Here is a 72089-nt window from a genome sequence, read left to right as displayed (position 1 = left end):
AAACAGCAGCCCTTTAAGGGAAAGAAGGGAACTTTCCCGCAGAAGCAACTAGATAGAGACCAGTGTGCTTATTGCAAAGAGAAAGGTCATTGGAAGAAGGATTGCCCTAAGCTACAGGCCGTAAATCAGGAACAAGGCTCACAAGTTTTGCTCCAATTAGATTGACGGGGCCAAGGCTCCATTTCTGTTGGCCCCCAGGAGCCTATGGTCACACTGTCAATTGAAGGGAAACCAACTACCTTCCTAGTTGACACGGGGGCCACTTATTCCGTCCTAAAGAGACCACTTGGGACATTACAAAAGGAATCCACAAAGGTAATAGGGGTCACTGGCAAAGCTGTCTCATATCCTCGAGCCACTGCTCGGATTACAGACCTGGCGCGAGGGACTATTACTCATTCATTCCTGATTATTCCAGACTGCCCTTACCCGCTGTTGGGATGAGATTTGTTGCAAAAATTTCAAGCAACAATAACCTTCAACCAGGAGAAGAATGCAGAAGGCAAGGTATTAGTGACTGTGCCAATATCAGAAGAATACCTGATTGCCTCCCTCCCGGAAGGTAAGAGCGGGTTTACGGGCATCCCCGAGGAAGTAAAGCAGCAGGTTCCTGAAGTTTGGGCAGAAAACAATCCTTCGGGATTGGCAATACATCAGCCATCTGTAGTAGTGCTGTTGCGGAGCGATGCTAGCCCAGTATGCATCAGACAGTATCCTGTGCCTGCTCGGGCTAAACAGGGTATAGCACAGCACTTGAGGCGCTTATTAGAAGCCGGGATTCTCCGGGAATGCCAATCTGCCTGGAACACTCCTTTGCTACCAGTACAAAAGCCTGGAACTCAAGACTATCGCCCAGTGCAGGACCTGCGTGAAGTGAATGCTTGGGTAGAGACCATACATCCTACTGTGCCAAACCCCTATACCCTATTAAGTTCATTGCCACCGACTCATGTTTTCTATTCAGTATTGGATTTTAAAGATGCCTTCTTTTGCATTCCATTAGCAAAGCAAAGTCAGGAAATGTTTGCCTTTAAGTGGAATGATCCTGAGAATGGACTTTCAGGCCAATACACTTGGACCAGGCTCCCTCAGGGTTTTAAGAACTCCCCAACCATATTTAATGAGGCTTTGTGCAAAGACTTACAGGAGTTTCGAGCTGGCCACTCTTCAATTGTACTGCTGCAGTATGTGGACGATCTCCTTATCGCAGCCCCAAACCAGGAGAGTTGCCAAGAAGCTACGTTAAAACTACTCCAAGAATTGCAATGGATGAGCTATCGAGTATCTGCTAAGAAGGCCCAAATTGTCACCCAAACCGTGAGTTACTTGGGGTATGACTTGAGGGGAGGACAATGTAGTTTGTCTAGCCAAAGAATTCAGACCATATTACAGATTCCTGAGCCTGTAAGTAAAAGACAAGTATGAGAATTTTTAGGTGCTGTGGGATATTGCAGACTTTGGATACTGGGATTTGCAGAGCTGGCCAAACCTTTGCATGAGTTAACACGGGGAAAAGAGGAACAATTTGTATGGACAAAGAAGGCACGAGAGTCTTTTCAAAAACTTAAGGAGGCCCTAGTTGCAGCCCCGGCATTAACCCTGCCAGACTTGTCTAAGTCTTTTCAACTATTTGTGACTGAGAAAAAGGGCATTGCTCTAGGGGTCCTCTGTCAAGAACTTGGACCTTGGAAAAACCAGTAGCCTATCTGTCCAGAAGACTAGATCCTGTAGGATGGCCCAATTGTTTGAGAGCACTTGCTGCTACCTCCATTCTTGTTAAGGAGGCCAGTAAACAGACTCTGGGTCAAGACATTCAGGTCATTGGAGAGCACTATTTAGAACAAGTGCTGCGGGCTCCACCGGATAGGTGGATCTCGAATGCCCGACTAACACAGTATCAGGCACAGTTGCTGAACCCCCCCGCAATACAATTTTTGAAAACAACGGCCTTGAATCCTGCTACATTGCTCCCGTTGCCAGACTCATCGGTGATCCATGACTGTAGACAAGTATTAGATACCATTACAGGAGCCAGACCAGATCTACGGGATCAGGCCTATGAGAAGGCAGATTTAACCCTGTTCACAGATGGAAGTAGCTATGTTCGGGATGGGCAAAGGTATGCTGGAACTGCGGTGACCACTCAAGATACTGTGTTATGGAAAAAGGCACTGCCTAAAGGCACATCTGCACAATGGGCTGAGCTTATTGGACTCACACAGGCCCTTAGAATTGCTGAAGGGAAAAGTGCCAACATCTATACAGACAGTAGATATGCCTTTGCCACAGCCCATGTACATGGCGCCATCTACCAGGAGCGTGGGTTGTTGACTACTGCAGGAAAAGAAATTAAAAATAAAGATAAAATTTTGGCTTTATTAGAAGCCATTTGGTTGCCTAAAAAGGTGGCAATAATACATTGCAAAGGACATCAAAAGGGGGATTCCCCTATAATAAAAGGAAACCACTTTGCTGACCGAGCGGCACGGAATGCAGCAGAAGAGGAGGAACACATTAACCAACTGCTACTCATCCCACCCCCTACTTTACAAATAGAGCCAAGGTATGAGCCAAAAGAAGAAGAGAAAGGTAAGCAACTAGGGGGTAAGAAAAGTAAACAGGGATGGATAGAATTACCAGACAGCAGAATATACCTACCACAAGGAGCGTTAAGACAAATAATTCAAGAAATACATAGCAGCTCCCACTTAGGACAACAAAAACTAGAACATCTAGTAAGAAAATATTGAGGGAGCAGAAATCAGAGATATCCTACACTCTGTTGTGTCTAGGTGTCAGGCCTGCGCCAAAGTAAATGCTGTCAATAAGAAATTACCTCCTCTCATCAGGCACCGAGGAAAAGCTCCTGGAGAACTGTGGGAAGTAGACTTTACCGAAATGACTCCAGGGAAATTAAGCTACAAATATTTGCTTGTTCTAATAGACACCTTTACTGGATGGACTGAGGCTTTTCCTACAAAAGGAGAAACTGCTTCAACAGTTTGTAAAATACTTTTAAGAGAAATCATTCCACGATATGGCATTCCCATTGTTGTAGGGTCAGATAATGGACCTGCTTTTGTGTCCAAAATATCACAGGAATTGGCAAAAAGATTAGGGATCAATTGGAAATTACACAGCATTTATCGGCCTCAAAGTTCAGGGCAAGTCGAGAGGATGAATAGGACCCTTAAAGAGACTATAATTAAGTTAAGAGAGGAGACTGGTGAAAACTGGGTAGAGCTACTCCCTTTTGCATTATATAGGGTTCGAAATACACCTTATACAGGAAAATGGACTCCTTATGAGTTAATGTATGGGCAACCAACTCCTTTGGTTCCACAAATAACAAGGGAAGAAATTGAGGGTTCTAATCAAAGTTTTCTAAAGTCCTTACAGGCATTACAACTGATACGTGCAGAAGTACGGGTGCTTAGAGACCAGCAGAAGGACCAACTCAAAGGACTTCCACTGCCAACTCCACCGGAGCCAGGACAATGGGTATGGATTCTTAACCACCGTCGCGGGAACCTTGACGCTCGGTGGCAAGGACCGTTCCAGGTACTGTTCAGCACGCCCACGGCTGTGAGGATAGCTGAAAAACCTTACTGGATTCATCTATCGCATGTAAAGTTAGCTCAAGAACCGAGCTTGAAGGAAGCAAAATGGAGAGTCGAAGCAGATCCCCACAATCCCTTAAAAGTGCGGTTCTTACCCGAATCGTAGCAATAGTTTTCTTTTGTATGTTGTTCAGTATTAAACCAGTACCAGCTTTCCAAGAAACCCTGAATCATCCAGAGAATTTATGGGTGGCTTTAGCACGCACCCTAAATGTCTCATCGTTTTGCCTTGAACAGGATAGTCATACTCATTTCATGCTAGGAAAATGTCTACGCCCGGTATGTAAACCGGCAGCTGACATAAGGAATTTAACTTTCTTCTCCAGTATCCCTAATAAGACTGTAACTTATCTAGATTTAGCAAACTGGGGAAAAGCTTCTTATCAGTTGCCAAGCCATGCATTACGGATTCATACTCCCCATAGCATTATTGTACCCAATGATACTTATGTTCTTTTTGTTAATTGTAGTAAAAATTGTAAGACAATCCCTGGTTATTTGCCCTGTAATAATACTATCAAATACCCTTCCATTTATGGCTATGTTACCCTGCCTACTGGATGGTTCTTTACCTGTAACTCTATGACGTATAATTATATTCCCTCTAATCTTACTGACACCACTTGTTTATCTAGGATTGCTACTTTCTTACCTAACAAGAATGATTTGTTACTTCTTGAGCACAATACTACTCTTCGCAGCAGGCGTGCTGACTCCCTCCCTGTAGGACCTGAATGTCATGATGAAGTACGATTATTGTCAGAAGCTGAAGGATATGCCATAATTTTAAGTGTTGTAGGGAATCTAGTATGGGGTGCTTACAATCATAGACAAATCCAGCATTTAGCTTGTAACTTAGCTAAAAGCATCAACGAAACGTCTCAAGCATTGACTCTTTTAAATAATGAACAGCAGCAATTACGTCAAGCTATTTTAGATAATCAGGCAGCTATTGATTATCTATTATTATTTCACCACCAGGGTTGTGAAAAAGTAAAAGGGATGTGTTGTTTTAATTTAACTGATAACAGCAATGAAATCCAGGATAAAATAAATAAGATAAAACAATTAGCAGAGCATATTCAGCAAAATAATGACAATTTAGATTGGTTCACCTCTATATTCAAACTGTCACCTTGGCTAACTACATTGATAACTACACTAGCAGGACCATTGTTAATACTGTTGTTGGCCCTCATTATTGGACCCGTAATCCTTAACAAGTTATTTGCTTTTATCAAAGAAAGAATAGAAACAGTTAAAATAATGGTTTTATCTCAGCCGTACCAACGCTTTAGTGCAGCCGAAGAATCTTCGTTATAGTTAAGGATTTAACTAGGACAAAGAAGAGGAGGAAATGTGACATTCGAATAAAAACTATAAAATACATTAATAGGCTTGGGAAAATAACTTAAAAAGGAACTGGTCCAGTAAGTACAGCACATTCCTGGAATAGATGAGACCAGACTCCCAGGATGAATAAGACAGATGAGTCCTAGAGATAGGGAAGTCGTTAGACTCCCAGGATGACTAGGAGCTGATGAGTCCTTGAGATAAGGAAGTCGTAAAAACTCCTAAGATAGTTAATGTGACCACATCCTAGGGGATAGATAGGGACATTTCCAGCTGGGGGCTTTCAACTGCATAACTGGTTACTAAGGCACATGACTAAAAATTTAATTTGGAGAAGCCAATTGCTAAACACCAAATTCGCTTCTGTATGAACTGCTTGCTTGCTATGCTATAAAAACCCCTAGACTGTAGGCGCTCGGTGTGGCTCTTGTGACTACCACTTGAGTGCACCCCTGCGCAGGTTTTATTTTCCTTTGTTTTGTTCTCTTTTTCTCTTGGCCATAAAACTTTGTCTGAAACTCTCCAAACGTCTCCAGTGTTTGTTTTACCCGGCGAATGCAACACTCTACAACATACGTCCTCTTGGCCAGAGAAACCTGAGCTAAATCCTCCGCTCCAGATCTCTCCTCCTTTTCTGACTCCCCCGAGGAACTCTCTTTCCTTCCTGCAAGACTCCCTCGGCTCCCTCAGTCCCATCGGACTCCTCCCCCATCTTCGCTAGATCCCGCTTCCCCACCTGCAAATGATGCTCTCTCTCTTCCCTCTCCAGTATGTCTTGTAGCTGGTATGCGGGATGCAGCACAATAGGTAGTTAACTATGACAAATTAAGGGAAATTACTCAAGGACCTGAGGAAAATCCGGCTCTCTTCTTAAATCGCCTCACTGATGCTATGGTCCTCCACACTCGTTTAGACCCTACCTCCAGTGCTGGGGCCACTGTATTAGCTACTCACTTTATTTCCCAATTGGCCCTGGACATTTGGAGGAAACTTAAAAAGGCAGAAGAGGGCCTCCAGACCCCTAACTGAGACCTGATGAACATGGCATTTAAGGTTTTTAACAGTTGAGAGGAACAGGCCAAGGCTGAACGCCGGGCCCGCATGCAACAGAAAGTATCACTCCAAACCCAGGCTCTTGTAGCAACCCTAAGGCCGGCAGAGCAGCAGGGGCAAGGCACAGATGGTGCTCCACCTAAGTCCAGGCTGCAAAGAGGATCCCCACCAGGAGCTTGCTTTGAGTGTGGCAAGGAGGGTCATTGGTCCCAGAAGTGCCCCTGCCCGTGGCTGCCCACTAAGCCCTGCCCTAAGTGCAAGAAGCTTGGTCACTGGTGGAGTGATTGTCCCCTTTTGACAGCAGGCTCATCCTTGACATCTCTACGTGAAGGACAGGCTGCTCAGATAGGAGGCCAAGCCAGCCAGGTGTGACCATCATTTGAATTCCTAGGCCTCGCAGGTGACTGATGCGGTCCAAACTCGGAGACCTCCATTACTTTCTCTGAGCCAAGGGTGATGCTACAGGTAGTGGGTAAGTCCATATCATTTCTTGTGGACACGGGGGCTACCTTCTCTGTTTTGCCTTCATACTCTGGACTTCTAGTTCCATCACAGGTCTCGGTTATGGGAGTGGATGGGACTCCTTTTTCTCCTCTTCACACACCACCTCTGACATGCAGTTTGGACAGAATCCCCTTTTCACACTCGTTCTTAGTCATGCCATCATGCCCTGTACCCCTTCTGGGTTGAGATATTCTACACAGTCTCAGAGCCACTATCCAGCTGACAGCATCTTCTCATCTACTACCACTCCTGACTAAAGACTCTCCCACTACCACAGATTACTCTAATCCAGTCACACCTCCTATTCCACCAGATGTTGTCAACCCTCAAGTCTGGGACACTTCTACCCCTGTGGTAGCAACCCACCACCCACCTGTACACATCTGCTTAAAGAATCCCTCCCAATTCCCATCTAGACCCCAATTCTCTATTTCAGCAAGTCACTGCCAGGGCCTTAAACCAATAATTACCCACCTCTTAAACCAAGGCTTACTCATCCCCATGGACTCTCCCTGCAATACCCCCATCCTACCTGTTCAAAAACCTTCTGGAGCTTATCACCTCATAGAAGACTTACGCCTAATCAATGAGGCAATAGTTCCCCTCCATCCAGTAGTCCCTAATCCTTACACATTACTGTCACACATTCCCTCAGACACCACTCACTTCATGGTCCTAGATCTCAAGGATGCCTTCTTTACCATTCTTCTACACCCTGACTCTTACTTTATGTTTGCCTTTACTTGGACTGATCTGGTCACTAATGCAGCCCAGCAGCTTACGTGGACCGTCCTGCCCCAGGGGTTCAGAGACAGCCCAAATCTGTTTGGACAGGCGCTGGCTTGGGATTTAGCTGCATGCGATCTTGAGACTAGCACTTTCTTACAATATGTAAATGACCTACTCCTCTGCAGTCCCTCCCTGTCTGCCTCAAGAAGACACACCACCAACCTTCTTAACTTTCTTGCCATGAAGGGATATCATGTCTCCCCTACTAAGGCTCAACTTCACTCTCAGTCTGTAGTCTATCTGGGCATCACGTTAACTCCCAGCACCCGAGGTCTCACCCTAGATCAAACTCAGACCCTCCACAGTCTCCAGCCACCTACCACCACTGATCAGATTCTTTTTTTCCTTGGTCTAATAGGCTCCTTTAGACACTGGATTCCAAATATTGCTCTCTTTGCCTCTACAAGGCTGCAAAAGAGACTCCTATGGGACCTCTCACATCCCCCAACACTGTCAAAAGGGCTTTCTGTACCCTTCGAGATGCCCTCATCTCCTCTCCCCTTCTTGCTTTACCCGACTCCAGATGCCCCTTCCATCTTTTCACTGATGAAAAGCACAGTAATGCTGTTGGCGTGTTAATTCAACCTGTGCAGCCTACATACCGCCCTGTGGCATATCTCTCTAAACAACTGGACACCACTGTCAAAGGTTGGCAGCCCTGCCTCTGGGCACTGGACGCAGCAGCTGAACTCACCAAGGAGGCTACTAAGCTCACCCTTTCCCAACCCATCACTGTATTCTCCTCCCACAGGCTCACTGACTTCCTTTCACACAAATCTCTTTCTCTGTTAAGTCCTTCCTGCCTACAAGAATTTCACCTCCTGTTCATCAAAAACCCTTTAGGAACTCTTTTACCCTCTCCCAGACTCAACCCAGCCACTCTACTGCCAGCTCCAGTGACGTTTCTGGAACCCACTCACTCTTGTACTGAACTAATACATTTCCTCAACAGACCTCGAGATGGATTATCAGATTCTCCTTTAAAAGATCCAGACCTAATACTCTTTGTAGATGGAAGCTCTGTACAGGGACCCGATGGATGATGATGGGCAGCCTACATGGTGGTCACCACCTCCTCCACCCTAGAAGCCCTACAGCTGCCAGAGGGCACCACCTCCCAGAAAGCAGAGCTGATTGCCCTCACGTGGGCACTCACTCTGAGCTAGGGAAAATGTGTAACTATATATACTGACTCTAAATACGCTTTTCTTATCACCCACAGCCACTCTGACCTGGAAGAAAAGGGGATTCCTCACTACCAAGGGCTCCCCCATAATCAATGCTACCCTCATTTCTAAACTCTTGCAGGCATTACAGCTTCCTGCTGAGGTGGCTGTGGTACATTGTAGAAATTATCAAACCTCTCAAGACCCAGTGGCCTTGGGAAGTGCTCCAATGACTCAAAACCTCACCCTGGGAGCCTCCCCCTCTCCTCTCATGTTTCTCTCCACCTCCTTGAAACCTTTCTACACTCCTGGGAAAGAACAGACCCTCCTCAGAAAGGGTGGAGATATGTGCAACCAGGGATGGATATTTCTCAGAGATAGAATTGCCTTACCAAAAGGACAGGCTGAAACTCTCCTTTCTGATATCCACTGTTCCTTACACATAGGGCCAAAAGCTCTCTATCGGTTCTTACAACCACTCTTTTTCTTCTTAGGCTTCCAGCAGACTATCAAAAAGGTACATACAGCATGTGCTCTCTGTTCCAAAACATCTACACAAGGGGGACTCCGCCCTTGCTTCCCTACTCATCAGCTGAGGGGACACGTGCCAGGCCAGGATTGGCAGATTGACTTCACTCATATGCCCCCCTCACAAAAATCTCTGTTATCTCTTAACTTTTGTTGACACCTTTTCAGGATGGATAGAAGCCTTTCCAACTTCTCAAGAGACAGCAGACACCATTGCCTCCATTCTCATTGAAAACATCATGCCGCGGTTTGGACTGCTGACTACCATCCAGTCAGACAACGGCCCGGGCTTCACTACCCAAATAGTCCAGCAGGATGCCACCTCTCTCAACATCACCTGGAAGCTCCACATACCCTATCACACTCAGTTGTCGGGTAAGGTGGAAAGGGCCCATGGCATCCTGAAGAATCAGCTAACTAAACTTTCCATTGAGACCAGGCTCTCCTGACCAAACCTCCTCCCCTTGGCACTCACCAGAATCAGGGCAACCCCGCTGGACTCAGCCCCTTTGAACTGGTTTACAGTAGACTATTTCTAATCAGTCACAGCTTACCTGTCGACCCCCCTCCTCTTGCCACGTACCACCCCTTTCTGTCTTTACTTCGCCATCTTCTCAGGGAACACGCAGACTGGACCCTTCCTCCCATAAGGGGTCCAGATGAAACACAGCCAGTGGTCCCCCTCCAACCAGGAGACAGCGTTCTTCTAAGGGAGCTCCAGCCTGGCTCCCTACAGCCCAGGTGGACGGGACCCCATACGGTAATACTGACTACTCCTACTGCAGCCAAGCTCCTAAGGCAAACACCTTGGTATCATGTCTCTCGCCTCAAACTTGCTCACATACAGGATTGTTGGGAGCCAGAATCACTGGGCCTTACTCGTCTGCGGCTCACCAAAAAATTGGGCCATTCAGACCCTCCTATCACTCCTGTCCCTCCCACCAGGAACCTGCCACCAGAGTGAGCTGAAGCAGGGAGCAATGCTGTTTAGTAAGACTAGCCTGATAAAAGAAGCTTCAATCTGAACTGTCTGCAAGAAAAATTAAGCAAAAATCTCTCCTCTTACAACTTGCTTAACTCCTAATAGCAGCCACCTATTCTTACCTGGGCTGCCCCTATCCTACCTAAATCTTCCTCTAATTATCAGTGTATAACTCATATTTGCCTCTCTTTTTTAAAAAAATTCTTACAGAACCGCACCAGCGAATTTTCTCAACTCATGGCCAAATGGATGTTCCTCCTGACACCCCCTCAAAACCACCACTTTCCGATCTCCCCCTCCCCACAATGCCCCTATTCAGCAGGAAGTAGCCAGATGAATAAGCGGTGCCTCTTATTAACACAAAAAGATCAGAATGTAAGGTCGGTGGATAGAGGGATGGTCACATGGGGAACCTAGGCCCATGAACTTTGGCTAGGACCGCCCACAACCAAGCACACCAAAAGAAACTTCCTAGGAGTCCTTGGGAAAAAAAGCAACTGACTCTCAGCCAGTGAGATTTCTCTACGTCATATTAGCCCGACTTCCCTAGAGGGACCCACGCAGTCTTTCCGTGTGCGATTTTCCTGACCTCCATCTTCCAGGCCAGTGAATCTTGTCTGAGGAATTCTCAGTACTGATTAAAGCCTTTTGTTATTCCACACTTGGTGGCTCTGAGCCCTGTTCCTTCCTTCTCAGTGGGGAATAATACCTTACAGTGTAAACATACAATCAGAAAAGAAATCACTACTGTTTTAAAGTAAAACTGGAAGATATTTAACCCTGCAAAGATCCAACTAACTTTGAATCAAAACAGGAGATAGAGACCTATGAACACAGATGTCCAGAGACAGGCCCTCTTTTAGGTATTGCTAAATGATCTGAAATATTGTGCTTATAGTTTTAAAAGTGGCTGGTTTGCATTATCATTCTATATTTCTGAAATTCAAGTTTCTAGCACTTTAAACATTGCTTAAAAGGAAATACAGAAGGGATCAGAATTTGGGCCAGAAGTCAAGGGAGACTTCATCCTTATCTATAATGGTGTAAGTCGTTACAGGATGAAAGTATTCAGTTGTTTTTGCATATATAAGACAACCAGGAAAAAAAGAAGCACAACTCTGCCTTGTCACTACAAGATGGTGTGAAGTGCTAGATATTATTAAGATTTAAAGTCACTAGGCCTGGATTATTGTCAATGTTTGAATTTGTGTAGTACTTTCTTGATTTACCATCATATGTCTGTATGAGGTAAAATGATGGTGTTGGGGACAATAAGTTGATGATGAGACTGAAGATCCTAGAAGTTAAATGACTGGTCCATGGTCAAACAACCATTTGGTAAAAAAAACTGTCATCATCCTAGTCCAAGCTTCTATTATTTCTTACTTAGACAACTACAATAGTTTACTAGTTGTTTCCAAGGATTTCCTATGCTTACTAGTAAGATCTCCACACAGAAGCTAGAGTAATATTTCAAGAATGCTATGTCACTCTTTGGCTTAATAAATTCTTCAATAGCTTCCCAGTGATTATAACAACAGCAGAGTTTACTAGACCCATTATTGCCAGGCCCCATATGCATACCCTTCTAGCCTTATCATAGTATGACCCCATCTCACACCATGTTCCCCCTTGTTCTTTTTGCTCCAGCACTTTGAGTTTCCAGTCCCTGAAACCTGCCATACTGCCTTCTACCACAGGCCTTTGGCATGTGCTATTCCTTTTAACATAGACTTTTTTTTCCTTCTACTCTTTGCCAAGATATCTCTTACTCAACACTAAAATCCCAATCATACCATGGGCTTGCCTGGTTAAGGCACATATGGGAGTTGATGCTTCCTGCTCCTCCCCACTTTCTCTCTCTCTCTCACTCTCTCTCCTCTCTAAAATGAATAAATAAATTTAAAAATATAAAATCCCAATCAATGTCTACCTCCTCAAGGAAGTCTGTGGTGACCTCCCTGAGTTAAATCCACCCATGTCAGCTTCTTACTGAACCATTAGCTCTTGCCTTCATTGTCCTCACCACAGCTGTGATTTCCTAATGATTTATTTTATTTATTGGTTGCCTCTTCCAATAGAATGGAAGTTCTATGAAGGCAGGAATCTGGTCTTATTGCCCATTCTTTCCCTTAGCAGAGTGCCTAGCACATTGTAAGCACTAGATGAATATCTGGTTAATCTATGCAAGAATAAACATATCATGGAGTCAGTATGCCCTAAATTCAGTGGGGGCTCTGTCAACCTTTGTTTTTAAGCTGTGCAAGTTCCACTCCTTTGAATCTCAGTTTCTCTATCTGTACCAGGAAAGAGTTGGACCAGCTGATCTGTGAAGTCCCTTCCAGTGCTAGATAATTCCCAAACTCAGAGTCAGGTGGCTAGCTCCATCTCATTCTCCTTAATATTATGTGCTCTTGATGTAAAAATTATATAGTTCTAAAACTTTTTAGTGTGGCATGGATCATTTCCTGTGCCTCCAACAGACACCTATTGATGGGTAGATTTACCCAAGTAAGGAGCCCCATTCTCCTTGCTTTCCTCCAATATTATTGCAGTTTGAAGTTATTTTAGTCTTTTCAAGAGAAAAATAATCACAAAGAGTCTTAAAATTCCATGAAGCAAGTGACTGCCAATTAACTCGAAAGGCATTTTTTAAATGAAAGGCCATCCTTTGAAAAAATATAGAAATTAAAACTTAATTAGTAACAATATAAGTGGTATAACCTAATGAATGTTTTGGAGAGTAAATATTGACTTCAAACACGCCTTGGCTCTGCTAGGTCCTCACTGGCTGAGTGACATTAGACAAATGACTTCAGGTTACTGAGTCTCCCCTGCTGAAAAATGTATACAATAACACAACCCACTGAAGAAAATGGTTGTAAGGAGCCAATGACAAGATTTATTTAATCACTTGGTTATGTACCATAAATCTTCAACAAAGTGTGCCTACTATAATAATTCTTATATAACAGCACCTAAAAAATTTCTTGATATGAACTAAAGGATATCAACACATTCCACTATTTAAGGAATGTGATAATTAAACTGAAGACTTATACCTTAGTGTTTAGGAGCAAGTTTCTTAGTCCCTCTGATCCTTAGCTTCGTTGTTAATTAAAAAAAAAACCCTAACCTCCAAGTTGTTGTAAATTAAGTTTAAATGCCGTCATGCTTGCACATAGTAAGCGCTAAATAAATGGTATCTGATGTTACCGCCTATGTTGCTGCTTTCATTATTATTTTTGAGTTAGAACTTTGCAGTCCTTAGCAGCCAGTGTGCAGGAAACTGAGCTTAGAGCTCTGGAGGCATAACCCAAACCAGTTTTCAGGCCTCTAAATTCTGTGTCAAGTGAAATCCTGGGCTATTTAAAACACAATGACAAGGCAAAGGGGCCCCCGCCAAGTGCCCCAGCTTTTCAAAAGAAACGCCTGCGCTTGGAAGAAGTCTTGATTCCGGGAGTCCAGGGTGGTGCGATGGGAAAGCCCATGCCGCGCGGCCCCAACTCCTGCCGGGTCTTTCCAAAGGTGGGGTAAGATCGCGCCCGACGGGGGTCCTGGCGGCTCGGAGTCCACTTGGTCCGGCCCCTGGAGGTGTTCCCAGGTACCCAAGCCTCGCAGCGTTTTCAAGTGCCGGCTGCTAAGCTTGAAAAGGGCCGGCCGCTGGGCCAGGCGTTTTGTGTTTGCCAAACAAAGCATGAACGGATAGTGAGCAAAAGGGGTGGGCTGGACGCAGCACAATGGCCATGGGCGGGCCCCGAGCTGGGGAAATACAGTTCAGTGGGTCTGAATTGAAACGCTCAGACTCTAAAGCCCGGGGCTTGGCGATCACAGGGTATGAAGGCCTAGCAAAGAGCAGTCTGCTTCATTGATCCAATCCTGAGCCATCGAGCAATCGGGCGAGAGGCGGACCAGGGAACAGGAGCAAGGGCGGAGGGGGGAGGGATGCGGGAGTCTACAGGGGCTCCCAGCCGAGATTATGCACTTTTCTTAGAAATGAAGAAATCTCTGGGTTAGAACGAAAGCCCTGAAAATGAAGCGAGACTTCGAATCAGAGGTGCTCCCTTGTTTCTGTGGGAAGCGGGCATGCCGCGGGGTCAGCCACAACAAAGATGTTCTCTTTTCATCTTCTGGGGAGCATATGCACATTTTGTGGTACCCTTTCCAGCCTTGCTATATCCTGTAGGTTAGGGGATGCAGATGACTTTGGTCCTACACCATGCCATGCCATGCTCCTCACTGACTCAACACCTGCCTATAGTGCCTGGCACTGTTTATTGGTTGTAGACAGACAGAAACTAAATGAACGTGGGGAGGACACATGCATAGATGTGTGTTTCAACTAGATAGGTTTTTATTCTCTTAGGTCTTGTCTAATGAACATATTTTACTGTGTGGTATTGTCTCATTTGAACGTGATTTTGAGTGTTTTATTATTCTCTTTGTACTTTGTGGTGTTTTTCAGATCATTGAACAGGGACACAAATTATTTATATACTTAGAGACAATATCAACAAATATTGTTCAAAATAGAAATAAGACATACAGAGCAAACTGAAGAAAGAAGCTTCAAAAACAGAGATGATGACAATGTAATGAATATATCATACATACTACAAGTAACCAACTCCTCTCACATACCTGGGTCACACACATTGCTTACCACAACCACCCCATATTTAGCAGAAGACCTGTCACATAGTATTGAATAAAAAAATGGCTGAACCTGCCACTGATGGAATCTAATGCCATTGAACAAATAAAGTAGCTGAGATTCAGGTAGGCTGTGTTGCATAGCCAGGAGTGAAATCTGCCAAATGCAAATCCAGGGCTCCTTCTCCTATGTCTCATAGAATCCTGAAGGGTTTCTTCAAATATAGGCTATTTCATTTCACTCCTCTATGTTGTTCATTTCTAGACTATGAGACATCAGATCTCCTTTCTGAAGACATAAAGTTTTGTTTATTTTTGGTTAATGATACACTCAGCATCATTAACTGTCTGTGAAGAGGAATTTTTTAGTTGCATTAGAAACATGGTTTGTGACCACTGAGAACCTTGGGAAACCAAGGTCTCCTAGCAGGAATAAGCAGGCAGCTAATAGAAAAGCCTTTCTGGGGGTGGGATTTCAGCATTCTCTCAAAGACAACCTTAGCATTATTGCCAAGAATAAGCTCAGGGCATGACTGAACAACAACGCTGTGATTTGTTAGTACAAACAGTTCAAATCTAAGCTAAGGGGTTCTTATCCAGAAAAAAAGTTTCTTATCCATAGCTGCTTTCCCTGACTTCTTAGTCATAACTGATACAAAATACTTGATACAAAATACTTTAAACTTTGCCTTGTTTTGAGTTTACTGAAAGAATCAGAACAATTGAGCAAGAATATACTTTTTGATGTTAACTCATTATTGTTTAAACCATTTTGTGTAAAATCCTTGAAACAGGTTTGCATCATAATTATTGCAATTTTTAGAAATTTCTTCATATTGATGTCAATTTTCTTACTTGAAATTGTCCTTTGCCAGTATTATGTTTTCGCTTGAAGCATTCATCATAGTAATAAATATCAGTTATTTTATTTTTAAATTTAGTTCTTACATGCAATTTTGTGACATTCTTTAACTTCACATGAAATATTTTTCTGAATATTGTGCCATGCACATCCACACTAATTTAGTACATCTGTTTTGATGACAAATTTCTTGGCTCATGAAGTGGGCATGAATATTTCCTTGCAATATTTTTCCCTCACTGAAAAACCTATGAATGAAATAAGATGTCAAGATTGAATGATGTAATTAACATACTACTTAGGTAGTACAATGTAGAAGAGACAGGTTGGTGGAGGGTGAGGGAGAAGAGAGGTAGGGAGAGATAGAGAGAAGGGATGGAGGGAAAGAGTGGGGGAAAGGGGGATGGAAGGGAAAAAGAGGGGGAGAGAGAGAGAGAGAGAGAAACTCCAGAAGTTAGCAAACAAGGGTTTCATGACTTCTTAGCAGTACGATCCTGAGCAAGTTGCTTTATTCTCCCTGTTTCTTAATTCACCCATCTGTCAAAATACTGAGGACTATTAAGAGGATAAAATGAGATATTAATGAAAATAATTTATTTCAGTAAATGTTCAAGAAATGCTCATTTTATTATTCACAATAGCTATTAGCTTCCTCCTTTATAAAATAAAAAAGATAGGTTTTCTCAACTAGAATATGTGAATAATGACAAATGAAGTTAGTATAGTAAAGAATTTTGATTAAGGAGAGTATGGACTCTGAACTCATACTCTCTGAATTCAAATTTCAGCCTCATTACTGGCTGTGTGACCTTGGGCAATTGACCTTACTTATTCTACATTTTTAACATTATACTCCCTTGTAAAGAGGAGGAATTCAAGGGATGGTTGTAGTACTCATCACCCAGGGTGGTTATGAATACTCAGTGAATTAATACACTCGGCATAGAGCTTTCTAAACTTTTTGTGCCTGGCTTCCTTTGGCAGACGGCTACTACCTCTGGACCCCTTCTCAGAATAATACTTTTAAATGTATTAATACAATACTTTAGACTAAAAAGAGAAAACTAGTATCAAATTACAAAGTTATCAATGTATTTTTAAAAATAAATTTGTGATATATGTGCTTCCTTAATAGTGCATTAACAAACAACAAGATTTAGCAATGTTTCTAATAACTACCACTATTTCAAAGTAATGTTCTATGTAAATGATATTGTAAAATAACTATACGAACTATAAGAGTATCTAATATGACCTCAATATGTTACCTAGATTCATAATAGATGGAATGTTTGCTTTCAGTTAGAGGTTAAGGGAAAGTAAGTTGGAATGTTTTCCAATCCAATCTTATGGGCACCAAATTAGGAATGAAACTTTGATTAATACAATAAATGCCAGCTATTATTATATAAAGGGGGTCATGTCAATTGTGTGAAATAATGAATTTGACAGCGAGGGAAAATACCAAGAACTTGATAAGGAAAACTATTTCAATTGTTTTCACCCATCCACAATTGTTTTTGCATGAAAGTAGCTATTAATATTATGTTAAAGAAGGTGTGGCCATAATCTAACAAAATTTTATTTACAAAAACAGGTGGTTAGTGCCCAGGATTTGGCCCATGGACCATAACTTGTTGGACCCTGAATTAAAACATTGTTCATTGAGAAATGTCAGATTCAATTTAAAACATTTCACCAAGTACTTGGCACAAGACTCTACTGGGAAGTGCTGTGAAAATTCTTTATAAAGACAAGAAATTTTTCTACAAATGATAGCTCATCACAATAGAATGATTTTCCTTTGTCTCTTACCTGCCTTTTCTATGAAGACACAGAGAAACCTAAAGCAAATAACAAAGAATTAATACCACTTTAATACATGGAGAAAACAAATGACATGAGAACTATTCATAACAATATTATCTTATGCCTGGTGTTTTCTCCAAAGAGTTGTAACTACCTTGCAGCTGTTGCCTGGTTGGCACACTGTAGATCTTTAGTAGATAGTAGTTAGTTGATTGACAGTCCCTCATGGTCCTAATGAGTCTCCAGGGAAGAAAAGAAGCAAGTATATATGATTTGCTTGCAAACACATTTTATTCAGGTATCTTAGCACTTCCATTGTACGGTGTTTTGGTATTTATAGGGTTAATGGAAAAAAGTACCAGTAAAACAAAGCAAAATGATTTGGGTTTTATTAGAATGGAAAAGGAAAGGTACTGAGATGGTTGTTCTTTAGATAGAAACATATCAGGGAAACAAATATTATTGAGCAACTACTAAGTAAAAGTTACTATGGTGAGATAAAATGAAAAAGTAAGAGCCAGTGGTTTTTTGCTCATATTTCAAAAATATTAATTCATATATATATATATATATATATATATATATATATATATATATATATGACACAGAAAGTGGCTGTGTTAGTGAAGGAGAGATGACAACTTAAAACAAATGATCTTGGGCCCTGGCCGGTTGGCTCAGTGGTAGAGCATCGGCCTGGCGTGCAGAAGTCCTGGGTTCAATTCCCGGCCAGGGCACACAGGAGAAGCGCCCATCTGCTTCTCCACTCCTCCCCCTCTCCTTCCTCTCTGTCTCTCTCTTCCCCTCCCACAGCCGAGGCTCCATTGGAGCAAAGATGGCCCGGGCGCTGGGGATGGCTCCTTGGCCTCTGCCCCAGACACTAGAGTGGCTCTGGTCACGACAGAGCGAAGCCCCGGAGGGGCAGAGCATCGCCCCCTGGTGGGCAGAGCATCGCCCCTGGTGGGTGTGCCGGGTGGATCCCAGTTGGGCGCATGCAGGAGTCTGTCTGACTGTCTCTCCCTGTTTCCAGCTTCAGAAAAACAAACAAACTAACTAACTAATGATCTTAAACATCCCAGCTGGCTATAGAAGTAGAGCATCTGAAGTTAATATCTCTTGGTGTCCTTTGTTTCCTGCCCCAAGACTATCTATTTTTGTATTTTCTACCTCACTTAGTATCTGCCTTCAACTTGGGGAAAGCTTCTCATATAAAAGTCATCAAGACATTGTACAAAGATGGTCTACAACAGGGGTCTCAAACTCAACTCAGCATGTGGGCCGCAGAGCAAGATCACAGCCGTTCAGCGGGCCGCACTAGGTCTACAAAAGGCAACTGTTATGCAACACTTTCCTCACTGCAGTTGCAAACAAAAAAAAATCAGTACAACAAGCACAATCGTACATGCAGTTTACTCAGTGTCACAAAACGACCAGAAACTAGTTCGCATCACAACTGCTGTTAACTAAGCTAATATCTAGCTAGGATGCTAGAGAAATGAAAAATACAAGTAGGCCCCTAGGCTTACTTAATTTTATCCAAAATATTTTGAACTTCGTGGATTAGTTTGCTGGCTGCACAAAATTGTTCGGCGGGCCGCGAGTTTGAGACCCCTGGTCTACAACATTGTTGTGCATGATCTGACCCCAAACTGGTTTAGACACAAACACAACAGAATATAGGCAGCCTCAGTGCATGATGTTAAACACATTCTTTTCATGGGAAAAAACAATTCCAATACTTCAATGCAGGTCCTAACACTGCAAACTCCCTTTAGCCATATAAATCCTCACCAATGGTTTCTGCTTCCTCTTCTTGTTCAGGCAGAAATACCCCTATTTTATCTGCCAAGGTAACAGGGCAGAGCTATACTCTTGACAGGGTAAGCCACAGCTCTGGGGAAATATTCCCATAGAAATCATGTTACCTGGAGTCTTGAATTTTATAGATGTCAAATCTTATCTTTCCTGTTTCTTAAGCTGTTTTGTTTGTTTGTTTTTGTGTTCATTTGTTTGTTTGCTACAGAGACACAAAGATAGAGAGAAGGAGAGATAGAAACAGACAGACAGGAAGGGAGAGAGAAGGGAAACATCAAGACTTTGTTGTAGCATCTTAGTTGTTCATTGATTGTTTTCTCATATGTGCCTTGACCGGGGGTTTACAGCAGAGGTGGTGACTCCTTGCTCAAGCCAGCAACTTTAAACTTCAAGCCAGTGACCTTTAGGCTCAAGCCAGCAACTATGGGGTCATGTCTACAATTTCATGCTCAAGCCAGAGACCCTGCACACAAGCAGGATAAGCCAGCATTCAAGCCGGAGACCTCAGGGCTTTGAACCTGAGTTCTCTGTGTCCCAGTCCAACGCTCAATCCACTGCATGATCTCCTGGGCAGGTTAAGCTGCTTTCTTTAAACCAGCCCTTATACCACATAGCTGGCACCACATAAAGAAGTGGATTGGAGTGTTCTTCTTAGTTAGCTGGCACCATTAAGAGCTTTGGTCCTAAACCATTTCACACGTTACATTACTTCCTGGTCCTTCTTTGTTATTATCAGTCTCACATTTACCTTATGTCCCTCATGTTAAGTATTGCTTCTCAAGCAAAAACCATTGGTTTCTTCACTAGGATTGTTTAAATTTTCTTACATTGTGGGGATGGGGTTCAGTGAAACTTCCACAATGCTAGGGTTGTTGATGAGAGTATCCTGGATTTAGTTGCAAAGATGTCCAAATCAAGAGAGTATGCAGCCAGGGAGAAGTGGAAAATCAAAGTCACTAATCCAAGGAAAGGCATACAAATATGTCATGAAGCTGAGTAGGCAGTGGGGAGCAGTTATTGAAAACCAGATGTGCAGCCAGAGAGTAGGAGATATGAGAGTACACATTAGCATGCTGAAAAAGTAAGTAGAAAGACAAACTCAGCTAGATATCTGAAACAAATGTATGGCCAGTTTGATTCCTTTTCCAAATGGGACATGGGACATGGGAAGGCCCATTGTATTTAGAGGGCCAATGGCAGATAACCACTGTATCAGTCAAGGAACTTACATTTCAGCAACCAGCCACTGTTTATTTTAGTTCCTTAATGTAACATATATTTCTACTTTACTCACATGATAGGTACTTATATAGGTCAGTGCGGCTCTGAACCACATAATCACTCAAAGACCTAGAATAATAGAACCTCTTCTATTTTGTAGCTACTCAATCTGGAACATGTAGCTTCTTTGTTGCAATCTGGAAAGAAAGTCACCGGCTATTAAATGCTCTGGCCTAGAACTGATTCTTCACTTCTACTCAGAGTTCATTGGCCTAAACTAATCACATGGTTCTAACCAAACTAGAAAGAGGATTGATGTGGGATACACATCAATATTCAATGAGAACTAAGTGAACTGTAGGCAGCATTCAGATATCAGTGGTTGTTCCAGGGCCCTGACATTGATAGAGCTCTTCCACAGACAGCATTTGCTCTTGGTTTCCTCTAGCAACACACTTGAGTCCAAGAAAATGAAACTTCCAATATCACATCCCATCTGCTGGCTACATATAATATTACTTTATGGGACAACAAACTTTGGGTTTTAAATAGTTGTTTCATAAATAGACTTTAAAAGCTTGCCTACTAATAAGCTGGAAATGGCTTTAGTGACCTCAAGCCTAGGATGTTTATGTGGCAAAATTGTGCAATGAAGATGGAGCTATAGAAATTTATAATGACTTTTTCCTCCCATATTTATATCCTAGTGAATGGTCTCACCATGTATTCAGGTTCATAAGCCAGAGACCTTTCTAACCCACTCAGTCAGCAATCTCTCCCTTACTCACTAGGATTCTATCCCCCTGACCTTTCTGCTGTCATTCATATACTCTAAGTTTGTTCTTCTCTCCAAGCCTTTGTATTTGTTTTTTCTTTAACATATACTTCTAGTCTACCCTTAATTTTATTTAGCCATCTCTTACCTTAAAAATGAAATGAGATACTATGCACAGCATAGTCCACAAAGCATGAGACCAGCACCATTGGCTGGTTGATGCAAGACCAATAACTAGAATGTGAGCTCTGTGAGAGCAGGGGTGATTATACATGCCCTGAAATATTGTAGAAGCTCAATAAGTATATGTTGAAATAGTGAATGGTCATAAAGAGTGATCAGTGAAGACAGTGTAGATTATCTTTTTTTCACTCCTATAGTCTTGGGGGTCACATGTTATCTGTGTTTAAGTTCATCCTCAGATGGGACAGTGTGAGGTAGAAGTGGTTTCATAAAGTTTATTTCCATATTTTTGCCTCCTTCTCTGAGTAGAGAAATCAGACTCAGAAAAAGCTTCAGTGATTTCTATTGACTGTTTTGAGTAAGCAAGTAATTTACCTTAGACATTAGTGCTCTGGAAATAACAAATTGAAAACTTTTCTTATTATTTGTTCTCGGAAATTTTCTTTTCATATAATTATTTTGAGGTCATGTACATTGTTTTAATCAATGTAGGTTAATCATCAAGTAGGTTAAGTTCAATGTCTGCCTCCTCCAATTTCCTCATCTCCTAACCCCACCCACAGACTGTAAATGGCATAAGATGGGGATTCTGTGTATTTTGCTCATCACTTTATTCCCAGCCTCCAATGGTGGGCTTCGTGCCTCATGAGTATTCAACCAATGTTTCTTGAATGAAAATGAGGCCAGAGATGGGATACCCTAAATTCCTGCTTTTTATGCCACATAATACCCAGAAGAGAAATCTTCTGCTCTATTTGAACTACAGGTCACCAGTAACCAGCCATATTGTTTAAATGAGATGACTCAAGCTGTATTGAAAGAATTTTATTTAACAAATTGATCTCTCTTTGGTTATCCTATAACCCATACTGTCTAATAATATGTCTTTGGGATCTTAGAAAATAAAAACCCCATATAAGTTTCAAAATATTAAAAGTGATTTCTTAAAAACCCACAGGGTGAAAGAACTAATCAAAAAGGGAATTATAATATACCTACAGAAAAATGAAAACAAAAATACAACATACCAAAACATGGGATCAAGAAAAAGCATTGCTAAGGGGTAAATACTTAGCAATAAATGTCTACATTAAAAAAAATAAAATAAACAACCTAATTTTACACTTCAAGAAACTATAGAAAAAAGCATAAAGTTATCAGAAAGGAAGAGATAATAAAGATAAAAGTAGAAATAAATGGAATAGAGGCTAGAAAAACAGTTTTAAAAATCAGTGAAACTAAGCAGTGAGGGCCTGTCACCTGCCTTCTCACGTTCTCCATCCTCCTGTGCTCTGCTCCAGTTCCATGATCAGGAAGGCTCTCATTCTTTCTACCTGGTTCATCCTGGCTATGCCTTTCCCCACAATAGCCCCTCCACACTTCCACCTTGAATGAGACACAGACATTTCCAATGACTATAGTTACAGGCTGAACTAAAGTTAACTTGTGATCCAGAGTCAGCTGATGACCTAAAGTTGACCACTTTCTCATATTTCTTGATGATATAGAGTCAACCCATGGTGTTTATCTGCAGAATACATGGCTTTTTAATTGTGTACTGATGTGGAATCAAACATCCATGTTCCATTTAATATGTGTTCAATAAATGTTCATTTGAAGTAGAAAAAAACAGGGAAACTAACAGATTTTTGGAAAGATAAAAAGAACCAATAAACTTTTAGGTTGGCTAAGAAAAAAAAAGAAAGAGAAGTACATGCATAAATAAAATAAAAAATGAAGGAAGAGACATTACAACCAATGCTACAGAAATAAAAAGGAGCATATCAGGCTAATATTAATGATTATATGCCAACAAATTGAACAACCAAGAAAAATGAGTAAATTCTTAGAACATGCTTATAATCTATCAAAATTAAATCATGAAAAAATAGAAAGTCTGAATACACCTATAACTAGTATGGAGATTGATTCAATAATCAAAAACCTCACAACAAACAAAAGACTGGAAAGCTTCACAGGTGAATTCTATCAAACATTTAAAGAATTAATGCCAGTCCTTCTCAATCTTTCCCAAAACATTAAAGAGGAGGAGACACTATTATACTAATTTTATGAAGTCAGCATTACCCTCATATCAAAGCTAGACAGACATCACAGGACAATATCTCTTAAATATAGATAGAAAAATTCTCAACAAAATGGTAGCAAACTAAATCTAATAGCACATTAAAATAATCATATACACCATGATTAAGTGAGGTTTATTCCTGGAATGTTAGGATGGTTTAACACATAAAAATTAACTAATGTTTTACACCACATTAACAGAATAAAGGATGAAAATTACATGATCATCTCAATAAATGCAGAAAAACCAATTAACAAAATGCAGCAACTTTTTAATGATTAAAAATCTCAACAAAGCAGGTGTAGAAGGAATGTGCCTCAACATAATAAGTACCATAGATGACAAGCCTACAACTAATATCTACTCAAAGGTGAAAAATTGAAAACTTTACTGCTAAAATTAGGAATAAGGGAGGGATGATCACTCTTGCCACTTCTATTCAATACAGTACTGGAAGTCCAAGCCAGAGCAATTAGGCAAGAAAGAGAAACAAATGGCACACAAATAAGAGAGAACAAAGTTAAGTTCTCTTTGCAGATGAGGTGATTCTATACATAGAAAAATTTTAAAAGTATAGTATATAAAAATTGGTAGAATTAATAAGCAGGTTCAGTAAAGTTTCCAAATACAAAATCAACATTAAAAATTAGTTGCATTTCTATAGACTAACAATAAACTATCTGAAAAGGAAATTAAGAAAACTATCCCATTTATAATAGCACCAAAAATAATAAAATAATTTAGGAGTAAACTTAACTAAGGAGGTAAAAATTTACATACTGAAAACTACAATATATTTATGAAAGAAATGAAAACACAAACAAATAGGAAAACATTCCATGCTCATGAATTGGAGGAATTAATATTGTTAAAATGTCCAAGTTACCAAAGTTATCTACAGTTTCAATGCAATCACTACAAAAATCCCAATGGCATTTTTCTATTGGAAAAACAATTATAAAATTTATACAAAACCAGAAAGACCATGAATAATTATATCAATCTTGAGAAAGAAGAACAAAGCTAAACGTATCACACTTGCTGATTTCAAAACACAACAAAATCAATAGTTCAAATGCTATAAAAATAAAACCTGTGTATTCTTATTGATCAATGTCTCGCTATTAAATATAATTTTTAAATAAAAAGGTAAAATAAAACCATATTATAAATCCCAAATTATAGTATAAATTCCAGTAATCAGAACAATTGAAAAAAATAAAAGCCCAGAAATAATTTCATGCATATATGGTCAGGTGATTTGGGGCAAGAGTGCTAAAACAATGAAGAAAGGATAATGGATTAAAGACTTAAATTTAAGACCAGAAATTGTAAAACTCTGTGAAGAAAACACAGAGGAAAATCTTCATGATACTGTTTTTTTTTAATGATTTCATAAATATGACAACAAGGGCCCAGGCAACAAAATAAAAAATAAACAAGTTGGATTGCTTCAAACTAAAATGCTTTGCATAAGCCTGATCAGGCAGTGGCGCAGTGGATAGAGCATCAGACAGGAATGCGGAGGACCCAGGTCCAAAACCCCAAGGTTACCGGCTTGAGTGAAGGCTCATCTGGTTTGAGCAAGGCTCACCAGCTTGAGCCTAAGGTCGCTGGCTTGAGTAAGGGGTCACTTACTCTGCTCCCCAGTCAAAGCACATATGTAAAAGCCATCAATTAACAACTAAGGTGCTGCAAAAAGAATTGATGTTTCTCATCTCTCTCCCGTCCTGTCTGTCTGTTCCTATCTCTCTCTCTCTCTCTCTCTCTCTCTCTCTCTCTCTTTCATAAAATGCTTTGTATAGTAAAAGAAAAAAGTAAAAGAACAAGCTATACAATGAGAAAATATTTCCAAATCATATATCTGATACAGGGTTATTCTTCAAAATATACAAGAAATTCCTACAAATCAAAAGTAAAAAAATATATACAAAAGCAAATGAAAAAGGTAATAACCCAACTAAAAATGGGTTAAAGACTTAAATAAATATTTCTCTAAAGAAGACTATACAAACGATCAAGAGGTATAGAAAAAATTCTGAAGATCACTAATCATCAAGAGGATAAAAGTCAAAACTACAATGAAATTTTGCCTCAAACCTGTGAGTATGGTTTTTTATCAAACAAACAAACAAAAACAAACAAATAAAAAACAATAGACAAGTGTAGGCACCAATGTGGAGAAACCAGAATCCTGTATACTGTTGATGGGAGTGTAAAATAATACAGCCACTTTGATATGAAGGGGTTTTTTTTAATTAAAAAGAGAACTAACATATAATCCATCAATTTCACTTCTGAGTACTTATCCAAAAGAATTGATACCAATAGCTTGAAGAGATATTATCCCTCCTATGCTTATTGCAGAACTATTTGCAATAACCAAGATGTATAAACAACTTAAATATTCACTAACAAATGAATAGATAAGGAAAATGTGGTATATACATCCAATGGAATACAATTCAACTTTAGAAAAAAAATCGGAAATATTTGACAAAACAGGTGAACTTGAAGTCATTTCATTTATTAAGTGAAATGAGTCAATCAAAGAAAGACAAATATTGTATGATTGCAACTTACATAAGGTATTGCAACTTACATAACGTCAAATTTGTAAAATTAAAGAGTAAAATAGTGTTTTTAGGAGGCTAGGGGAAGAGGAATTTGGGAGTTATGAATCAGTGGACAATCAAGCATGATTAATAAATTCTAGAGATTTTCTGTACATTAGACACAGTGAACAATAATATATTGAACAGTTAAGATTTTTTGAAAGGTAACTCTCATATTGTGTTTTCCCCACAATAAACTAAACTAAAATAAATATTTAAAAGAACATAAAAATGTGATATATCTCCTCCTAAGATAATAATAGTGATAGTAATAGTAGTGATAATAATATTAGCTGTCCTTTATTGAATGCTTATTATCTACCGAGCATGTTGCTAAGGTCTTTCCATGCATTGCTTCATTTAATGTTAACAACAGCTTGAGCTCCTTCTTCTCCAGGACCTCAGTTTCTTCTAGTGGGACACAACCCAGAATTGGCAGCAGAATGTTGAGGAGGGAGCAGCCAAGAATTACAGTGTCTTGCTCCCCAGAAGCCGTTGACTGATTTTTGTTGTCTGGCTTCCAGTGCTGAGGCTGGGGCATTAAAAATACATCCTAAATCTATGCAATGCTGCCAAAAAGAAATATATTCATTTTCTACTTACCATACTGGAGTTGTTTTAAATATTATTCCCATGGGAAATTATATTCTGATATGAAATTATTAATAGAATAAATTTAGGAACTACTGATTGGGCTGTTATCATTTCACTGGGAGGAGATACTTATATATTGACAGGTGGATGATTTTTACAGCACAGGAGCTTCACTGACAAATGATTACCCACTCTTTCATCTCCCTCCTCAGGCTCTTTCCGGAGAGGAAGATGTGAGAGATATATCATGGAAACTTCCTTTCTGAACTTGCCCATGTTTGCCTACCTGAACCTTAGAGGTGTTTACCTTATTGTGAGAGCTGTAATGATACTATACATGAATGAAACCCTTAGTTTCCATTTCCAGCATTTAATGAATTAGTTTTTGAGTTACCATCCTTTGATACTCTGATACTTCTAATTTGATTACTGTTCCTTTTGATTGGCCTTTTCCCCCCCAAATCTTACTCATAATCCTTATAGGAATCAAGGCAATGTATACAACTTGGCAGCTAGGAATTTTAAATTTAATAAGTCAGCAGCACGCTCCAACATGTCTACAAATAGCCAGTAGGATTAAGTTCCTTAGTTTCATTTGGAATTTGGTGCATCTGACATGAATAATGACGTATAGAGCCCAATGTTATGAATCCCCTCCTAGTACTGCTTTATAAGAAACCCTTAAAGAAAAAGAAAAAAAAGGGGGGGGACTTATTTTAACAGCTCAATTTTATGGCCTCTGATTATAGCACTATTTTCTCAGTAGGTCCCTTTTCTTTAGAATAAACTTTGGATGACTACATTGAAGTATTATGGTTATTTAGTATAATTTATGAAAAACAACAGAAGCCATGATCACATACTTCTTGTTACTAATGATATTTTCATTTATCTGAACAGGCATGGATTTGGAATATTTCTGCCCCCTCCAATGCTTATCCTGGATTACTTCTCAGTTATAAATGCCAAGAAAGTTATTTGGTGTTATAAACTCTACACATGATAAATTAAAAATTAATAGCACCTGCACACAATCTTAAGACCTTCAGCAGCCTTTCAGGAAAGCTATGCATTTTCACTGTGTTGACCTCATAAGTTTCTTCATTCAGTATTTGACTTATTAGTCAACAAATTTGGTAAAAGGCTAAATGGGCCTTCAGTGTAATATACTTCATTAGTTCATCATCTCTCTGTTGTTGTTTTTTTCCATGTCTCTTTTCTCAGATACAAGGGAAGGTGTTGAAATTATGTAGTATCTATTTCAAGCATTGTGGTTATTACTGGAAATTAACAGTCACGACCACATTGCAAATGTAATATACATCCTGAAACAATTGGAACCTGAATTCATAATCTTCCAGAATATTAACTAGATGTGGTTCTTTCAAGCATGCAGTAACCAAAAGACTGGTACGGTGGACCAGTAAGCAAGGAACCACACTTTAGAATGATCCAAAGCTGGGTTTGCATACTTGTTTTACCAATGATGGACTTATGATCTTGGGTAAGTTTTACTCTTCTTGAGCCTTGATTGCCTTATTTGGAAAATGGAGATATTAATGCCAACTTTATTGGATGACTTCAAGGATTAAAGAAAGGGGGACATTCATAGTGAAAAGTCAAAGCTTAGTGCACTTTCATTCTAGGGGAGCAAAACCCAGATTTAAGATTCAATCCCACTTTATAGTGTCCACAGTCATCATAGGAAATCTCTAGAAATTTCTCAAACAAAAATACTTTTATTCAATCTTCACTTCATAAATTAATATTAGAGTTAGAAAATCTATGAGTTGGATAAGATTGGTTGAGCTCCTGCCAAATTCAAACATCCCAGAGTACAAATTGCACAGAAACTTCTCTGGCCAAACTATTTTTTATTAATGGTCTACACTGGGTTGTAAGATCAGAATCTTTGGTTCAAAATGAAAGTGACATGGGCCTGCTCAAATAAATAACATTTCCCTTTGCCACTAGTTCATTTGTTAAGAATGACAAAGCTTATTTACCTTTGTGTGGGCTGACCCATATAAATCCAGCAACAGCAAATATAAAGTATGTCTTTGTATTTTCACACTAATGGTACTGAAAAGTTGTCAAACATTCTTTCATGTTTTTTTTTTACAAAGACACTTGTAATTCTGTTATTGCTTATGGCTAAAAACTGTGGCTATAATAGATAAGAAGAGAAGGGTGCAAGAAAAGATGTGCATAGGAGAGAAGACATTTTACACCTTACCAATACATAAACACTGACATTCTATCATGACTCCATTTTAATCTCTACCTAACCACAGACATGTTCCTTTAAATAAATGGGACATCAAACTAAAAAGCTTTTGCACAGCTAAAGACAATATAAACAAAATAAAAAGACAAACCAAGCAATGGGGAACATATTTGCCAATATATCTGATAAGCAGTTAATAACCAGAATTTATAAAGAACTTGTAAAACTCAACACCAGAAAGACAAACAATCCAATTAAAAAATAGGCAAAAGAAATGAATAGACTCTTCTCCAAAGAGGACATACAGATGACCAATAGGCAGATGAAAAAATGTTCAACATCACTAATCATTAGAGAAATGCAAATTAAAATCACAATGAGATACCACCTCACACCTGTCAGAATGGTGCTCATTAACAAAACAACACATAATGAGTGCTGGTGAGGGTGTGAAAAAAGGGAACTCTCCTGCACTGCTGGTGAAAATGCAGACTGGTGCAGCCACTATGGAAAACAGTATGGAGATTCCTCAAAAAATTAAAAATGGAACTTCCTTTTGTCCTAGCCATCCCACTTTTAGGAATATATCCTAAGAACATCAAATCACTGATTAAAAAAAGAAATGCACCCCCATGTTCATGGCAGCATTGTTTACAATAGCAAAGATCTGGAAACAGCCCAAGTGTACACCAGTGGATGAGTGGATTAAAAAGCAGTGGTACATATACAAAATAGAATACTATGAGGCCATGAAAAAGAAGGACATTTTACCTTTTGCAACAACATGGATGGACCTGGAAACTGTTATTTTAAGTGAAATAAGCCAGGCAGAGAAAGAAAAATATTATATGACCTCACGCATTTGAGGAATCCAATAAACAATGTGAACTGAGGAACTGAATAGAGGCAAAGGAAGGATCAAAGGTACCAGAGGAAAATTGGACAGAGGGAAAGGGAATGAAAGGATGGAATCAGAGAAGGGAAAGAGATTAGTGAAATTATAGATACATAACATAACATTATAGAGAGCAAAAAAGCAAATTCTGGAGGGAAAGGGGGCTTTGAGGAGAGGGAGCAAGGGTGATGTTGAGGGGAACATGGGGGTGGGGGGATATATTTGGTGGGACACTTGAATCTATGTAAACACAATAAATTTAAATCAATTAAAAATAAAAAATAAAATAAACTTTTAGAACATAATAAAATAAAATAAACTTTCATGTTTGAAGTTAAGTTAGTTACAATTGACGCCCATTCTGAAATAATTAGTCTGATTCTTGGCATAGTCCTCTAGAATAGATTTATCTTCTCATTCTAGCGTCTTTCTTGTTGTTGTCTTGTTTAGTTTTTATTTTATAATCATAAACTTAACTGCAATCCAGCTAGACTTGGAAAGGATAAGAAAAATATAAAACTCAATGAATTTTGATGGGAGCACACATTATAGAACATTCTAAGCAGAGGTATAGGGGTGCTCTCCTGAGCTACAGAAAAAAATGGTCTGATGGATAAAATAAAATGCAAGTGAAATAGACTTGTCTACAGTCAGCAGTGGTGATCTTTTTGCTGGTCTTGCTATTTCTGGGCCCAAAATGCTCCATGATTATCTCAATGTCCATACCTTTTTTCAACTGGCCAAAAAACCACATGCTTGTCATCCAACCATTCAGTCTTGGAAGTGCAGATGAAAAACTGGAACCATTTGTTTTGGGTTCAGCATTTGCCATGGACAAGATGCCATAACCTGGGAGTCAAGATAGCCACAGAGTAAGCAGATGCACCAACTCCCACTTCCCAGAGCCAAGGTAGATTTCAACTTAAATCTGAGAACACTCATTGTGAAAGACAAACTTTGGACTGAACTAGGAGGATCCTACAACCAAGACGACCAAAGAACCCATGCTGAATCTGGTAAGAGGAGCGGAGACGCAGAGAAGGCTATCCCGCTCCCAGGGAACAGGGACCAGTGTGGCACCCAGGAGGAATTTACATGAAGGGGAGGGCTGTCCAGTGAGTAGCAGGTCCTTATACCCCAAAAAATTCAAACCTAGAGCCCTGAAGCCAGGAAGGGGTTGATGGACTATATTTGGCTGAGAAAAAAAAAGCCTGGATACAGTCTAAGAGAAGGGGGCAGGATTCTTAGACGCAGGCTTTGTATTAAAGTAAATGCATGGAGAGCCTTGCTCACAGCTACTTTTCCAGAGCTCCAGAAGGATACTCTAACCCCTGGACTGAGTCACTCCCCAAATTTAAAGTGAACCAATATCACCAGCAAAGGAAAGAAAATGCCCCCTCCACCAGAGACTCCCTTACCCTAGCTGAAACAAGGGCAGTTAGAGCCAGGTGCTATATTAGGGACACAAATAGGGAGTACAGAGGTCTATGCCACACCACCAACTGCACTGCTGAGTGCTCACCCCAGGCAGACAGGTTGGAGGCGGCAGGACATGGCTGTGGTTTGAGCAAAAAAGTGCAAGCTGCCCCACAACCACCATAGCTATTGGGGAAGCCTAGGCACGCGCACACCCCTGTGCCTTCAGTGGCCTGCCCTAGGCAAACAAGGAGGTCTGAGAATCAATGGAGGGGTAGCACGTGGGCATGAACAGGCCGGCCAGCGAGGGTAGAGCTCGCCTGGCAGCCGCAGGGACTCTGGCAGACGTACAAACCAGCAGTGACCAAAGGCTGGGTGTGTTTTTTGCAGTGATCCAAGCAGAGGAAGAGCCTCAGTGGCAACAGAGTGGGAAAGCATATGCGTGCGAGTCCACCAGCGACGTCGAAACTTGCACCAGCTACTGCAGGAATCCAGGCAGCTGCACTAACCTCCTTAGGGTATGGACATGCTCCCAGCAGTAACGTCAGCACCAGAGACCTAGGTGAAGATCCAAGAGGGCTAGTGCAATTCATGAGGCTGCAGCTGAGAGCTGAGCCAAAGCATTCCAGGAGGCGGTCCAGGTAGGCGTGTGGGCAGCAACAGTCATGGAGGTGGGCTGGAGCCAGCAGCACCTGAACCCAAAAGCTCTGGGCAGCAACAGTAGTAGTGGCTGGGTAGAGAGACCACAAAATGGGAGCTAAAATGTCTGGATAGAAAAACACCTGAGGCGAAGAAGTAAGCCACATCTAGTACCATACCTAATCACTGAATTATAGTACTGAGCCCAACAAGTAGCCAGCAATAAAAGACAACAGAAAGTGGAGTTTAGGGGAACTTGAACTTTTTTTTTGTATTTTTCTGAAGCTGGAAATGGGGAGAGACAGTCAGACAGACTCCCGCATGCGCCCGACCGGGATCCACCCGGCACGCCCACCAGGGGCGATGCTCTGCCCACTAGGGGGCGATGCTCTGCCCCTCCAAGGGGCCGGTCTGCCATGACCAGAGCCACTCTAGCGCCTGGGGCAGAGGCCAAAGAGCCATCCCCAGCGCCCGGGCCATCTTTGCTTCAATGGAGCCTTAGCAGCGGGAGGGGAAGAGAGAGACAGAGAGGAAGGGGGGTGGAGAAGCAAATGGGCTCTTCTCCTATGTGCCCTGGCCGGGAATCGAACCCAGGTCCCCGCACACCAGGCTGATGCTCCACTGCTGAGCCAACCGGCCAGGGCAAGGAACTCGAACTTTTAAAGTAACTTTTCCCAGGCCAAGAGTAGATAAAAGCAAGCCTAGGAGTGCAGCTGATATTCACAACAGCACCTGGACCCAGAAGAGATAGCCACAAGATCCAGATAACCTGTAGCTCCCAAATAGTGGATAAGAACCAGTCACAGGCAGTGTCCCCCATGGGTCTCCCCCAGGTCCCAGTCAGGGAAGTCCAGGCCAACACAGACAAAATGAGAAGACAAAGAAGTGCAATTCAAATGACTCAACAAGAGAAACTCTCAGAAAAAGAGCTGAGTGAGATGGATATAAGCAAACTACCGGAGGAAGAGTTTAGAATAATAATTAATAGAATGCTTAAAGATCTTAGAACAACAATGGAAGGTCACAATGTGCACATAAATAAATAACAAGTATTAAAAAAGACATTGAAATAATAAAGAAGAACCAATCAGAAATGACAAATACAATATCTGAAATGAAGACTATACCAGAAGCAATTAATAGCAGGCTAGATGAAGCAGAGGATTGAATTAGCAATTTAGAAGACAAGGTAAATGAAAACATGGAGCAGTAAAAAGAAAAGAGAATGAAAAAATCTGAGGAACCCTAAGAGAGCTGTGTGACAATCTAAAGAGAAACAACATCTACATGATAAGAATCCCTGAAGAAGAGAAAGAACAAGGGTTAGAAACCTTGTTCAATCAAATCATAGCAGAAAACTTCCCTAAGTTGAGGCAGGAAAATGTCACACAAATTCGAGAAACACAAAGAAATCCACACCAAGACACATCATAATTAAAACAGCAAAGCTAAGAGATAAAGAGAAAAGATTAAAAGCTGCTAGAGAAAAAAGGCTATCACCTACAAAGGAGCCCCCATAAGGATGACATCTGACTTCTCAACAGAAACACTCAAAGCCAGAAGGGAATGGCAAGAAATATTCAAAGTAATGCAGAACAGGAGTCTACAACCAAGACTACTTTATCCAGCAAGGCTACCTTTTAAAATCAAAGGAGAAATAAAAACCTTCCCAGACAAAAAAAAAAAACAAAAAAACTCAAGAAATTCATTACAACCAAATCGAGGCTGCAAGAAATGTTAAGGGACTTGCTGTAAACAAAACAAAGGGGAAAAAGAACACAGCAAAAGAGGAATATAGCTTTAAAGAACAAAATAGCAATAAACAACTACATATCAATAATAACCTTAAATGTAAATGGATTAAATGATCCAATCAAAAGACATAGAGTAGCTGCATAGATTAAAAAAACAGGACCCAGCCCTGGCCAGTTGGCTCAGTGGTAGAGCATCAGCCTGGTGTGTGGAAGTCCCAGGTTCGATTTCCTGCCAGAGCACACAGGAGAGGCGCCCATCTGCTTCTCCACTCCTCCCCCTCTCCTTCCTCTCTGTCTCTCTCTTCCCCTCACACAGTTGAGGCTCCATTGGAGCAAAAGATGGCCCGGGGGCTGGGGATGGCTCCTTGGCCTCTGCCTCAGGTGTTGCAGTGGCTCTGGTCACGACAGAGCGATGCCCCGTATGGGCAGGCCATCCCCCCCTGGTGGGCATGCCAGGTGGATCCCGGTCGGGTGCATGTGGGAGTCTGTCTGACTGGTCCCTGTTTCCAGCTTCAGAAAAATACAAAAAAAAGAAACAAAAAAAAACAGGACCCATACATATGCTGTCTACAAGAGACCCACATCAAAACAAAAGATGCACATAGACTAAAGGTAAAAGGATGGAAAAAAATATTTCATGGAAATGAAATAAAAAGGTGGTTTAGCAATACGATATATCAGACAAAATGGACTTTAAAACAAAGAATATACTAAGACATAAAAAAGGTCATTACATAATGATAAAGGCTGCAATCCAACAGAAGGATATAACAATTGTAAATATGTACGCATCTAATATAGGAGCACCTAAATATATAAAGCAAACTTTGATGGATATAAAGGGCAAGATCAACAGCAACATCATAATAGTAGGAGACTTCAATACCCCATTAACATCACTAGATAGATCCTTAAGAAAGAAAATTAACAAAGAAACAGCAGATTTTTTTTTGTATTTTTCTGAAGCTGGAAACGGGGAGAGACAGTCAGACAGACTTTCGCATGTGCCTGACCGGGATCCACTTGGCACGCCCACCAGGGGCGATGCTCTGCCCACCAGGGGGCGATGCTCTGCCCCTCTGGGGCATCGCTCTGCCGTGACCAGAGCCGCTCTAGCGCCTGGGGCAGAGGCCAAGGAGCCATCCCCAGTGCCCAGGCCATCTTTGCTCCAATGGAGCCTTGGCTGCAGGAGGGGAAGAGAGAGACAGAGAGGAAGGGGAGGGTGGAGAAGCAAATGGGCACATCGCCTATGTGCCCTGGCCGGGAATCGAACCCGGGTCCCCCACACACCAGGCCGACACTCTACCGCTGAGCCAACCAGGCAGGGCCGAAACAGCAGATTTAGAGGACACACTACATCAACTCGATTTAATAAATATCTTTAGAACCTTTTATCATAAAGCAGCAGAATATACGTTCCTTTCAAGTGCTCATGGTACATTCTCTAGGATAGACCATATGTTAGGACACAAAAGCAGGCTCAACAAACTTAAGAAGATTGAAATCATATCAACCATTTTCTCTGACAACAATGGCATGAAACTAGAAATCAACCACAACAGAAAAACTGAAAAATACTCAAACATATGAAAACTAAATAGCATGTTATTAAATAACAAATGGGTTAATGTGAAATCAAAGAAGAAATAAAAAAATTAGAAACAAATGATAATGAACATATAACAACTCAAAATCTATGGGACACAGCAAAAGCAGTACTGAAAAGGAAGTTCATAGCACTACATGCATTCCTTAAGAAGCTTGAAAAAGCTCAAATAAACAACCTAACTCTACATCTAAGAGAATTAGAAAAAGAACAGCAAGTAAGGCCCAGAGGTAGTATAAGGAAGAAAATAATAAAAATCACAGTAGAAACAAATGACATAGAGGCTAAACAAACAATACAGAGGGTCAATGAAACCAACAGCTGGTTCTTTGAAAGGCTAAAGAAGATTGATGAACCTTTAACGAGACCCACCAAAAAAAGAAGAGAAAGGACTCAAATAAATAAAATTAGAAATGAGAGTGCAAAAATAACAATTGACACAACAGAAATACAAAATACTGTAAGAAAATACTATGAAGAACTGTATGCCAAAAAACTAAACAACCTAGGTGAAATGGAAAAATTTTTTGAAACATACAATCTTCCAAATATCAATCTGGAAGAATCAAAAAACCTAAACAGACCTATTACAACAAATGAGATTGAAACAGTTATCAAAAAGCTCCCTCCCAGCCCCCCCCTCAGAGCCTGATGTCTTCACTGGTGAATTCTACCAAGTATTCAAAGAAGAACTAACTCCTATCTTTCTCAAGCTGTTTCAAAAAAATTCAAGAGAAAGGAACACCTTCAAGTTCCTTTTATGAGGCGAGCATAGTTCTGATTCCAAAACTAGGCACAGACAACACAAAGAAAGAAAATTACAGACCAATATCCCTGATGAATTTAGATGCTAAAATTCTCAACAACATATTAGCAAACCAGATCCAGCAATACATAAAAATATCATACATCATGATCAAATGGGATTTATTCTGGTGAGGTAAGGATGGTACAACATTCGCAAATCAATCAATGTGATTCACCACATAAACAAAAGGAAGGAGAAAAAACACATGATAATTTCAATAGATGCAGAATAAGCATTTGATAAAATACAGCACAATTTATGATCAGAACTCTTAGTAAAGTGGGAATATAGGGAACATACCTCAACATGATAAAGGCCATCTATGACAAACCCACAGCCAACATCATAATTAATGGACAAAAATTAAAAGCAATTCCCCTAAAATCAGGAACAAGGCAGGAATGCCCCCTTTACCACTCTTATTGAAAATAGTACTGGAAGTCCGAGCCACACCAATCAGACAAGAAGAAAAAATAAAAGGCATTCAAGTTGGAAAAAAAGAAGTAAAACTATCGTTGTTTGCAGATGATATAATATTATATATAGAAAACCCTAAACTCTCAGTCAAAAAACTACTGGACCTTATAAACGAATTCAGCAAGGTGGCAGGGTATAAAATTAATACACAGAAATTAAAGAAATTTTTATACACTAACAATAAAATGTCAGAAAAAGAAATTAAGTAAACAATCCCCTTCATTATTGCAACAACAACAACAAAAAAAAGTACATAGGAGTAAATTTAACCCAGGAGGTTAAACAAGTGTACTCAGAAGATTATAAAATATTGATAAAAGAAATCAAGGAAGACACAAAAAAAATGGAAGCATATACCGTGTTCATGGTTAGGAAGAATAAACATTATTAAAATGCCTATATTACCCAAAGCTATTTACAAATTCAATGGAATACCAATTAAAATACCAATGACATACCTCAAAGATATAGAACACATACTCCAAAAATTTATATGGAACCAAAAGACAACACAAATAGCCTCAGCAATCTTGAAAAAGAAAAATAAAGTGGGAGGTATCACACTTCATGATATCAGGTTATACTACAAGGCTATTGTACTCAAAACAGCTTGGTACTGGCATAAGAACAGGCATACAGATCAATGGAACAGAACGGAGAAACCAGAAATAAATTTTCACCTTTATGGACCAAATTGATATTTGACAAAGAAAGTAAGAGCTTACAATGGAGTAAAGACAGTCTCTTTAACAAATGGTGTTGAAAAAATTGGACAGCAACCTGCAAAAAAATGAAACTAGACCACCAACTTACACCATTCACAAAAATAAACTTAAAATAGATAAAATAATTAAATGTAAGCCTTGAAACCATAAGCATCCTAGAGAAAAACATAGGAAGTAAGCTCACTGATATCTATCGCAGCAATATATTAGCTGATTTATCTCCACAGGCAAATGAAATCAAAGACAGGATAAACAAATGGGACCATATCATACTAAAAAGCTTTTGCATAGACAACACCAAGCCTAGACTCAACCAGCTCTACAAAGAAAACACCCAGACACCCAGGCACAATGAAAAGACAAAGAAGTGCAGTTCAAATAAAACGACAAGAGAGACCTTCAGGAGATGAACTGAGTGATATGGAAATAATCAAACTTCCAGATGCGGACTTTAAAATAATGATTGTAAGGATGCTTAGGAATCTTAGAACAACAATGGATGGTCATCACAAACACCTAAATAAAGAAATAGCAAGTATAATAAAGGATATTAAAATATTTTAAAAGAATCAGTCGGAGATGACAAATACAAAATCAGAAATGAAGACCACAATGGAAGGAATAAAAAACAGGATAGATGGAGCTGAGGATCAAATCAGTGAGTTGGAGGACAACTGAAATGAAGGCATAAAAGCAGAGAAGAAAAAAGAAAAGAGACTCAGAAAGTCTGAGGAAACTCTTAGAGACCTCTGTGATAACATAAAAACAAATAACATCCGCATCATAGGGGTTCTTAAAGAAGAAGAGGAAGAAAAAAGGACAGAGGCTTTATTAATCATATCATAGCTGAAAGCTTCCCTAAATTAATGCAGGAGAAACTCTCAAAAATTCAAGAAGCACAGAGAACTCCACTAAAAAGAAACCCAAAGAAACTTGCACCAAGACACATCATAATTAAAATATGAAAGCTAAGTGATAAAGAGAAAATATTAAAAGCTGTAAGAGAAAAAAAGACTATCACCTACAAAGGAGCCCCCATAAGGATGACATCAGACTCCTCAACAGAAACACTTGAAGCCAGAAGGGAATGGCAAGAAATATTCAAAGTAATGCAGAACAAGAACCTACAACTAAGATTACTTTATCCAGCAAGGCTATCATTAAAAATTGAAGGAGAAATAAAAAGTTTCCCAGACAAAAAAAAAAACTCAAGGAATTCATGACAACCAAACCAATGCTGCAGGAAATGTTAAGGGGCACGGTGTAAACAGATCAAAATGGGAAAAGAAAATAGCAATGGAGGAATACAGCTTTAAAGAATAAAAATGGCAATAAAAAATGACATGTCAATAATAACCTTAAGGAGAGACAAGATGGCGCTGGAGTAGGCGAACGTACCAGCATCTACCTCCCAGAACCAATGTGGATTACAAACTAATTTTATGAACTATCAACTGGAAAAACCAACTTTGGACTAAACTAAAAGGACTCTTCAACCCAGGAACGCTGAAGAAGCCACCCAGAGACTGGTAGGAAAAGCAGAAACATGGAGAGGGCTGCCCAGCTTCTCGGAGCGAACGGCAGCAGGGAGAGACTCACGTGGCGGGAAGTGAGTTTAGCAGAGGGGAAAGGGCCCTGAGCCCCAGGAACAAAGCCCCAGCCTGCAGCCCCAGAGCCCAGAAGAAGCATAAGGACAGTATTTAGCTGGAAACAAGTCAGGATACTGTTTTTGAGAGAGTCTGATTTCTCAGACCCAGGATCCTTCTTAAAGGGACCATGCAGAACATCTCTCTCACAAACACTCACCCGAGGCTCCTGGAGACGGAGGGAGAGGGTAGAGAACCACAGTAACAGGAAAAGAGTGCAATCTAGGAGTCATAGGGAGAAACATTTTTGGGAGATAGCCACTCTAACCCCTGGGACGAGTCACTCCCCAAAGCTGAAGTGAATATTTCCCCCGGAAACAGCAATACCAGCAAAGGGAAGCAGGAGAGCAGCCAAACAAGCTCCCCCGCGGCATTCAGAGCAGAGTCGCATAGAAGGAGGGAGCTTTCGGGTCTACGGTAGTGAGTCTTAGGATCCGAGCTGCAACGCCCCCACCCACACAGCTGAGGGCACACCGGAGAGCGGGCGGCAGCGGGAGACAAAAGCGCGGTTCTGCTGGCAGGGGCGGAAGCCGGCTGGCCACCAGTGGGCTCAGGTGTGAGCTCAATCTTGCCCGGCTAGGGAGAAGGGGGCGTGCAAAAGCGGCTAAGCTCAGCTGCCAGCAGCCTGTAATCCAGCCTCCGGGAGAAGGGCAGGAAACCCAGAAAGGGTAGAAACCAGCCCCGGAGCAAGGGCAGAGGAGCACATCCCTGCCCCACCTGTGCAACCCAGGCTTGTGGTCTGACTTGGTAGCAGGCTCCTCCCGTGGGGGTGGAGCCAAAAGCCCAGAAGAGGCGGAGTTCCGCTACGAAGCTGAGCTTGGGCACGCAGCCTTTCCTGGTGGTAGAGCCAAGGCTAGCAGCTGTTCCTTGAGTGGGATCATCCTGCAAAGGCAGGGTGAAAGCTCGGAAACAGGCGGAGACCCGCAGCTGAGCAAAGGTGCTCGCCAGTGCCCTCAGGACCGAGCATAACATCACACACAAGGGCGGGGCAAAGGCCAAGGCCACCAACCCTTGTGCACCCGAGCACGTGATCACAGCCACTCTCGTGAAGAGAAAATGCGGAGGCAGAGAAATACAACACAAATAAACCAAGAGAAATCCCCAGAAAAGGACCTAAGTGAATCAGATATAACCAAATTACCAAATGCAGAGATTAAAATAACAATTGTTAGGATGCTCAAAGATATTAGAACCACCATAGATGGCCATTAAAAACCTAAATAAAGAGATAACAAATATAAAAAAGGACATTGAAATAATAAAAAAGAATCAGACAGAAATGACAAATACAATATCTGAAATAAAGAATACAATGGAAGGAATTAAAAGCAGGATGGATGAAGCACAGAATCGAATCAGTGAGTTAGAGGACACAATAAATAAAGGCACAAAAGCAGAGCAGAAAAAAGAAAAGAGACTCAAAAAGTCTGAGGAAACTCTAAGAGAGCTCTGTGACAACATGAAGAGAAATAACATCCGCATCATAGGGGTTCCTGAAGAAGAAGAGAAAGAACAAGGGATAGAGACTTTGTTCAAACATATTATAGCGGAAAACTTCTCCCAATTAAGGCAGGAAAATATTTCACATGTTCAGGAAGCACAGAGAACTCCATTAAGGAGAAATCCAAAGAAACCAACACCAAGACACATCATAATTAAATTACCAAAGCTAAAAGATAAAGAGAAAATATTAAAAGCTGCTAGAGAAAAAAAGATAATCACCTACAAAGGAGCCCCCATAAGGATGACTTCTGACTTCTCAACAGAAACACTTGAGGCCAGAAGGGAATGGCAAGAAATATTCAAAGTAATGCAGAACAAGAACCTACAACCAAGACTACTTTATCCAGCAAGGCTATCATTTAAAATTGAAGGAGAAATAAAAAGCTTTACAAACAAAAAAAAACTAAAGGATTTCACTACAACCAAACCAAGACTGCAAGAAATGCTAAGGGACCTGTTGTAAACAGATCAAAGGAAAAAAATAATATAGCAAAAGAGAAAAACAGTTTTAAAGAAAAAAAAATGGCAATAAACAATTACATATCAGTAATAACCTTAAATGTTAATGGATTAAATGATCCGATCAAGAGACATAGGGTAGCTGCGTGGATAAGAAAACAGGACCCATACATATGCTGTCTACAAGAGACACACCTTAAATCAAAAGATGCACACAGACTGAAGATAAAAGGATGGAAAAAAATATTTCACGCAAATGGAAATGAAAAAAAAAGCTGGGGTAGCAATACTTATATCAGACAAAATGGACTTTAGAACAAAGACCATAGTTAGAGATATAGAAGGTCACTACATAATGATAAAGGGAGCAATACAAAAAGAAGATGTAGGCCCTGGCCGGTTGGCTCAGCGGTAGAGCGTCGGCCTAGCGTGCGGAGGACCCGGGGTTCGATTCCCGGCCAGGACACACAGGAGAAGCGCCCATTTGCTTCTCCACCCCTCCGCACGCTTTCCTCTCTGTCTCTCTCTTCCCCTCCCGCAGCCAAGGCTCCATTGGAGCAGAGATGGCCCGGGCGCTGGGCATGGCTCTGTGGCCTCTGCCTCAGGCGCTAGAGTGGCTCTGGTCGCAATATGGCGACGCCCAGGATGGGCAGAGCATCGCCCCCTGGGGGGCAGAGCACCGCCCCTGGTGGGCGGGCCGGGTGGATCCCGGTCGGGCGCATGCGGGAGTCTGTCTGACTGTCTCTCCCTGTTTCCAGCTTCAGAAAAATGAAAAAAAAAAAAAAAAAACAAAAAAAAACAAAAAGAAGATGTAACCATTATAAATATCTACGCACCTAATATAGGAGCAGCTAAATATATAAAGCAGACTTTGATAGACTTAAAGGGCGAGATCAACAGCAATACTATAATAGTAGGAGATTTTAATACCCCATTAACATCATTAGATAGGTCCTCAAGAAAGAAAATTAACAAAGAAACAGCAGACTTAAAGGACATATTAGATGAACTCGATTTAATAGATATCTTCAGAACTTTTCACCCTAAAAGAGCAGAATATACATTCTTTTCAAGCGCCCATGGGACATTCTCTAGAATAGACCACATGTTAGGGCACAAAAGCAGGCTCAACAAATTTAAGAAGACTGAAATCATATCGAACACTTTCTCTGATCACAATGGCATTAAACTAGAAATCAAACACAATAGAAAAATTGAAAAACATTCAAACACTTGGAAACTAAATAGCACGTTATTAACAATGAATGGGTTAACATTGAGATCAAAGAAGAAATTTAAAAATTCCTAGAAACAAACGATAATGAGCATACATCAACTCAAAATTTATGGGACACAGCAAAAGCAGTCCTGAGAGGGAAGTTTATAGCATTACAGGCATACCTCAAGAATCTAGAAAAAGCTCAAATTAACAACTTAACCCTGCATCTAAAAGAACTAGAAAAAGAACAGCAAGTAAAGCCCAGAGCTAGTAGAAGGAAGGAAATAATAAAGATCAGAGCAGAAATAACTGACATAAAGGCTAAAGAAACAATACAGAGGATCAATAAAACCAGGAGCTGGTTCTTTGAAAAGGTAAACAAGATCGATGAAACTTTAACAAGACTCACCAAGAAAAAAAGAGAGAGGACTCAAATAAAATTAGAAACGAGAGTGGAGAAATAACAACTGACACAACAGAAATACAAAATATTGTAAGAAAATACTATGAAGAACTGTACGCCAAAAAACTAGACAACCTAGATGAAATGGACAAATTCCTTGAATCATATAATCTTCCAAAAATCAATCTGGAAGAATCAGAAAACCTAAACAGACCAATTACAACAAATGAGATTGAAACAGCTATCAAAAAACTCCCAAAAAAGAAAAGTCCTGGGCCTGATGGCTTCACAAGTGAATTCTACCAAATATTCAAAGAAGAACTAACTCGTATCCTTCTCAAGCTATTTCAAAAAATTCAAGAGGAAAGAAGACTTCCAAACTCCTTTTATGAGGCGAGTATAATTCTGATTCCAAAACCAGGCAAAGACAACACAAAAAAAGAAAATTATAGGCCAATATCCCTGATGAACTTAGATGCAAAAATCCTCAATAAAATATTAGCAAACCGGATCCAGCAATATATGGAAAAAATCATACACCATGATCAAGTAGGATTTATTCTTGGGAGGCAAGGCTGGTACAATATTCGCAAATCAATCAATGTGATTCATCACATAAACAAAAGAAAGGAGAAAAACCACATGATAATTTCAATAGATGCAGAAAAAGCATTTGATAAAGTCCAGCACTCATTCATGATCAAAACTCTCAGCAAAGTGGGAATACAGGGAACATACCTCAACATGATAAAGGCCATCTATGACAAACCCACAGCCAACATCATACTCAATGGGCAAAAATTAAAAGCTATCCCCTTAAGATCAGGAACAAGGCAGGGTTGCCCCCTTTCACCACTCTTATTCAACATAGTTCTGGAAGTCCTCGCCACAGCAATCAGACAAGAAAAAGAAATAAAAGGCATCCAAATTGGAAAAGAAGAAGTAAAACTATCATTATTTGCAGATGACATATTGTATATAGAAAACCCTAAAGTTTCAGTCAAAAAACTACTAGACCTGATAAAAGAATTCAGCAAAGTGGCAGGATATAAAATCAATACTCAGAAATCAGAGGCATTTTTATACACTAATAATGAACTGTCAGAAAGAGAAATCAGGGAATCAATCCCCTTTACCATTGCAACCAAAAAAATAAAGTACCTAGGAATAAATCTAACCAAGGAGATTAAAGACTTGTACTCAGAAAATTATAAAACATTGATAAAAGAAATCAGGGAAGATACGAATAAGTGGAGGCATATACCGTGCTCATGGTTAGGAAGAATAAACATCATTAAAATGTCTATATTACCCAAAGCAATTTATAAATTCAATGCAATACCAATGAAAATACCAATAACTTACTTCAAAGACATAGAACACATATTCCAAAAATTTATATGGAACCAAAAAAGAACATGAATAGCCTCACCAATCCTGAAAAGGAAGAAAAAAGCGGGAGGTATCACACTTCCAGATATCAAGTTATATTATAAGGCCATTGTACTCAAAACAGCATGGTACTGGCATAAGAACAGGCACAAAGATCAATGGAACAGAACTAAGAACTCAGAAATAAACCCACAGCTCTATGGACAACTGATATTTGACAAAGGAGGTAACACAATACAATGGAGTAAAGACAGCCTCTTCAACAAATGGTGTTGGGAAAACTGGACAGCTACCTGCAAAAAAATGAAACTAGACCACCAACTTACACCACTCACAAAAATAAACTCAAAATGGATAAAAGACTTGAATGTAAGCCATGAAACCATAAGCATTTTAGAAGAAAACATAGGCAGTAAGCTCTCTGACATCTCTCGCAGCAATATATTTGCTGATTTGTCTCCACAAGCAAGTGAAATAAAAGACAGGATAAACAAATGGGACTTTATCAAACTAAAAAGCTTCTGCACAGCTAAAGACAATAAGAACAGAATAAAAAGACAAACTACACAATGGGAGAATATATTTGACATAGCGTCTGATAAGGGGTTAATAACCAAAATTTATAAAGAACTTGTAAAACTTAATACCAGGAAGACAAACAATCCAATCCAAAAATGGGCAAAAGAAATGAATAGACATTTCTCCAAAGAGGACACACAGATGGCCAATAGGCATATGAAAAAATGTTCAACATCATCAATGATTAGAGAAATGCAAATTAAAACCACAATGAGATATCACCTCACACCAGTCAGAATGGCGCTCATCAATAAAACAACACAGAATAAGTGCTGGCGAGGATGTGGAGAAAAGGGAACCCTCCTGCACTGCTGGTGGGAATGCAGACTGGTGCAGCCACTGTGGAAAACAGTATGGAGATACCTCAAGAAATTAAAAATCGAACTGCCTTTTGACCCAGCTATACCACTGTTAGGAATATACCCCAAGAACACCATAGCACTGTTTGAAAAGAAGAAATGCACCCCCATGTTTATGGCAGCATTGTTCACAATAGCAAAGATTTGGAAACAGCCCAAGTGTCCATCAGAGGATGAGTGGATTAAAAAGCTTTGGTATATATATACTATGGAATACTACTCAGCCATAAGAAATGATGACATAGGATCTTTTACAACAACATGGATGGGCCTTCATAACATTATACTGAGTGAAACAAGTAAATCAGAAAAAACTAAGAACTATATGTTTCCACACATAGGTGGGACATAAAGATGAGACTCAGAGACATGAACAACAGTGTTGGGGTTACAGGGTGGGGGAAGGATAGGGAGGGGGTTGGGGGAGGGGAGGGGCACAAAGATCATGGCTTTTCAGCATTGGCCATATTCCCCCCTTAATCTATAGACAGACAGCAAATATTTACGTATGGTGTTCCCACTATAAAGACTGCTGTCTTAGGGACAAATGCTGACAAACTATTTCAGCAGTTCCTCCTTCTTCAAAGACTTATATGTAAACATAGAGCTCCATGTTTCATAGGACATACTCAAGCTCACTCCAGGCTTCCTGGTGCTTTAGCACAAGGGAATGCCCCCCCCCCTTTTTTTTTCTTTTTTTTTTGTATTTTTTCTTTTATTTATTTATTTTTTGTATATTTCTGAGGATGGGGATGCGGAGGCAAGCAGACAGAATCCTACATGCGCCTGACTGGGATCCACCTGGCATGCCTACCGGGGGGAATGCTCTGCCCATCTGGGATGTTGCTCTGTTGCAACCGGAGTCATTCTAGCAACTGGGGCAGAGGCCATGGGGCCATCCTTAGTGCCCAGGGTGGATTTGCTCCGGTGGAGCCTTGGCTGTGGGCGGGAGGAGAGGGACCGGGAGTGGGGAGATGGGGAGGTGTGGAGAGGTAGATGGGTGCTTCTCCTGTGTGCTCTGGCCGGGAATCGAACCCGGGAATCCTGCACACCAGGCCAATGACTCCGACGGGTCTACCATATCATGCTTTTTACTTAAAAAAAAATTTACATTTCTTTTGAAAGCTGATGAACAGGAGACACCAAATCTACCTTCTTTATTAGATCTAGCTAATAACACTGTTCTGTCTTTTTTCCAAATAGCTCCAGATATATGGAAAAGATTTATATAGGCGGATGGGGATCCTCAAACCCCTCAGCGAGATCTTCTGAGAATGGCTTTTAAGATACCTAGAGGCAGAAAAAGCCCAATAGAGATCAGGGGGAACTACCAGCTTTTAGGATACACCCTTAAAGGCTCCAGCACCCCAAAGGGGTCTCATAGGATGCCATCTGGGTCCTGCTTCAATAGTGGAAAGGAAGGTCATTGAGCTAAAGCCTGCCAGGCTTACACACCTCTGCTGTGAGGAAACAGGGACACTGGAAGGTGGGCTTCCCCCTCACTCCTCTAAGGGAGGGTTCAGTCTCTTCCAGCCCTGCTCCAGACACCTATGACCTAACCTTGCCCAGAATGCTGGGGTTTGCCACTGAAGGCTGAAGGTGCCCAGGGCCGTCGACCGCATCTACGAAACTGTGGACGAGCCTAGGGTATTTCTTCCAAGAAGCAGGTAAACTGATCTCATTTGCACAAGGGCCACTTAACTATGTCTTGCCTGAATAGTCAGGTTCTTTATTCTTCCCTCAAAGATCTCTGTTGTGGGTGTTGATAGTCCTATTTTCTGCTGCTTTGCTTAATATATAGTGTTTCCTTTATTCCTCCTACCTCAATGCCCCACTCATATTTCAGGCTGGGACCTACTCTTAATTTAGAGCTCTCTTTCCTCCTTTTGCCAACTTGTATTATGAATTTACCTTTGCCACCCAGCTTAGTGTATCCCAAGGTTCTCTTTACCAGGCCATAGTCACAGAGCTCCAGGGAAAAGCAACCTGGTCTCAACTCTCCAGGCAGAGGAGAACAGAAGCTCCATATCCATGCATGCTGCAAATGGCTTTTTCCAGTCTACCTGAATCATTACCAGCTAGAAGCAGTGGTCATTGGGACTTGGACATGAGCTGCAAAGTATAGAATGGTGACAACAATTCCAGTGCCATGCGGACTTTTCCTGTGGGGAACTTTCCTGGATTCCTGCTCCCTGTGACAGCTCCTAACAGACTGAACTGTGGTTGGGTTGCATTTTTCAGGGATTTGGCATGGTGATGGGGCCAACTTGGACTTGGGGAACATGTTAAGGACACTACTCATTTATGGATTCTTGCTGTATTGGCCAAGAGTTTGCTTAAAGGCTTTTAATCACTGTAAAAAAAATAGAGGACTAGATGAAGAAGATGGGGCACATATACACCATGGTATATTATTCAGCTAGGAGAAATGGTGACATTGGATCACTTATTGTGGAATGGTGGAGTCTTGGTAGCATTGTGCGGAGTGAAATAAGCGAATCAGAAAAAAACAGGAACTGCAGGATTCCATACATTAGTGGGACATAAAAGCGAGACTGAGAGGCATGAACAGGAGTGTGGTGGCTATGGGGGTTGGGGGGAGGGAAGGAGGGAGAGGGGGAGGGGAGGGGGAGGGGTACAGAGAGAACTGGATGAAGGGTGGCAGAGGACGATCTCTCTTTGGGTGATGGGTATGCAACATAACTAAATGACAAGATAACCTGGAAATGTTTTCTTTGAATGTATGTACCCTGATTTATTGATGTCACCCCATTAAAATAAAAATTTATTTATATATATATAAAAAAATAATAATAACCTTAAATTTAAATGGATTAAATGATCCAATCAAAAGATATAAGATAGCTGCATGGATAAGAAAACAGGACCTGTACATATGCTGTCTAGAAGAGACACACCTTAAAACAAAAGATGCACATAGTTTGAAGGTAAAAGGATGGAAAAAAACATTTCATGCAAATGGAAATGAAAAAAAAAAGCTGCGGTAGCAATACTTGTATCAGACAAAATGGACTTTAAAACAAAGAATATAGTAAGAGATAAAGAAGGCCAATACATAATGATAAAGGGAGCAATCCAACAATTATAAGTATATAAGTATCTACAATATAACAATTATAAGTATCTATGCACCTAATATAGAAGCACGTAAATATATAAAGCAGGCTTTGATGAATATAAAGAGCGAGATCAGCAACAACACTATAATAGTAGAGGATTTTAATATCCCACCAACATCACTAGATAGATCCTCAAGAAAGAAAATTAACAAAGAAACAGCAGACTTAAAGGACACACTAGATCAACTCGATTTAATAGATATCTACATAACCTTTCACCTTAAAGCAGCAGAATATATATTTTTTTCAAGTGCTCTTGGTACATTCTCTAGGATAGACCACATGTTAGGGCACAAAAGTGGTCTCAACAAATTTAAGAAGATTGAAATCATATCAAACACTTTCTCTGATCACAATGGAATGAAACTAGAAATCAATCAACCACAACAGAAAAGCTCAAAAATTCTCAAACACATGAAAACTAAATAGCAAGTTGTTAAATAATGAATGGATAAGAATGAGGTCAGAGAAGAAATAAAAAATTCCTAGAAACGAATGATAATGAGCATACAACAACTCAAAATTTATGGGACACAGCAAAAGCAGTCCTGAGAGGAAAGTTCCTAGCACTACAGGCACACTTTAAGAAGCTAGAAAAAGCTCAAATAAACAACTTAACCCTGCATCTAAAAGAATTAGAAAAAGAACAGCAAGTAAAGCCCAAATGTAGTAGAAGGAAGGAAATAATAAAGATCAGAGCAGAAATAAATGACATAGAGACTAAAGAAACAATATAGAGGATCAATGAAACTAGGAGCTGGTTTTTTGAAAAGGTAAACAAGATTGATGAACCTTTAACCAGACTCACCAAGAAAAAGAGAGAGAGGACTCAAATAAATAAAATTAGAAATGAGAGGGTAGAAATAACACCTGTCACAACAGAAATACAAAAGATTGTAAGAAAATACTATGAGTTCTGTATGCCAAAAAACTAGACAACCTAGATGAAATGGAAAAATTCCTTGAAACATACAATCTTCAAAAAGTCAGCCTGGGAGAATCAGAAAACCTAAATAGACCAATTACAACAAATGAGATCAAAACAATTATCAAAAACACCCAACAAAGAAAAGTCCTGGACCAGATGGCTTCACAAGTGAATTCTACCAACTATTCAAAGAGGAACTAACTCCTATCCTTCTCAATCTATTTTTAAAAATTCAAGAGGAAGGAAGACTTCCAAACTCCTTTTATGAGGCGAGCATAATTCTGATTCCAAAACCAGGCAAAGACAACACAAAAAAAGAAAATTATAGGCCAATATCCCTGATGAATTTAGATGCTAAAATCCTCAACAAAATATTAACAAACCAGATCCAACAATATATGAAAAAAAATCATACACCATGATCAAGTGGGATTTATTCTGAGGAGGCAAGGCTGGTACAAGATTCGCAAATCTATCAATGTTATTCATCACATAAATGAAAGGAAGGAGAAAAACCACATGATAATTTCAATAGATGCAGAAAAAGCATTTGATAAAATCCAGCATGCATTCATGATCAAAACTCTCAGCAAAGTGGGAATACAGGAAACATACCTCAACATGATAAAAGCCATCTATGAGAAACCCACAGGCAACATCATACTCAATGGACAAAAATTAAAAGCAATCCCCTTAATATCAGGAACAAGGCAGGGGTGCCGCCTTTCACCACTCTTATTCAACATAGTCCTGGAAGTCTTCGCCACAGCAATCAGACAAGAAGAAAAAATAAAAAGCATTCAAGTTGGAAAAGAAGAAGTAAAGCTATTATTATTTGCAGATGATATAATATTGTATATCAAAAATCCTAAAGTCTCAGTCAAAAAACTCCTGGACCTGATAAATGAATTCAGTAAGGTGGCAGGATATAAAATTAATACTCAGAAATCAGAAACATTTTTATACACCAACAATGAACAGTCAGAAAGAGAAATTAAGGAAACAATCCCCTTCACTATTACAATCAAAAAAATAAAGTACCTAGGAGTACAGTTAAGCAAAGAGACTAAACACTTGTACTTGGAAAATTATGAAACATTGATAAAAGAAACCAAGGAAGATACTAACTAGTGGAAGCATATACCATGCTCATGGTTAAGAAGAATAAACATCATTAAAATGTCTATATTACCCAAAGTAATTTATAAATTCAATGCAATACCAATTAAAATACCAATGAAACACTTTAAAGATATAGATCACATATTCTAAAAATTTATATGGAACCAAAAGAGAACACGAATAGCCTCAGCAATCTTGAAAAGGAAGAATAAGGGGGAGGTATCACACTTCCTGATATCAAGCTATACTACAAGGACATTGTACTCAAAACAGCCTGGTACTGGCATAAGAACAGGCACATAGATCAATGAAACAGAATGGAGAACCCAGAAATAAACCCACAGTTCTATGGACAATTGATATTTGACAAAGGAGGTAAGGAAATACAATGGAGTAAAGACAGCCTCTTTAACAAATGGTGTTGGGATAATTGGACAGCAACCTGCAAAAAAATGAAACTAGACCACCAACTTACAGCATTCACAAAAATAAACTCAAAATGGATAAAAGACTTAAATGTAAGGTGAGAAACCATAAGCATCTTAGAAGAAAACATAGGCAGTAAGCTCTCGGACATCTGTCGGAGCAATATATTTGCCGATTCATCTCCACGGGCAAGGGAAATAAAAGACAGGATGAATAAATGGGTCTATATCAAACTAAAAAGCTTTTGCACAGCCTAAGACAATAAGAACAGAATAAAAAGACAAACTACACAATGGCTGAACATATTTGACAGTATGTCTGATAAGGGGTTAATAACCAAAATTTATAAAGAACTTGTAAATCTCAACACCAGAAAGACAAAAAATCCAATCCAAAAATGGACAAAAGAAATGAATAGACACTTCTCCAAAAAGGATATACAGATGGCCAATAGGCATATGAAAAAAATGCTCGGAGATGACGTCAGAGCAATGGCGGGGTAGGAAGCGATACCGATAAATCTCCCCCAAAACTCAACAAGATCTTCAATCAGAAACAGAAAAACCTATACTTGGAGCCTCCAGATGCTGTGCAATACACCTAAAGGTATGGTCGAGTGAAAAATTGGCTAAATATATAACCAAACCCCGAAGGAAATAGGGAGTAAGAAATGCTCCGCCTTCCTCACTAACCTAAACAGGGCGGCTTTCTCTGGTAACTGTGAATATAGAAACTGAGGCGGGCAAAGAGGGTGAATAGATCCAGGCCGCGGCACAAACGGCCGAATCAGGCTGTGTCACAGAGATCCAAGCCGAGGAAAAACTGATCCTGTGGCAACCCGGGTAATACAAGCTAACACTCGCGCCAAACCCAAACAAAGAAAGACAAGCAGAGTGGCCATTTTACCTGGTCTCCTGGTCGGCGTGCGCGCAGTTAGTGGGCGAGAGATTTCTTCCTAGGCCCCGAGAGTGGGTGCCCGTGTTGCCCCATGGAGAGGCAGGGTCAGAGGCCTTTCTACGGGCCGAGGGCAGAGTCTCTGGGCAGCCCCAGTGCCCTGGGAAAGCCACACATAGGAGGGAGTGAGAACTAATTCCAACGGTGGAGATTTTCCGTGCTGGAGGGGGATTCACTCAGAGGGAAACGCGGCCGGCCTCATATCCTGGTACGCGCGCGCAGATAGTGAATGAGAGATTCCTCTGAGTGCCTTGGCAGTGCGCGCCCGTGTTATCGCACAGAGGGGCAGAGTCAGGGGCCTTAGTGTGGGCCAAAGCGGAATCTCGGGCCGCCCCAGCGCCTTGCAAAAGCCGCGCACGGGGATGGAGCGAGACTCAATTCCAACGCTGCAACTTTTCCCTGCGGTTGGGGGTTTCACTCAGAGCATGATACTGCTGGCCGGATATCCTGGTCGCAGACAGTGAGTGACAGTTTCCTCCAAGCGCCCCAGAAGTGGGCGCCGGCCTGTGTTACTGGATAGAGTGACAGAGCCAGAGGTCTTTGAGTGGGCGGAAAGCCCGCCTGATTATGCTAGCAGCTCTGACTGACTGAGCCTTACCCAGAGCGCTGTGCGGAGTGGAAATAGAGTGGGGAGTTGCCAGCTCTTTGAGCCTCTTACTATCCAGGCAGAGGCAGCAGCAACCCCATAGCTGGATTATCAGGTAACTAATTGAGGAAGGAAAGACTAGGAGAAAGGCTCCAGGAACACGGACTCTCTCACTGTCAGAGCCTATAAATGCTAATGAGCCTCGACTGCCAACGAGACTAAAGCATAATACATGACATTGCCATAGAGACTTATCAACTGCAAACCTCTACCTGAGCAGGCCAAAGGGGCAGAACCCGGGGTACAGAGTCACCGACCAGGAAGAGGGAGAGAAAAGAAAAAGCAAGAAGATAACCTCTCAAAATCAAGAATAATCTGCAGACTTTATAACCTATCCCATTTTATTATATTTGTTCGTTTGTTTCTCTTATCGTCATTCTTCATACTTTTTTTTCCTCCTCCAATTTGGCCGATTAACTCTCTGCCGGTCTTACTCTCTCCTCTCCTTGAACTACACTACCCATAAGTGTTACATTTCCCATTATCTTTTCTCTTCCTTTCTTTCTATGAGAGTTGCACTCCAAAACCCTTAACTCTCTCTCCTTTCTTTTTTCTTCTTTTAGTGGTTCCCTCTTTTTTTTCTCTCTCTCTCTTTCTTTTCTCCCTCTATATTAGTTTCTTCCTTTCAATTTACATCTCCTCTCATTCAAACCTCAATAACAAACAAATTATCTTATCTGGGATTCAAACTTATGTTTGTGGCATTTTCGGGGGCTTTTACTTCACCTTTTTAACTCACTAGCAGTGCTCCCATCCCTGGCTCTCCATATTATCTAGTTCTTGTTCCACTAAATACAATAGTAATTTTTTAATTTGTCCCCCCATTTTTCCATTTTCCTCTTATTCCTCTCATCACAACTCTTAGACAACCAACACCTAAAAGCAAATCATTTTATTCTTGACCCAAATTTTTTCCTTATTTGCTTTTTGTGGGTCCATACACTCTTTTTTTTTTCTTTTTTCTTTTTTTCTTTTTTTTTTTTGCCCCTTTATTACTTTTCCCCAATTCAGGCCCTCCGTCACAGGCATTGTTTGTTATAATTCACAGTTCACCAAAAGATTTTCTCAAGAAAGAGGGGAGAGGAGAGGAGAGGAGAGGAAAAAAGGAGGGGGAGTATAATTTCCTTTTTTAAAAATTTTTATTTTATTTTATTTTTCTTTATTTCATTATTAATTTTTTTTAAAAAAAAACAACTTTTTTTGATTTTTTATTTTTTTTATTTTGTTATTTTTTTAACTTTTTATTCTTTATTAAATCTCATTAATACTATCAACAAAACCACCCTCAGATGCCATTAAGGAAGAGAAAATTGAATATCGTGGATACAAAAGAAAGAGACGTAACACAGCTAGATGAGGAAAAATCTATGGAGAAAAAATTTAATATATTGGAAACCTTGGAGCTAAATGACAGAGAATTCAAGATAGAAATCCTAAAAATCCTCCGAGATATACAAGAAAACACAGAAAGGCAATTTAGGGAGCTCAGAAAACAACTCAATGAACACAAAGAATATATGTCCAAGGAAATTGAAACTATAAAAACAAATCAAACAGAGATGAAAAACTCAATTCACGAGCTGAAAAACGAAGTAACAAGCTTAACTAATAGAACAGGTCATATAGAAGAGAGAATTAGTGAAATAGAAGACAAGCAACTTGAGGCACAACAGAGAGAAGAAGAAAGAGACTCAAAAATTAAAAAAATTGAGATAGCCCTACAAGAATTATCTGACTCCATCAAAAAGAATATTATAAGAATAATAGGTATATCAGAGGGAGAATAGAGAAAAAATGGAATGGGGAACATACTCAAACAAATAATAGATGAGAACTTCACAAGTCTGTGGAAAGAACTAAAGCCTCAAGTTCAAGAAGCAAACAGAACTCCAAGTTTTCTTAACCCCAACAAACCTATTCCAAGGCATATCATAATGAAACTGACACAAACCAACAGCAAAGAAAAAATTCTCAAGGCAGCCAGAGAAAAGAAGAATACAACATATAAAGGAAGGCCCATTAGATTATCTTCAGATTTCTCAGCAGAAACTCTACAAGCTAGAAGAGAGTGGACCCCAATATTTAAAGTCCTGAAAGAGAGGAACTTTCAGCACGAATACTATACCCATCAAAGCTATCCTTCAAATATGAAGGGGAAATAAAAACATTCACACATACAGAAAAGATGAAGGAATTTATCATCAGAAAACCCCCACTCCAGGAATTACTAAAGGGGGTTCTCCAATCAGATACAAAGAACAAAAAAAAAAAAAAAAAAAAAAACAGAGCCACCAGTAAAAGCTCCAAGAAGTACACAATAAAACCAAATTTAAACTGTGACAACAACAAAAAGAAAGAGGGGGAGAAGATGGAGAATAACAGTAGCAAAGGACGATGGAGTGCAAAAGTACTCACAAAATAGTTCGCTACAATGAACAGGGTAGGGACCCTTTTCATTACTCAAAGGTAACCACCATTGAAAAAACCACCACAGAAGCAGATGAGATAAAAAAGATAGCAACAGAGGAATGATGTATGGAATACAACCAAATAAAAACGAAAGATAGAAAAACGAAAGAGAAGAATCAAAGAAGACACAAATCTAACAGAAAGCAAGATATAAAATGGCAATAGGGAACTCACAAGTATCAATAATTACAATAAATGTAAACAGATTAAACTCACCAATAAAAAGGCACAGAGTAGCAGAATGGATTAAAAAAGAAAATCCAACTGTATGCTGCCTACAGGAAACTCATCTAAGTAACAAGGATAAAAACAAATTCAAAGTGAAAGGCTGGAAAACAATACTCCAAGCAAATAACATCCAAAAAACAGCAGGTGTAGCAATACTCATATCAGATAATGCTGACTACAAGACAGAAAAAGTACTCAGAGACAAAAATGGCCATTTCATAATGGCTAAGGGGACACTGAATCAAGAAGACATAACAATTCTTAATATATATATGCACCAAACTAAGGAGCACCAAAATATATAAGACAGCTACTTATTGATCTTAAAACAAAAACTGACAAATACACTATCATACTTGGAGACCTCAATACACCGCTGTCGGCTCTAGATCGGTCATCCAAACTGAGAATCAACAAAGAAATATTGGCCTTAAACAAAACACTAGAGCACCTGGATATGATAGACATCTACAGGACATTTCATCCCAAAGTGACTGAGTATACATTTTTCTCCAGTGTACATGGATCATTCTCAAGAATTGACCATATGTTGGGCCACAAAAACAACATCAGCAAATTCAGAAAAATTGAAGTTGCACCAAGCATATTTTCTGATCATAAAGCCTTGAAACTAGAATTCAACTGCAAAAAAGAGGAAAAAAATCCCACAAAAATGTGGAAACTAAACAACATACTTTTAAAAAATGAATGGGTCAAAGAAGAAATAAGTGCAGAGATCAAAAGATATATACAGACTAATGAAAATGACAATACGACATATCAGAATCTATGGAATGCAGCAAAAGCAGTGATAAGAGGGAAGTTCATATCACTTCAGGCATATATGAACAAACAAGAGAGAGCCCAAGTGAACCACTTAACTTCCCACCTTATGGAACTAGAAAAAGAAGAACAAAGACAACCCAAAACCAGACAAAGAAAGGAGATAATAAAAATCAGAGCAGAAATAAATGAATTAGATAACAGAAAAACTATAGAAAAAGTTAATAGAACAAGGAGCTGGTTCTTTGAAAAGATCAACAAAATTGACAAACCCTTGGCAAGACTTACCAAGGAAAAAAGAGAAAGAACTCATATAAACAAAATCCAAAATGAAAGAGGAGAAATCACCACGGACACCATAGATATACAAAGAATTATTGTAGAATACTATGAAAAACTTTATGCCACTAAATTCAACAACCTAGAAGAAATGCATAAATTCCTAGAACAATACAACCTTCCTAGACTGAGTCAAGTAGAAGCAAAAAGCCTAAACAGACCTATCAGTAGAGAAGAAATAGAAAAAACCATGAAAAACCTCCCCAAAAATAAAAGTCCAGGACCTGACGGCTATACCAGCGAATTTTATCAAACATTTAAAGAAGACTTGGTTCCTATTCTACTCAAAGTCTTCCAAAAAATTGAAGAAGAAGCAATACTTCCAAACACATTTTATGAGGCCAACATAACCCTCATACCAAAACCAGGCAAGGATGGCACAGAAAAAGAAAACTACAGACCAATATCTCTAATGAATACAGATGCTAAAATACTAAACAAAATACAAGCAAATCAAATACAACAACATATTAAAAAAATAATACATCATGATCAAGTGGGATTCATCCCAGAATCTCAAGGATGGTTCAACATACGTAAAACTGTTAACGTAATACACCATATCAACAAAACAAAGAACAAAAACCACATGATCTTATCAATAGATGCAGAAAAGGCTTTCGATAAAATACAACACAATTTTATGTTTAAGACTCTCAACAAAATGGGTATAGAAGGAAAATATCTCAACATGATAAAGGCCATATATGATAAACCATCAGCTAACATCATATTAAATGGCACTAAACTGAAGGCTTTCCGCATTAAATCAGGAACAAGGCAGGGTTGTCCACTCTCTCCACTCCTATTTAATGTGGTACTAGAGGTTCTAGCCAGAGCAATCAGACAAGACAAAGAAATAAAAGGCATCCATATCGGAAAAGAAGAAGTAAAGGTATCACTTTTTGCAGATGATATGATTTTATACATCAAAAACCCCAAAGAATCCACAAAAAGACTACGAGAAACAATAAGCCAATACAGTAAGGTCACAGGATACAAAATTAACATACAGAAGTCAATAGCCTTTCTATATGCCAACAATGAAACAACTGAGAAGGAACTCAAAAGAATAATCCCCTTCACTATTGCAACAAAAAAAATAAAATACTTAGGAATAAACATAACAAAGAATGTAAAGGACTTATATAATGAAAACTATAAACTATTGTTAAGGGAAATCGAAAAAGATATAATGAGATGGAAGAATATACCTTGTTCTTGGCTAGGAAGAATAAATGCAATCAAGATGGCTATATTACCCAAAGCAATATACAAATTTAATGCAATTCCCATCAAAATTCCAATGACGTTTTTTAAAGAAATAGAGCAAAAAACATCAGATTTATATGGAACTATAAAAAACCCCGAATAGCCAAAGTAATCCTAAAGAAAAAGAATGAAGCTGGGGGCATTACAATACCTCACTTCAAACTATATTGTAGGGCCACGACAATCAAAACAGCATGGTATTGGCAGAAAAATAGACACTCAGACCAATGGAACAGAATAGAAAGTCCAGAAATAAAACCACATATATATAGTCAAATAATTTTTGATAAAGGGGCCAACAACACACAATGGAGAAAAGAAAGCCTCTTCAATAAATGGTGCTGGAAAAACTGGAAAGCCACATGCAAAAGAATGAAACTGGACTACAGTCTCTCCCCCTGTACAAAGATTAACTCAAAATGGATCAAAGATCTAAACATAAGACCTGAAACAATTAAGTACATAGAAGAATGTATAGGTACTGAACTCATTGACCTGGGTTTTAAAGAGCATTTTATGAATTTGACTCCAATGGCAAGAGAAGTGAAGGCAAAAATTAATGAATGGGACTACATCAGACTAAGAAGTTTTTGCTCAGCAAGAGAAACTGATAACAAAATAAACAGAAAGCCAACTAAATGGGAAATGATATTTTCAAACAACAGCTCAGATAAGGGCCTAATTTCCAAAATATACAAAGAACTCATAAAACTCAACAACAAACAAACAAACAATCCAATAAAAAAATGGGAAGAGGATATGAATAGACACTTCTCCCAGGAAGAAATACAAATGGCCAACAGATATATGAAAAGATGCTCATCTTCTTTAGCTATTAGAGAAATGCAAATCAAAACGGCAATGAGATACCACCTCACACCTGTTCGATTAGCTGTTATTAGCAAGACAGGTAATAGCAAATTTTGGAGAGGCTGTGGAGAAAAAGGAACCCTCATACACTGTTGGTGGGAATGTAAAGTAGTACAACCATTATGGAAGAAAGTATGGTGGTTCCTCAAAAAACTGAAAATAGAACTACCTTATGACCCAGCAATCCCTCTACTGGGTATATACCCCAAAAACTCAGAAACATTGATATGTAAAGACACATGCAGCCCCATGTTTATTGCAGCATTGTTCACAGTGGCCAGGACATGGAAACAACCAAAAATCCCATCAATAGATGACTGGATAAAGAAGATGTGGCACATATACACTATGGAATACTACTCAGCCATAAGAAATGATGACATCGGAACATTTACAGCAAAATGGTGGGAAAAAAAATCAGAAAAAACCAGGAACTTTATTATTCCATACGTAGGTGGGACATAATAGTGAAAATAAAAGACATTGATAATAGTGTGGTGGTTACGGGGGGGAGGGGGTAATGGGAGAGGGATAGGAGGTGGGGAGGAGCACAAAGAAAACAAGATAGAAGGTGACAGAGGACAATCTGACTTTGGGTGGTGGGTATGCAACATAATTGAACGACAAGATAACCTGGACTTATCTTTTAATATATGTATCGTGATTTATTGATGTCACTCCATTAAAAAAATAAAATTTAAAAAAAAATGGGCAAAAGAAATGAATAGACACTTCTCCAAAGAGGACACACAGATGGCCAACAGACATATGAAAAAATGTTCAACATCACTAATCATTTGAGAATTAAAACCACAATGAGATATCTTCTCACACCAATCAGAATGGCGCTCATCAACAAAACAACACAGAATAAGTGCTGGTGAGGATGTGGAGAAAAGGGAACCCTCCTGCACTGCTGGTGGGAATGCAGACTGGTGCAGTCACTGTGGAAAACAGTATGGAAATTGCTCAAAAAATTAGAAATGGATCTTTCCTTTGACCCAGCCATCCCACTTATAGGAATATATTCCAAGGACACCATATCACTGACTGAAAAAAGAAATGCACCCCCATGTTTATGGCAGCATTGTGCACAATAGTGAAGATCTGGAAACAGTCTAAGTGTCGATCAGTGGACAAGTGGATTAAAAAGCTGTGGTACCTATATATATAATGAAATACTATGGGGCTATGACGAAGAAGGAAATACTACCTTTTGCAGAAGGATAGATGGACCTGGAAACTATTATGTTGAGTGAAATAAGCCAAACAGAGATAGAAAAATATTATATGACCTCACTCATTTGAGGAGTCCAAGGAACAATGTAAACCTAGGAATGGAATATAACCTGAGGGAAAGAGGGAGAAAGCTGTTGGGAGGGTGTCAGGGAGATGTTGGGAATACCGGGGGGGATACTTTTGGGGAGGCACTAGAATCTATGTAAGCACAATAAATAAATTAATAATAAAAAGATGCCATGATCTGTATGATGCAAGTCATATCAAAATTCAGAATGAAATTCTCATCAAAATTCTCCCCATAAGTAGCCTTGCCATCTGTATAATTATCACGTGCAAAGACACCACTCTGGCACATAAATCCTGGAGTAATTACTTGAAAGCAGTAACTTCTACAACCAAATATTTTTTCCCCAGTCCTCACAGCATTAAAGTTTTCTGCTGTCTTTGGAACTTTGAAAACTGCTTGATGGAGACGTGTTACAAGGGCATCAATAACAATGTCCAGAAAAAAGTGCAGTTCACCATGGCTGAGCATGGGCAACTCCAAATCAGTGCTGTGCTGTTGCAGTGCCTCTCTCTAGTTTCTGTCATTGCCTCTATTTAGTAGTTTCCAAGGAAGGAAATCACTTCCAAAAGCTTTCTGTGGCAACAACTGGATCATAGTGAAAATTGAGTATCACAATTTTAATCTAGATTATCTGGTAATCATTGTTGGTGGGATCTTTCATTTTTCTGGAATTTTGTTTGTATTAGAGGGAGTTCAACACTGCCAGTTTCTCCACAATCCATCTGGTTTGTGCAATAGGACAAAAGAACTATGCATGCCCAGCATATTCTTTCCTTTTACTTCTGCTCACTTACCCAGAGTGTACTTTTGCTGTGCATACTGAGTAGGCTCTGCACCATAGGTTTCATAGTGAGCAAGACCTGGGTGCTTCATTCCAGGAGCTGAAACCACTTAGTGAGGAGTCATACAAGTAAATAAACAAGAAGAAGTAATAAAAATAAAATGTGAGAACCCCGGTGGTAGAGGAAAACTCTTGGGGCCTAAAGGAGGTACATATGACCAACTGCATTATCAAGTATCTAATATTAAAAAGTTTAAGTCAGATAAATATTTACTGAACAACAACTTGTGATTTGCTCTTTCAGCACATATATTAAATGTCTCCTCTGGGTAAAGCCCTGTGCTAAGAACTAAAGATATAAGAAAAATAACATACAGTCCATGTCCTTAAGGAACTCATATTCTAATGGGGAACACCTCTAAGTTAATTAAAACTTTCAGTAGAGTGAAGAGATGGGACATGCAAGAATAATTGTTGGAGAACAGAGAAATGGCCATTAGTGCAGCCCAGTTACCGCGGAAGGCTGCCTAGAGGAGATAACTTCTGAATTGATTCTGAAGGAATGAAGATAATTTAATGAGTTGAAAAATATGGGCACTTTAGGCTTGTCTGGGTAGCTCAATTTGTTAGGGTAACATCCTGAAGCATAAAAGTTTCTGGTTTGATTCTGGTCAAGGCACATACAGGAACAGATTGATGTTTCTGTCTCTCTCTCTTCCTCTAAATACATGCAAGTTCAATCCAGACAGATGAAATAGCATAGTCAAGAGAAACTTGGTTTTGATCCTTTGTAAATACAAATCAGATGGGGATAAGTCTAAAAGTAGTGGTCAAAGGATTTTGGGTTATAAAGATCCAAGGAATAGTTGATGAGGGCCTGAGCTAGGTCAGTAAGAGAAGTAAAAGTAAACAGAGAGATGTGGAATTTTTTGCGAGGTAGACTGATGAATGCATGGTTAGATGTGTGGCTGATAGAGAAGAGATCATCTATAATGACTTTCAATTTTCTGGTTTGTGTTCTGCTAATATTAGAGATATAGTAGGAGTAGGGGTGGTGGAGGTGGGAGGAAGATAATGAGCTAAATTTTGGACACATCAAATTTGAGATCTCTCTGCATCATCCAGGTGAAAGATATTTTGCAAAATGATTAACCTTGTTACTTCCTCTTCTTTTCTGATCTAAATCTAGGGTTTCTTTTGAAGTAATCTTAAACAGACATAGAAGTAACACCTAAGAAGACTTGGAATTCTACCAGATATAGAATAAAAAATGAAACTCATCAGATCTTACTAATTTCTCTGTGTCTCCCTATTTGATGTGCTTGCTATTCCTGCTGAAGTTGTCTAAGTAACAATACCACAAAATACTCTGGGAGAAAAATTAAATTGGCAAAATTGTCACAAAATATACCTTTTTTTCACACACATTGTGGTTTCTTTGGTAAATAAGAGAAAAATAAACCATAAACACAAAATAATTGCATGCCCATGTTCTTCTAAAATGACTATTGAGGGAAGAAAAAAAATGTGTTGGTTTTGTTTTTATTTCTGTCACTTTTTAATTAACCTTGTTGATATATAATTCACATATCATACAACCAAAGCATTTGTTGTCACTCCTAAGATGGTGTAACTTCAAGCATGAACACAGTTACCCTAAAATAGTAGTGGTTTTAGTGTGGATCTCTTTGTCTCTTTTCTTACTATCTCTATTAAGCTGTCTGTCTCCTTTTGTTAGGCTGCACTAATTTCTGAATAATTTCTCTACTGTTTTCAACAATTTGGGGAGGCATAGATAGATTCAATTTACTTCCAACAGAGTTAGCTTCACAATACAAGTCTTTGAAGTTTGCTTTAACTCCAGGAGGGCTCTTCTTAGCTGTGTTATCTCTGTTAGACAATATGGACTATGTTTTGTCTTGTTACTCTCCAAGGGTCACCAACTTCTTAGTTGCTCACTATCAAAATCTCCACTCTTTTTGAGAGCACATGTAGGCTTGAATTTCCACATATTTTTGCAAAAAGTCCCTTCCTTTGTGGAACACTTTAGAACTTTCTGTTGTTTTGGACTGACTCTCCCCCTGAGCCATTATTTTGAACATTGGATGGAGATAGTAGCTTCTGGTTTCTTTAGTTTTCTTCTTCCAGTATGGAACCTCTGCTCTACAAGCTAATAGGGGATGAACATGATCAGGGTCCCAGTATTCTTTCTAAAATATATAAAGTACTCATACAAATCAATAGTAAAAATAGAAACAATTCAATTTTAAAAATGGGCAGAAGGTCCGAATAGACAATTTTCCGAAGAAGAAACACAGATGGCCCAACAGGTACATAAAAAGGTGCTCCACATCACTAATCATCAGGGAGGTGCAAATCAAAACCACAAATAAAATATCACCTCATACGTGTTAAAATAGCTATAATCAAAAGCATAAGATATAACAAGTGTTGGCAAAGATGTGGAGAAAATGGAACCTTGGTGCACTACTAGTAGGAAACATAAATTAATACAACTACTATAGAAAACAGTATGGAGGCTCCTCAAAAAATTAAGAATAAAAAAACAATATGACCCAGAACTTTTACTTCTGGGTATTTATCCAAAGGAAACAAAAATACTAACTTGAAAAGATATACTTTCATGTTCATTGCAGCATCATTTATAATAGAAACAAGCTAAGTGCTTATCAATGGATAAATAGATAAAAAACACACACAGGGAGAATGGAATATTAACCACAAAAAGGAAAAAAAATATTGCCATTTGGGACAACATAGATGGACCTAGAGGTATTATGCTAAATGAAACAAGTTAGAGAAGTACAAATATCATACGATTTCATTTGTAAGAGGAATTAAAAAATATATATCTCAGGTGGTTTTCAAAGACAGAGGAGAGAGGTTGAGCAAAGTGGGTAAAGGAGATCAAGAGAAACAAACTTCTAGTTACAAAATAAATAAGTTATAGGAATGTAATTAACAACATGGTTTATATTATATTGATTGCATATTTGAAAGTGGCTAAGAGAATGGATCTTAAAAGTTCTCATCACAAGAAAAAGATTTGTAATTATGTGTGGTGATCACTGGGGAACAAAATTTTTGTTGCATCCACAAAACACTTGTTCTTACTTAATTCGAGTGTGCTAATCTCAAATCTGACATTAGTTTTTCTCTGTAAGCTACAGGTTTTTTTTAATTCAAGATTTTAGGTTTTCATCTTATAAAATTTTCAACATTTAGTGTAATATAATGAAGTAGGATGTCTTCTTGGGCATCATCTTTGTGAAAATATAATAACTTATATAATGCAGTAAATATACTCATACACTAAGAGATATAATTGCATCAGTATTTGTCTAAAATTTTGAAATAGAACATATTAAAACACTTATTTTAATCACAAAATTTACGCAAAACTTATTTAAATTTCATTCAGGCAAAAATTTGCGTTTGTAGCTCTTGCGTTTTTGTACTTGTTAAGGAAAATCTAGTATGATGCTCCAGCAGTAGTCTGTCTGCTCATCACTAACAGCTCCAAGATTTTTGGGAAACTTATCAAGGTGACTGTTTAGGAAGTGAATCTTAACGCTCATGTTACATCTAATCTCACAGAAAGACAACAGCATCCTTTGAGCCAGAAGTTCATAGTTTTCTGATTTTTTGTTGCCAAGGAAGTTCTTTGAAACTGCCACAAAAGACTGCCATGCTGCTTTCTCCTCCATATTTTTCTTCCTGGCAAATTCTTCATTACATATGAGGGTTCGAATTTGAGGTCTGTTGAATACACCTGCTTTTATCTTCATGAAAGACAAGGCAGGAAAAGCAGAAATAATATGTTGAAAGCATTCACTTTCTCTATTCAAAGCCTGAACAAACTACTTCATTAAACCAAGTTTGATGTGAAGTGGGGGGAAAATGATCCTGTCTCGATTAACTACAGGTTCATTCACAATATTTTGTACCTCTACTTCCAGAGCTTCACGTTTTGGGCACTCCTTCTGTGTCCAGTGTTTCTCCCGAGCTCAGTTGTCCCACAAACACAGAAAAGTTTTACTTTGTGAAACCACTCTGTTGTCCTAGCAGGAAATTTACCATTTTGAGATCCACACAAATGATCCAGTTATGCTCCTCATACTTCAGAAAGTCGAGGACAATTTTTATGTCATTACAATATTATCACAGATGAGTTGAATAACCAATTGCATCTGCTGCTTAAACATTAACGTTGTGTAGGAGAACACATTTCAGACTCTGGTTAGAGCTGTCAGGAAATAGCCATAATTCTGTTGGACTATAAGTGGTAATACCTAGCTGCCTAAGAAGACTACTGATATCATGACAGTAAACAAAGTGTTTGTCTTTGAAAAAAAAAGTCCACAAAAATTTGCTCACACTTTCTGAAATGGGATACTTTAGCTGACTGGTGAAGTACATTCTTTTCATGAAGCCTAGAGGCTAATAACTCAGCTGCTTTCTCTAATAGGCCCAAATATCTTACTAAGTCATTCAATTCGGGTTGGCTAAACTGATGAGGGGTTAATTACTGCTTGGAATCAGAAGAAGAGGGTGTTTTTATCAGATAATAATTTTGTACATTTAAAAACAACTACAATTATGTCAAAGTGATGTTTGTAAAACATTAATTGCCTTGTGGTTATGTTCAATCCAAGAGTTATTGCCCTTTAACTCCAATTTAAAAACCAATGCATGTCATTAACTGTAACAAAAAGAAATTAAAATTGCATAAAAACTAGAGCATACACCAAAAAAAGAATTTCAGATTTGGAATCAGCGATGCAGATATATATAAAAACAGTTCTAAAACCTCATGCAACAGAAAAAAAAATTGTTTCCTAATTATAATTCAGGTGATCATGTCACAATATATCTAAGTATCAAATCATTATGTTGTACACCTGAAATAAATATAATGTTTCATGTCAATTATCTTAATTTTATTTAAAAAAATTATATTATTTATTTATTTATTTATTTATTTAGAGAGAGAGAGAAAGAGAATGATAAAGAGAAGGAGGGAAGAGCAGGAAGTATCATCTCACATATGTGCCTTGATCAGGCAAGCTCAGGGTTTGGAACTGGCGACCTCAACACTCCAGGTCAATGCTTTATCTACTGCTCCAGCACAGGTCAAGAAATTATCTTAATTTTAAAAAAGGAAAATAAATACAAATTTTAAGAGAAAAAAATAGAGAAAGTACATGGGTTAAATGGATTTTTATGTTTACTGAAAAACACAAAATGTGTCTCACAAATGACCAAGTTCCAACCTGCATGATTCTTTTTATGCCTTGAAGTAAAAATAATAATTGGATTTCAAAGTAGTTAGGAATAATTTTGCACCTTTAATTATATAATCCTCTCCAGACATACTTGCAATGCAATTTTCACACATGTAGTAAAATTAGTCAAGTTCAATAACTTGAACAGGACACTTCTGGTCCATTCTAAATCAACTTGTACCAAAGGAAAGAGGTAGTCAGGTAGAAGGAAAGCTACGGCCATGTTACTTACTGACTTACAATTATGTCTAAGATATTTAATAATTCCTGACCTTAATTACTTCAATTATGTGTTTGTTTGGGGTTTTTTTTTTGAATCAATTGAAAGAACTTAAAAAAAATTCTTGAGAGTATTTTCTGAGATATAAAACCTGGAAAGCTAGGGGAAGTTTTATGTGTCTTGAAATGAGCTCATGGCCTGACCTATGGTGGCACAGTGGATAAAGCGTTGACCTGGAAATGCTGAGGTCGCCAGTTCAAAACCCTGGACTTGCCTGGTCAAGGCACATATGGGAGTTGATGCTTCCTGCTCCTCCCCTCTTCTCTCTCTGTCTCTCCTCTCTAAAAATGAATAAATAAAAAATAATAAAAAATAATAAAATAATAAAGAATTAAAGTTTGAAATGAGCTCATTTTATAAAGATGATATACTGTACTGCTCCCTCAGAGAAAAAATGGAAGCTACTTTTTGCCTAACAAAATGAGTTTAACTATATGAACAACTTCAAGACATAACAAGGAACTCAATTATATAACTTTTAACCAAAGTTTGATGGATGACGACCACATAATACCAGTGTGAGAGATACTCCTGATCTCTCCCCTTGAAATTTCAACAAATTAAACAAATACAGTACAGTGAAGAAACCCCAGCTGGGCTCACAGGCCTGTTTGAAAGATTCATTAAAGGTGGGATGGGCTGAAGGGGAAGGGACAGAAGATAAAACACATTTATGATAACCTCTGGAGAATAGACAAACTCAGAGTGACTGTTCATTTTTGTTTTTTTTTTCTCTGCTGAACTACAAGGAGGGATGAAGCTCAGGCTATCTGTGTTTTGTCTGAGGAGGTACATAAAGGGAAACCTTGAGTGACTGGGACTCATCCTTCCAGCAGGAGCAGTGAGATAGAGAGTCAGAGGGGGAAAAATAACCAAAGCATCCAAAGACAAAAAAAAACTAAAGTGCAACCCACCAGCCTCCCAGATCCCTCTCCCTTACCTCGTGATACAGAGTGTGGCAGAGACAAACCCCACAGCTAACTCTCAAGAGCTACTCTTTCCTTTGAAGAACAAAGGTGTTCCACCTCTGGTTCCTGGTCTGTTGAGACATGGGGAGAAACACGAGGAAGGCTCAGATCACCATTGCTACAACAGTAAAGCTGGAAGACCAAAGACAAAAAGCCAAAGCAGTAAAGCAGTCACAACACAGCCTACCCACCAATGCTACTGTGACTCTACTTACATCATTGCAACAGCAACATCTCAGTAGAAGAAAGATCAGGAATTTCACAGAGCTAAAACTTGTAATACAGTGACACCTACTGGAAAAAAACCTCTTAAAACCAAAGTTTCTTTTTCTTTTTTTATTTTTTACTTCTAATTTTTCTCTTTAGAATTTCATTTTCTTTAATTTTTATATTTTTATTCTTATTTATTTAAGTTTTTAGCTATTTTAGATTTTCTTGTTTTAACTCTGCTTTCTGTGATTTTCTTTTTGTCATAATTCTTAAAATTTTGATATGTTTTATTATATATTTTTATTTTACTTTTTTAATTTTGATTTTTTATTAAGGTTCTTAATAATATACTTTCAAATGCTATGAAGGAAGAAGAAATTGAATACCATGGCTAAAAATGACATAATCCAGAAAGAAAATTAAAAATCTGCAGGAAAAAAATCCCAATTACAAGAAAATCTTCTTTAGAGTTAAATGATAGAGAATTCAAATCAAAGTTCTGAAAATTACTCAACTAGATGCCAGAAAAGAATAGTAAGCAACATAATAAGCTCAGCAATGATGTGAAACTTTAAAAACAGAGAAGAAGAACTCAATAAGTAAATTGAAGACTGATGTAGCAAGTTTAGCTAATATAAAACTGGCAGAAAATCAGTGACATCAAAGACAGAAAGCTAGATATGATACAGAGAAAAGAAAAGAGAGACTCACAAACTAATACACACACACACACACCTGAGTGAGTTCTATAAGAATTATTTAACTATTTAACTTCATCGGAAAGAACAATATAAGAAAAATTAATATATCAGAAAAAGGAGAGAGGGATAAAGGAATGGAGAACTTATTAAAACAAATCATGGATTAGAATTTCACAAGCCTATCAAAAAGGTTAGAGCAGCAAATCCAAGAAGCAAACAGAACACTGGGTTACCTCAGACCAAACAGGCCAACTTCAAGGCACATGGTAACAAAATTGCCAAAAATCAATAACAAAGAAAAATTCCTCATGACAGCTACAGAAAAGAATATAACATATGAGGGAAGGCCGATTAAGTTATCATTGGACTTCTCAGCAGGAACTCTACAAGCCAGAAGAGAGTGGGCCCAAACATTCAAAGCACTGAAAGAGAGAACTACCAGCCAAGAATACTATATTCACCAAAGTTATTTTCCAAATATGAAGAAGAAATAAAAACTTTTACAGACATACAGAAGCTGAGGAAATTTATCACCAGAAAAGCCCCACTCCATGAAAAACTCAAGGAGGTTATTCAACCAGTCACACACACACACACAGAGAGAGAGAGAGAGAGAGAGAGAGAAAACAAGACCCCACAAATCAAAACTACAAGTAAAAGCTGCAACAAGGTCACAATAAAAACAAGAATAATCTGTAATGACAATAACATAAAAGTAGAGAGGATAAAGGTCTGCAGTAACAAAGGAGGATGGAATGCAGAACCACTCATAAGACAAAGGACTTTTGTACATACAAACATTTTTCTCTTAATAAGCTAATTTGTAATCAACTACAAAAAAAACCCTCTACTGAAACAAACAACTTAAAAAAAGAAGAAACGGGGAATTATGGAATACCATCAAACAAACAAAAAAAACTGACAAAAGCACATAAAAGAAGTACCAAAAGAAACACAGAGCTACCATAAAATAAAACATAAAATGGCTATAGGAAATCTTCAAACGTTAATAATTTCCCAAAATGTAAATGGACTGAACTCACCAGTAAAGAGACACAAAGTAGCCGATTGGATCAAAAAGCAAAACCTACCATATGCTGCCTTCAAAAGAGACATCTAAGCTGCAGGGACAAAAGTAGATTCAATGTAAATGGTTGGAAAATGATTCTCCAGTCTTGGCCAGTTGGCTCAGCAGTAGAGCATCGGCCCAGTGTGTGGAAGTATGGGGTTTGATTCCTGGCCAGGGCAAACAGGAGAAGCACCCATCTGCTTCTCCACCCTTTTCTGTCTCCTTTCTCTCTATCTCTCTCTTCCCCTACCATAGCCAAGGCTCCATTGGAGCAAAGTTGGCCCGGGTGCTGAGGATGGCTCAATGGCCTCCACCTCAGGTGCTGGAACAGCTCCAATTGCAGCAGAGCAACACCCCAGATGGTTTGAGCATTGCCTCCTGGTGGAATAATATCATATCTGACAATGCTGACTTCAAGACAATGAAGGTAACCATAGACAAAGTTGGACCTTTCATAATGATAAAGAGGACATTGTATCAAGAAGACATAACACTTCTTAATATATAAGCACTGAACCAGGGAACACAAAAATATATAAGACATCTGCCAATTGATCTAAAACAAGAAATAGGAGCAGACAAAATGACAATCCCACTTGGAGAACTCAACATACCACTGATGGCTTTAGATAGATCATATAAACAGAAAATAAATAAATAAATATTGGCCTTAAACAACCAAACGGACACATAACAGATCTTTATAAGATATTTCATCTCAAATATCATATTATACATTCTTTTCCAGTATGCATGGAAAACTCTCAAGGATAGACCGTATGCTGGCCCCCCAATTTAACATGAACAAATTCAGGAAGATTGAAATTATATCAAGCACAATTTATGACCATAAGGCTTTGAAATGAGATATTAACTGCAAAAAAGAAAGTAAAAAAAACCCACACTAAAATGTGAAAATTAAAAAAAAAAACATACTTGTTAAAAAATGACTCTGTCTAAGGCCCTGGTCAGCTAGCTCAGTGGTAGAGCATCAGCACAGCATGTGGAAGTCCCAGGTTCGATTGCCGGCCAGGGCACACAGGAGAAGCACCCATCTGCTTCTCCACCCTTCCCCTTCTCCTTTCTTTCTCTCTCTCTCTCTCTCTCTCTCTATTCCCCTCCTGCAGCCAAGGCTCCACTGAAGCAAAGTTGGCCCCAGGCACTGAGAATGGCTCCATGGCCTCCACCTCAGGCACTAGAATGGCTGCAGTTGCAATGAAGCAACACCTGAGATGGGCAGAGCATCGCCCCCTGGTGGACATGCCAGGTGAATCCCAGTCGGGTGTATGCGGGAGTCTGTCTGCCTCCCCACTTCTCACTTAGAAAAAATACAAAAATAAAACTGCATCAAAGAAGAAATAAAAACAGAAATCAAAATATATATACAGAAAAAGGAAAATGACAACACAACATATCAAAATTTCTGGGATGCAGTGAAAGCAGTAATAAGGGAGACATTTATATCATTACAGGCTTATATCAAGAAACAAGAGAGATTCCAAGTAAACAACCTAACATTACATCTTAGAGACCTAGAAAAAGAAGAACAAAGGCAACCTAAAGTCAGCAAAAGAAAAGAAAAGGTAAAAATGAGATCAGAACTAAATGAAATAAAGAACAAAAAACTATAGAAAAATAATACAATAAAGAGCTGGTCTTTAAAAAGAACAATAAAATTGATGAATTACTGGCTAGACTCACTAAGGAAAAAGAGGATGGACTAATACAATGAAAATTTAAAATGAAAAAGGAGAAATTACCAGAGACAGCATAGATATACAGATGATCATAGTAGAACACTAAGAAAGATAATATGCCACCAAATTCAACAACTTAGAGAGAATGTATAAATTTCTAAAACTATACAATCTTTTTAGAATGAGTCACAAAGTAGTGAAAAACCTAAATAGCAGAGAGGAAATAGAAACATCAAAAACCTCCCAAAAAACAGAAGTTTCACTACATTAGTGGCTTCACTAGTGAATTCTACCAAACATTCAAAGAAGATTTGGAACATATCCTTCTCAAAGTCTTCCAAAAAATAGAAGAAACAGTACTCGCCAACAAATTTAAGAGGCCAACATAACCTTCATATCAAAACCCGGAAAGAGCAACACATACACAGAAAAAAAAAGAAAAAAAAACCTCTACAAACCAATATCTCAAATAAATACAGATGCAAAAATCCTAGATAAACTACTAGCAAATTGAATACAACAACACTTTATTTTATTTTTTACAGAGACAGAGACAGAGAGACAGAGAGACAGAGAGGGACAGACAGACTGGAAGGGAGAAGGATGAGAAGCATCAATTCTTTATTGCAGCTCCTTAGTTGTTCAGTGATTGCTTTCTCATATGTGCCTTGACCCAGGGGGAGATTACAGCAGAGTGAGTGACACCTTGCTCAAGCCAGTGACCTTGGGTTCAAGCCAAAGACCTTGGACCTCAAGTCAACAACCATGGTGTCATGATCCCACACTCAAGCCAGAAACTCCCTACTCAAGCTGGATGGGCCTCAGAGTTTTGAAACTGGGTCCTTCACATCCCAGTCTAACACTCTATCCACTGCATCACTGCCTGGTCAAGCTACAACAACACTTTAAAAAATAATACATCACAATAAAGTGGGATTCATTACAGGAGCACAAGGATGATTCAACATACTTGAATTGATCAATGTAATACACCACATCAACAAAAAAATTATATGATATTATCAATAGATGCAAAAAGTCATTCAGTAAGATATAACATCCTTTTATGTTTACAACATTCAATAAAATTGAAATAGAAGGAAAGCATCTTAACATAATGAAGGCCATATATGACAAACTATCAGTTAATATCATATTAAATGGTGAAAAATGAAGGCTTTCCCCCTAAAATCTGAAACAAGAGGAGGTTGCCCACTCTCTACACTCATATTGAACACAGTTCTGAAAGTTTTAGCCAGGGAAATGAGGCAAGAGAAAGAAATATAAGGCATCCATATTGAGTAAGAAGATGTAAAGTTATTACTTTTTGCAGATGGCATGATTTTGTATATAGAAAATCCCAAAGACTCCACCAAAAACTATTAGAAACAATAAAGCAATACAATAAAGTCACAAAATACAAAATCATATACAAAACTATTGTTTTCCTATATTCCAACAATAAAACATCAGAAAATGAACTAAAAAACAATTATTTTTTAATTGTAACAGAAATAAAAGAAAATAGAATGCCTAGGAATAAACTTAACAAAGGATGTGAAGGACCTATATACTGAAAACTAGAAAACATCATTAAAAGAAATTTAAAAAGACACAATGAAATGCAGAAATATTCCATGTTCATGGATTGGAAGAATCAACTTAATTAAATGGCCATATTACCCAAAACAATATACAATTTAATATGATACTCATTAAAATCACAGTATCATTTTTAAAGAAATAGAACAAAAAATCACCAGGTTTGTGTGGAACCACAAAAGACCCCAAATATCCAACTAAAGCAATCCTGAAGAAAAAGAATAAAGCCAGAGGTATTACAGAACCTGAGTTCAAATTATACTATAGAGTC

At 39.0% G+C, this 72089-nt stretch overlaps 1 pseudogene; it reads right to left on the bottom strand.

Annotated features, from left to right (window-relative positions):
- Window positions 1–30322: 30322 nt before the first annotated feature.
- Window positions 30323–59662, bottom strand: LOC136317325 (peptidyl-prolyl cis-trans isomerase A pseudogene; annotated as a pseudogene).
- Between the last annotated feature and the right edge of the window lie 12427 nt (window positions 59663–72089).

The sequence above is a fragment of the Saccopteryx bilineata genome, chromosome X, assembly GCF_036850765.1.
Source record: "Saccopteryx bilineata isolate mSacBil1 chromosome X, mSacBil1_pri_phased_curated, whole genome shotgun sequence".
NCBI classification, from domain to species: Eukaryota; Metazoa; Chordata; class Mammalia; order Chiroptera; family Emballonuridae; genus Saccopteryx; species Saccopteryx bilineata.
This window is presented reverse-complemented; position numbering and strand designations above follow the sequence as displayed.